General features: G+C 41.8%; 2 protein-coding genes across 8 annotated transcripts in view; one reads left to right on the top strand and one right to left on the bottom strand.

The window, feature by feature from the left end:
• Window positions 1–17,469, bottom strand: part of LOC115036939 (monocarboxylate transporter 2) — a 22,265-nt gene extending 4,796 nt beyond the window's left edge. The window contains exons 1-7 of one of the 7 annotated variants that reach the window (XM_029495361.1): window positions 17,344–17,469; window positions 16,245–16,524; window positions 14,886–14,996; window positions 7,592–7,837; window positions 2,970–3,113; window positions 1,749–2,552; window positions 558–823 (exon numbers count right to left, since the gene is read on the bottom strand). In XM_029495361.1, the coding sequence (XP_029351221.1) occupies window positions 558–823; window positions 1,749–2,552; window positions 2,970–3,113; window positions 7,592–7,808 (1,431 nt within the window). In that variant the 5' untranslated portion in view covers window positions 7,809–7,837; window positions 14,886–14,996; window positions 16,245–16,524; window positions 17,344–17,469. The other 6 variants (XM_029495360.1, XM_029495359.1, XM_029495362.1 and 3 more) reach the window with 6 other exon arrangements.
• Window positions 17,470–35,594: 18,125 nt separating this feature from the next.
• On the top strand, window positions 35,595–56,741 carry lrig3 (leucine-rich repeats and immunoglobulin-like domains 3). The gene is made up of 19 exons (XM_029495182.1): window positions 35,595–36,020; window positions 40,371–40,442; window positions 40,532–40,606; window positions 46,615–46,749; window positions 47,045–47,188; window positions 47,587–47,730; window positions 47,827–47,970; window positions 48,964–49,107; window positions 51,512–51,592; window positions 51,699–51,770; window positions 52,288–52,359; window positions 53,292–53,455; window positions 53,809–54,144; window positions 54,235–54,516; window positions 54,630–55,106; window positions 55,235–55,393; window positions 55,490–55,630; window positions 55,790–56,044; window positions 56,131–56,741. The coding sequence occupies exons 1-19, from the start codon at window positions 35,824–35,826 to the stop codon at window positions 56,376–56,378; spliced, it is 3,342 nt and encodes a 1,113-aa protein (XP_029351042.1). The 5' UTR covers window positions 35,595–35,823; the 3' UTR covers window positions 56,379–56,741.
• The last annotated feature ends 15,348 nt before the right edge of the window (window positions 56,742–72,089 follow it).

Here is a 72,089-nt window from a genome sequence, read left to right as displayed (position 1 = left end):
TCATTGAGCGTTTCTTCATTTACCAAGATAATGTGTTTTGAAGAGATCTGAGTTAGAAACATTGCACTCAGTTCGCTGGGGCTGCCGTGGCAACACAATGAAACTTCATTCACATCATATCGGAAAATACTTCAGTTTGGAATATTTTTCCACTTTGGGGCAGATAGACATTACTTTACATTGAGCTCTGATGAAGTGTAGCAGACAATACTTTTTTTAAACACACTGACTGATTGAGTGTGAATGATTTCCCAATTGTAGAAATTATGAAACTGCAACTATGCCACTGCCATGAAAGCAGTTGCAGTCTTACTTTTCATTAAACCCAATATGAGATGAATGCGGCAAAAAAAGAAAATCGAGTTGATAGGACGCCGTTTCCAGCAGTTGTTGTTTTGGCAGTTAGTATTAGGGAAGTGCAGAGGACACCGAGTTGAGCCTGGTTGAACACCCATAGGCACCTCTTGGCTTGGAACTCAGTTCGATTGTGGCCGTACGTGTTGCGAGGTTGCTATGCAAGTGATGGTGAGCTAGCTGGTGGCTAGAAAAAGAAAAATCTAGATGTTGGTTTCCCGCTGCATAGCTTCATTAGCCTTCTTACTGACCAGCTCCTCAGAGGCCTGGGCTTCCCCATCAGCCTCATTCTGATATAGAACTGAGTCTGGATCTTCCGCTTTGCACTTTTTAGCAAGTTTGCGCTCACGTGCCAAGAGTCTGTAGTTAATGAAGTTTCCAATGAAGAGCCAAATACTTGCAAGAATTACAATAGCTCCACAGCAAAAATACATGTACTTGTAGTTCTTTGTGACATCGACCAGTTTCCCTGTAAAACAGCACAAAGTTTCATGATGTTAGTATCTGCCATGTGGCACAGAAACATATTATACTGAAAACATTTCTGCAAGTCAACTATTGCCAACTAACAAGTGAGTAAAGGACAGGAGCAGTTAACTTCAGCTCAATCGCCATAAATACCTAACCAAACCAATTTATTTATTTATTTATTTTTTGGTTTGATTAACTATGTTAACAGCAGCAAGGCGGCTTAGTTATTAGGACTGTTGCCTCACAATAAGAAGGTTCGGTTCCCAGCCTGAGGCCTTTCTGTGTGGAGTTTGCATGTTCTCCCCATGCTTGCGTGAGTTTTTCCTGTTTTACCGTCCAAAGACATCATGTTTTGTTTAATTGGCGACTCTAAATTGTCTGTAGTGTGAGTGTGAGTGGTTGTTGGTCTCTGTCTGTCACAGTGTGTTGGCCCTGTGATGGACTGGTGACCTGTCCAGGGTGACCCCGCCCCTCGAGCAGAGTAAACTGGGATTGGATAAGTGGTAGAAAATGAATGAATGAATAAACTATCTTAGCAATGTCCACCTCTGAGGGAATGGACTACAGAGCCCTAAAAGGAAATTACATTACAACTTAAAAACAATGTTGAACGTCCTCTGTTTGGTTTGCAGACAGATGATAAGGATGAAATTCTTTAAAAAACAGCGTCCCATTAGAAAATAAACATTTGTGAAGTGCTAGAAGGTCTGCACCTTTCTGCTCTGACGAGGTTTTAGTACTGCTCACTTTAATTTTATTTTTGTTTCATATAACCTTTATTTAAAGGTTAAGGAAGAATTCTTATGATATATTATCAGTCCCACACCAAGACTTGGCACAGAAGATATATACCACACTTTAATAAGACCAAATATAATTAATGTCTGACAGGGCAAACAGTGCACAACATGACCTCAACGTACCTGCCAGTGGTGGGCCAATTAGGACTGGGCAGCACTCCACAATAGTGGTGAGTCCCACAGCACTGGAGAACTTCTCAGGCCCAACGAGGTCCATCAGTGTTTCAAAAAGCACTGAGCTGACCATGCCAAAGGCAAAGCCAAAGAATATTGCATACACCACCAGACCAGTGTAGCTTTCAACCAAGGGGCAGAGGATGTGGCACACGCCATTATACAGCACAGCGAAACTAAAGAAGTACTGGATGTTGGGCCGGATCCAGCGTGTGTTGGCCAGCAGTCCCATGGACGGCCTGGCAAACATATCGACAAAAGCTAGGATCGAGAGCAGGAAAGCAGCAGAGTACTCGTCTATATCCATGTCCTTGGCGTAGGCTGCAAGGAAGACGATGGGCGCAAAGAAGCCCAGGAACATGATGACATTGCCTGACAGGTAGATAAGGAAGCCACGATGTTTGAAGAGCGTCAGGTCTAGGTACTTGTTGACTATTTGCCAGGTAGTGGGTTTCTCTGTTGTTGTCGTGCTGATGGCAGGCAATTCCTCTTCCTTCTTGGCCAGACTGGGTGGAGGCAGCAGAGGCCTCATGAGGGAACCAGCCACACAGCAGTTCAGCAGCAGAGCCCCCAGGATGAGGAAGCTGCCTCTCCAACCAAACTGGTTGAAGAGGTACTGATTGAGAGGAGCCAGGGAACTGAGGAACACAGGGCTACCTGCCATTGCCAGCCCGTTAGCAATGGGACGCTTCTTATTGAAGTACCTGCCAATCATAGTCAGCGCTGGCTGCAGGTTGAAGGCTAGTCCAAGACCTTAAAGGACAGACAGCAAGGAAAATGATAACTTCTAGCAGTCTGTTCAAAACTAAACCTTTTGACTTGCCGAGATAAGACAACATATAATAACAACACCGCACCAGAAATGGATGAACACCTCAGCTGTTTTATGAGAGCCCCAGATGGCTTAAACCTTCAGAGTAATGTCTGGCTTTATGGCACACAGCAGCACTGAGTGCAGAACTTAGATTTTGATGAGGTAGTCTGATGTTTACCGAACCCTGACTGTGAGTAAGTTTTAAATTGTATACAACACAATAAAATTAAGGTAAGTAAACTAGATGGGATAAACAATGTCAACCTGCTTCCTGCTTTATTTATATCCTGCTATTTAGAAGCCGAGGCTAATCAAATTAACTGAAACTAGACTTAAGTGGATTTAGAAGGACTTACCACCGATAACTCCAATGCAGATATATAGCTGCACCACGCTGACGCAGAAGGAGGCTAAGATCATGCCGGTGGAACAGAGGCAGCCCCCCATCATAACGATGGGCCTGCAGCCGTACTTGTTAACGAGTATGCTGCTGATGGGACCTGGAACAAATGGAAAACAAAAATCAACCTACGCATGTTGTTTACAGTACAGGATCACTGAAAGTGAGCTCATAACAATTTAATCTGGTTAGTGCTGCACACCAGCGTGAGCCTCGCTTCTATTTTTAGCAGCAGTGCCATTCACATTTTTAGACACAGCACTGTGATCATCTCGTGTCAAGTTGGTTTAAGGGAATTAAGTGACAACATAATTGAATATAATACTGCATATCAAAATATAATTTCCAATTCTATATAATATGCTTTAAAATGTATTCATGCATATTTATTTCAGTGCACTAGTCCTTGTTTTAAATTCTCTCAAAATGCGGGCTGCATCACCCACAACCCCCGGAGAAATGATAGAGCGCTGTCTTCCTTCTGTAATTTACATCAGAACCACCTGGTGTGAACAAATGAGCTTCAAATTCAGACATTAGTGACCGGCAGTAGGAATCCTGTTATTAACATTGTAACCAAATCCCAGTTTAGCCATATTATCTAAATGCCTTTATTAGAAGTGAAAACAAGGGTCAGCGTTAATATTATTTTCCAGACCTTTCACGGTAAATGTCCATTAAGTTGGACAGAGCCAAACAAACTTTTACAGTGCCATAAAGAGCAATTAATTAAATGTAAGTGATGAACTGTAATGCACTTTAAATTGCATCATTATCAATAACTTGGAGTCTTTAGGGTTAGTCCAGAAGATGCTCTCTCTTCGGTCTTAGGAAAATATCTGGCTCTCCACTAGCTGCTCACTTTGTCTGCTCTTTGCTGCACACTCAAAATCTTTGTGCGTTTTTTTAATTAGCACAGACTATACCTTTTGTTACATTACATTGCTATGGTGATACTTTATATTATGTTGTTAACGTTTTTACACCCAAGGTGGGCAACTATGAGGATTGTGGCTACTTGAAACTTTTTAGGAATCCATGACAGTGTCTCCCATCTTTCAGCTGAATTTTAAGTACAGGAGGTGTAAATTAAATAGGGTGAGGGAAAAGTAATGAAAGATGTATTTTTTTAAATAATGCTCTCATTACCAGCCAGAAGATATATCATATTTCTGCCAGGCCCAGTGCATTTTAAAAAGCCACTACGGGCAAGAAGTCATCTGACTTAATTTGCTCTGCATGAATCTTTTTCGACCTTGAGGAAACTTCCTCTCATTTGCATCCACAGCAGTGATCAGTATTCTCAGGGGCTCTGTGGGACCCAAATCGGTCAAGATGAGGAAGCCCCAGAGCCTGCACATTACCTCCCCTGCAAAAAGGCTTATCATCTCCTGGCCAGACGCAGCGTGGACTTCATTACACAGTGGACAAAACCCCAAACTAAATATAACCACCTAGATCCCAAAAGGGAACGGTGCATATAGAAATGTGTCCAACAGTTTTTTTCCCCAACCCTTTAATGGGAGCTGCAGCAGAGAGGTTGTTACAGCTCATGATGTGAGGATGCCAAGCAGCCATCGCACTTCAAATAGGGAAGAGAAACTTTAAAAGCTGCATGAGGAGATCAGTAAAAACCATGCTAAACCAACTTCATTCATTTCAAATAAGTTTATGTGTATTTAGTGGGATTGAGGACACTTTGAGGTAGCGTTTGGAGCTGTGTAACAGTGGGCAGCAAACTGGATAGTGTTCATATGGTGACCTCAGGACGACAGAAGGCAGAAACACAAAGGTTGCCAGTTTGGCACGATAAATCCGGGTGTGGCCAGTCACAACAGACGCTGCACATGGTGAGACTGCTCAGACCCCGGCAGATAAGGCCGGGGTTGAGCATGTGAAACTGAGCAAGTTGTTCCTGAAAAACATGGAGAGCTGCTCAGTTCTGAAATATCCCTGAATGAATTGTTTTTTATGAAAGGGTTTAATTAAGGGTACATTGATTATTTGTAATTGATATTATTTATCGATTTTAGTTTGATTCAATGTAATGCCCAGAGTCTATCCCGATATGTGCATGTGCACATAAGGCTTTTTTAATTGTACATGTGTGTAAAGAGGTTCATAAAGCCATGCATGTACATATATGCATATATTTATGTATTTATGTCCATGCTGGTAAGTGTCAAGAATAGAAGGTCATTTTCTGTCATTGCTTATTTCGGGATCGAGCTGGTATAATATGTACGCATGACATTTGAAATATCATATGGTTTGTCCCCACCAGGGTTATAAGAGAAATGTGTGTAGTAAATTCCTTATTTACTACACACATTGAAAAAAAAAAAAAGACAAACAGACCAAACAGGAAAAACATAAATATTATGGCAATCTATCCTCAACTTTAGTTTCTTCTACAAATGTCAAGACTGTTTGCTAAATAGCAGAGGTTCTGATTTGAGAATATCTTCTCTGCTCATGCCTGAGATACTGGATAGCATGAGCTGATGTGATAACACAGCTGGTAGAAAGTCAGGTCAGATATATATATATATATATATATATATATACTCTTGTTTCCCTGCAGTAAAATTCGCTGCCTAATTTATTATCCCAAATCAACACCTATATTGTATGCTTGCCAGTGATAGCCAAATGAATGGCATGTGTTACTGTAGCTTGGCATGGCACAGGGGAACCTGTGACATGCATGCTGTCATCCTGTGATGCGGCGGTTTCGGATTCAGGTCATGGTCTGAGGACATGACCTACTTCTAGCCGTGTGCTGTTATTGACCTCTGTTTATCAGGAGCAAACTCTACACAGGAAATGGGACACCACCAACACCGACAACACCAATTTACAACAAATGTAATCCTGAGCTACCATGTTGTGTAACAAATGAAATGCTACATACAAACCGCCACATACAGCCCTCTCTGGCCAGATATTACATTTCATTCCAGTCTGGGTTGGTTCCACTCTAAAACATTGCTCTTTATATTCAGACAACATAACTGAGTCGCCGTGTCGGCTCAGAACGGAATTGTGGAGTTGAAACCAATGATGAAATTCATTATTATAACAGATTTATCTATCTATCCATCAGCAGATGATTTAGGATATATTATACATATTACCAAAGGAACTTGTCTGAATAAAAAAAGACAAATCCATGATATTTAATCTGGACGCATCAACACTTCCAATCTGTACAGTCATGCTATCACTATACTGATAATATTACACATTTATGAGGCTTCTACCTGTACAGGTCAGGCACCTTTTTACTTTTAGCTGAGACTACACAAATAATTATGGGTTGTTAAGTTTGCAGTCTGACTGACCAACTCTTTCCCAAAACATAAACAAAACATAAACCTTTTGAGGATTTTTTGTCTTTACCAAAGTGGAAGGATTTCAGGATTATTCCCCTGAGGCTTGTTTAACTCTTAACTTTTATTTATAGTTCGTGAAGTTGAGTTGAACAACTAAAATGTGATTTGTGTAATTTGGATGGAATGGGTTATTTTTCTGTGTGTCTGAAGCTGTTGCTCATTATCAGGCAATAATGCTGGAACTGTGTTAACACACACACACACACACCCACAGAGAGAAGCAGCAGTGGGGAATTACAAAGTGTTAAACATTCAGAGAGCGGTTTCTACATCAGCATAAGAAGAACAGAACAGGTGTTTAATGAATGGCTGATGATTGCAATCAATATGGATGAAAGAGGGCAGCGCGGCGGCGTAGTGGTTAGCGCTGTCGCCCCCACAATAAGAAGGGCATGGGTTCGTTGCCCGTGCCTGCGTGGGTTTCCTCCCACCGTCTAAAGTCATCATGTTTGAGAAATTGTTGACTCTAAAGTGTCAGTAGGTGTGAGTGGTTGTTTGTCTCTGTGTGTTTGTTAGCTGGCGCTAACAACAGCTCATGGCAACAGCTCTAGTCACCTTTCTTGGTTGTGTTCTTCTCATGATAGGACTGTGACACAGTGCCTTTTTTTATTAAAATTACACAAACATAAAATAACGGCCAGTGCTCGATCCATCCATTCATCTTCCACCACCTCTTCTGTTTCCAGGTCAAGGGGGGTGCTGGAGCCAATCCCAGCACACACTGGGTGAGGGGCGGGGTCACCCTGGACAGGTGACCAGTCCATCACAGGGCCAACACGCAGAGACAGACAGAGACCAACAACCACTCACACTCATACTCAGAGCTACAAACAATTTAGAGTCACCAGTTAACCAAAACATAATGTCTTTGGATGGAGGGAGGAAACCCACAAAGGCACAGGGAGAACATGCAAACTCCACACAGAAAGGCCTCAGGCCAGGGACAGAACACGCGATGCAGCTGTGCTGCCCCTATTGCTAGGCATCATTGGTTAATTTGGCCCTACTTTGTTCAAGAAGAACCAGTTCTCTTATTTCAGTCACCTGCTGCTAAAGTCCTGTGCGAGAAAAAAAACGCTTCCAAAAATTGTGCCATCCTTTATGAAATGGGAAAAATATTGAACAAATGTTTATCGACTATTAATATGGAAACATTTCAGCTGAAAATGAACCCGTAGCTCACCTGCAGCATACATGACTGCGAGCATTATGGAGGAGATCCATGCAATCTGACTGTAGGAGGTGTCAAAGATGGTCTGGATTTCTTTGAAGAAAACCGTGATGGCCTTTGGGAAGGCATATGAAAAGCCAATGGAGATGAAAGATCCAACCACCACTGCCCACCCCCAACCGCCATCCGGTGGGGGCGCAGCAGGGGCACCTGTGCTTGGGGGCGGCATCACTGGCCCAGCTCAGCACTGACTGTTCACTGCAATGACAAACAAGTAAAAGACAGAGAGAAGGTTAAGACTCATGACATTGAAAGCTGACTGTTTTCTTACTTTCATTTTATTTCTTACATTATTCATGACTTGAATTACTCCCTGTGATTCTTATCAATGATCGAGGCAGTTGCTTTCTCAATTCTTACAAGTCTTTCAGGGTTTAAGGGTTAAAAATGAACTAACCTAAACAATACCAGTTGCTTCCTGGAAGATGTTAGACTGTTACTTACAATATAGAGATAAATCCAACCGGCAGCTCATATTGACAGTGTACAGACAGCTGTGGGATTACAAAGGAGCTCAGAAGATTTATCCTTCATGTGCCATTCACATACACGTCTGCTGGTAATGTGACATGAGAGGGAGAAGGACATACCAGAGGCCTGTATCCTGGAGAGGGCGTGTGGTAGTAATCATACATTCAAAACTAGACCTGATACGCCCAGTATTCACCTTGAGCCTTCCCCTTCCTCTCAGCTACCACTCCCACCAACCAGCCAACCCCCAGAGCTCAGGAAGGAATGAAAACACGCCGCCAGCTAATAGAAACATAGAGGCTGTTTAGAATCGGGTGATGCTGTGTACAAAGCAAACATACCCTAATTATATGTGACAGCAGCAATTGTCTGCACCCGCACTTCCCCATAGATCTTTTACAAGCTACCTGACATGAAGAAACACACACACACACACACACACACACACACACACACATTTACAGCCATATTGTACTATGAAAAGGTCATCTGCTGTGTTTTAGCTCTGTCTAACCTCATTAGATTCACCTCTCTAAAATTGGCCAGGAACAATTTATAGCTATATAATTATCCCACGGTTCACACTGAGTTTATGGTTTCAGGTACATTAGCAGCCTGTGGAAGAGAAACACAAATTTTCCTTGTGTTTGTACCGCAGTCTCAGCAGATCCATTTTTTAAGATTAACAAAGACAAAAGCGGTTCCTTGAATGTGGCAGTGAAATAAGTGACAACGGTGATTTTGTGATTTAAAGGACCACTCCACTAATTATCACGCCAGAGTTGGTCCTCAATTCATTATTATATTCAGGCTGTAGAAAGTGTGGGAGCTTTCATTTCCTTATTGGTGCATATAAATTTCTGCTACTGGTAGGTGCCACTCCCGCTGATAACATCATCCCCATTGTGTTTGCGTGCTCACCGCCAATTTCTTGTCGGTATCATCTCCAGTCACCATTGTCTGCAAACAGTGTCCCACCAATAAAAACAAACAGTACCCACTCCCAAAGCTCTCCTTTCCAAACTGAAATCTCACAAAAACCAGGCAGATATTCCTATTCTAAGTTAAAAGGTCATTTCCAGTGGACAGAAAGTTGGTGCAAAAACAAGGTTTCAGCAAGAGCATTGGGGATTGCTGCAAGAATGAACACTGTTTTTAATCAGATTAATTCATTTGTGATGTTAGGAGGGTGAAGAAACATTGAAAATAAACAGTAGCTCCTGTGGGGAGGCCACTACGGGCCAAAAAAGTCCAATGTTGACTAAACTCCTGGAATAATATGTCCATTTGAGTAATCTTGAAACTTTTGAAGCCATCAATTCTAATGTCTTTACAGTACAGCATCTTACATTAATGTTAAATAAATTTAATGAAGTGGATATTTTACAGAGGATAGATTCCTGCTTAAATCCATTAAACTCTACAAACAGACCTTTTGAAAACTGCAATTTTTGACCATTTAAGGGCTGTAAACACAACACTGACTTTATAGCACGTCCTAAAGGAATTAGACTTTAAGCTGACACAGAGCAACATCGCATTCATTTATGTTTCAGTCTGCCCTGTAAAATATTTAGCTGGCAACGCTGTAATTGTAAGAGAAATGAATAATTCTGTATGATTTCAGTCTCTTGGTATTCTGCTGTGAGCTTGTTAGAGGGTGGCAGTGGCAGGTTGGGTTAATGGGTGAAGTCTAAATAGGCACAAGACTTTTACCATCAACACGCCGTTCGTGTTTTATGACTGAGAACATATATCATGTGTAGTAGATTGCCACGTGTCACCAAGTGAAAAGTAACAATCATTAACCTCACCCAGCAGTGATCGCTGCCTGCATATCATTCGCTCATTGAAGGACATCAAAAACCGGTCTTCTTGTGCGTAGAAGTAACAAATTAGAAAGTCACCTGCCAGAAGCTATGTGCTCAACTTTGCTCAGCAACTTTCTGTATGCCAGTTGTTGAGTGCTTGCCAGGTGGCATGAAGTGGTTTTGTCATCTGGCCAAAACAACCTGCCTGCTGCAGCGGTAATGCACGAACGTGAACATAAAGCAAAACAACACAAGCTGTGGGTTAAAGAAAGAGCTAATTACAGCTGACAGACACAAGTCACTCTACAGATAGCTGAGGGGAACAGCACAGATGAGTGATAATTGTCTGGGATGGCGACTGTAAATGGCCCGTTTCACACTAAGCAGTCCATTAATCCACTATAAAAATTGATTAGTGTAGCTTTAAACATGCTGATGATAAGCACGAATGGCCTTAAATGATCATGTTCAATATAGAGGAGAGAGGAAAAAAAGATCAGATACATAAAACAATGTATAATTATATTGGATAAAATGATTATTTTATTTTCTATAATAACTTACTTCCCATAGATGGGACATGTATAACTTTGGTCTTTTACTTTGTGATGGTGACTACATAACCATTTTTGGAGTGAAGCAATGGGACACTGGTATTAGTTATTAACTTGAAATGAATTGGATGAATGACTTAACACTAACAAAACATGCTGAAACCCCGCTGGTGGAATGGAAACATAATCCTGTGTATTCCCCTCGCGTCCCCCTCCCCTCCTTTAATTTAAATTGGAGATTATGCCTATTTTTCAGAGTTCCATACAGTGGGTGTAATCTATGCTAATCAGATTACAGGCTGTCCACAGCAGCACTCGTTTTAGATACTGCTTTTGATTGATTGAACGTGACGACAATACACGAAGGATCCTCAGAACTCATAAGCTGCTTAAATTGATGGGTTGGAATTGGAAGGTCTAAACAGACTGACATTAAAAGAGCAACTAAAGGGTGGAGGGAGATGCCCAGACAAGTTTGACAAATTTATGATCAGCCACATAAGTACATAATACGTCAAGTGAAGCAAAGTCACCACTCAGTCACTACAATGTCAACATTAAGATTCAAAGCTGGCATCCTCCTCGTTAGCCACCTCTGCTGCGTCCTTCACCTGACATGACGCTAAGAACAGCTAACGGGCTGCATTCACAGCGGGCAAGTTTATTAAAACCTTGTTGTCCACTGAATTTTTGAGACATCAAGGGGGCCTGGAAAAAATTTCTACAGTATTCATCATTCCTTAATAATGTGATGCTGAAAACTTTGCTAATCCTTTACACCCTTTTTCAATCTCATCTCAATACATATTTTTCATTCATATTTGAGTGCCAAAAACAAGAATTGGTTTCACAAGTAAGTGCAACACAAAGTCAAGTAAGCAAGAAATCACTTTTCAGAAGCTGAGAAGAATGTGCCAGTTAAAAATATATGAACTGTGGACACACACACACACACACACCCGCGTGCACACTGTTGCTGGACTGTGTCCACGCTTTGTTTTGGTCCAGCGTCCCCTGTGTGTACTTGGAGAGACCAGCTGGCTTCACCTTGGTAAGTCCATCCAAACAGAGTGGAGTTAGAGAACAGCAAGGATGGGGCAGAAGGACGGCAACCGTTTCTATAATCAAATCATCCAAATGGCAAGAAGCTCATCAGGCTGTGCCCTATTCAGCACTGGACTGCAAGACAATGTGTGTGTGTGTGTGTGTGTGTGTGTGTGTGTGTGTGTGCGCGCCCTCCAAGGACGACACTTTGGCAGGAAGCCTAAAAGACAGCATTGTTTGTAGACACTGGATATCAGGTTTAATTCACAACAGGGGCCAAACTGAGACCCCATCGTCGGGTTTCAGGCAAGTTTCAGTGCAGCAGCTATGGTGGGTTGTGCCTGTCAAGGTCGGGGGGGGCAAACATATTCCGGAGGCTTTGATTTGAGTTTGCTATTTGGCCAGTACTTGGGCCTGGAGGAAGGACAAGCGCACACCAAACACCCCGACACAGTTGACAGTGTCTGGTTTCACTGTCAGCCCACACATTGATGACATTCACTGGCAAAAGCACGCATCATCTCGCTAGCTCAAGCTCATGTGCTATTCCACAGCATCAAACCTTTCTACAAAGCAGAGGATTGGCAACAAGTTCTGTTTGAGTTCACACAAACTCCGCGCTTGATTACCTGTGTAGTACACGTCTTCAAAGCTTCATTTGTTGACTTTCTGTGGCCGACGTAGGTGGCGCAATGTGCTCTGAACATAAAACCAACATACCATCGTCTTGTATTATTGATTTAAGTGTTAGCAAATGCCTGTCTGTTGAGATGGATGGATGTGCATTGATTGAGAGCTGTGAGTCCTTTTAGCTCCATTTGTTCTCCACTTGCTGAGGGGATTATATGACTCTTTATCAGATGAATGCTTCTGCAGAATAACCAGCTCTGTCTTGTTTGGTGAGATTGCGTAGAGGGGGGGGGGGTTTAACAACAGCTGTCTACTCCGAAGGGGTAGGTGGAAAATCAAATCTATAGGGTGAAAAATTTGAAGACACACATGAGCTGAGGATAACAACATATTCTCTGCACTACACATAACCATCTCATCCACTTATATCATGAGGATTTTACCAGGTGCAGCTCTAAGCCTTAATATCTATCTAATTAAAGTGTTATTTTGAATTGATGGTTGATAGAACTTTTCTGTTACAGTGGTAATAACAACTTGCATTAAGGAGTCGGTCTTTGAAAGCAGGAAGAAGAAAATGTTAATGTTTAATAACATTCTTCAGGAGCCATAATTAATTATTGAACATGTTTCACTCGTGCCTCTCCATTAAGGTGGGCGGATCTGCTGCTCTTTTTCTGGAGGTTTGTATTAGCCAGTCAGACTCGTAGAGCTCGAGCAGAGAGCTTTTTTTTTTTTTTTTTTTTACAGTTCCTTTACAGCTCAGTGATTTTATAGTTTTCATAATTGCTTGGGCACACCAGCTGCTTCCACAATAAATGGCAAACCTGTTCAGTTCCTTGTGTTTATAATTTATTTCAATTATTTTTTTCTGAAAGGTCTTTGATTGTGTCCACCATGATGGCCAAATCACATCAGCAAAGGTTTGTAATCAATCCCTTTTGTGGCACATCTGCGGCCACTTATCTTGTCAATGTTTAAATGAGTTCACAGCCAAAACGACTTGTTCAAACAAAAACTCTCCCTCTGTAAAGCCATGGCCTCTAAAGACAGATACTCCTCATATCTAATTTGCCAGTGATCACACAACAAAATAACCAGTTGGCTTGTACTTATTGACATGGGTGCCCATTCATGCTGACTGACCGACACTAAAAAGGGATTACACAGAAGCACATGTTTCTCTACTATTTTATTACTTCTATTTTACTACATCACATGGAAAAAATATTATTATTGTCATGGGAGTTTTTTGTGCGTATTTGTGACTTTATTCGTGAGCCGGATCAGACAGAGGACAGATCTCCCTCATTCTTAAATTAAAGCCTTCTTTGACTTCTAAATGGGGCTACTCTTTTCAGCTTTCACTGGTAATGAGAGGTTGGACAGCACTAACCTTCATTATGTGTTTTTAAAGTGGACCGAAACCAGCAGGGATTCTCCTGCAGTGAAAAATAAAAGGTTGGCTAGTTAAAAGCTAGGGGATAGTCTGGTTTTTGTGCATAACTGGTAGAAAATACAATCTGTGCCTTTAGAAAATATGAGCTCAACTTTATATAGTGAATTTAGACAGCTGAGATAGTCAACAGTTCTGATCAGATGCCATGCATATAGACTGGTGCTGCTACAGCCCTGTCAGACGGTACAAAAGGAAACCTGGCCTCTCCAGTCAACGGCTGCCAGCAAAACCCCTCCACCCCCCTTCCCCACCCCCACTCTGGCCTCACAGGACTTCAGGTTATGGAAACGCAAGATTAGCTCTAGGCAAACTGCAAATAGCAGCACTCGCTTCACTTTTTGAAATAGTTCATCATTAACTCAATCAGCTACTCTTTAAATGATAAATAAACCACACATTTCACTCCTCTTATCAACCAGACGTATAATCTCACTGAGGTGAACACGCTTGCCCTTGGATTTGAGAGAAGACAGAAAAGGCCAGCAGCCATAAACTGTAGCTGGACTTTAATACCCTTTCTACTCAACTGTCAGCCAGTGTACTTAGAAACCTTAGAGCTTAGAATGAGAAAAAGAGCTTAGAATGAGAAAAAGACTCTATAAACTGTCCCATAAATTGCCTAACCTGCACAATAATTCCACCCAACATGCAACAATGCTGTCAACAATGCAAATGAAAGGATCGATCAGCCTGTCACTTACATGCAGCTACACCTGTGTGGCCACAACAGCGTGCAGGGAAGTTCATCAACTTCACTTTTCCACGTGTTTCCACAAACTACCCACTTTCATCACCCAACCCAAAGCTCTAGCTCTGCTACACATCTCAAAGGTCAAAGACAAGGATTCTTGCTGTGTTGGAACTTGTAGCTTTCACAACACAGCTTCAGCCAAAATCCAAGGCATGTGCTTATATATTATTGCACATCTGGCACTTTAGAGAGGATCTTCAGATTTGGCCAAAATATTTGCACAAATTCCCCTGCAGGTTATAAAACCAGTTTGTGCGATGCAACATGAGATATATTTGACTCCCAGATTTCAGAGAGGTCAAATTTGGTGGGAAATCAACTACATGACCCCGCAACCCGCGATAATCGGTTGAAGATGAATGACTGAATATTCAACTACACGCATTTTTAGACAAGAGGAAGAGGGCACTGTTCTTCCAGAGCAAAGAAATCCAACATTCTTTATGGAAACTCAGCCAAGAAATACAAATCTTTCATAAAAGATTTAAATGTTTAGTTTCACAGTGACTTCTTCACGGTGACTTACTCTCTGTTTGGAGCCTTGTGCTGAATCAGGCGGTGTTGTTTGCACACAGCAGACTTGTGTCCACAACAAACTTCCCTGATGGAACATGGAAAAAGGTCCTGATCCTGAAATCTGATCCAAATGTAAAAAAAAAAAAAAAAAACTCCCCTTAAGATGTATTCATGTCCACAAGGTAAAATGGAGCACATGCTCGTACGTCATTTATGTGATAGCTGATGTTGGTAAGTCATGAAAAGTCTGAAGGACAAGTGCTGAGGTGACCCGCAGAGGCATGGACCTCGGGTCATCACAAGCAGTGTTAGCCGAGTTTGAGGGGAAGCCAGCACAGTTAAGCATTTAAACAGCCTCAGGAAACTGAATTCTCCAAGTTGTCCTCAACAAATTCTCTTGGTCATGTTGTAGCAGGTCTTCTTCCCACATTATGTCACAGAAGGTAGATAATACTGGAGAAGCTCAACTTGCTTTTTAGCACGTTTACCCGCCAAAACGCTAACTTCTCCCTGTTTCTTTTGGTTTCAGTCGTAAGTTTGTTCATGCACATTAAAGGAAGGCAATATAACATGCTGTCAAGATGCTGGTTGGTCAGAGTGTTGCCATGGGACTGATTGCTTCCTATTTCAAGTCTCCTTCTAGGCTAAATCAAGCCAAGCGGCTGCCAAAGTTATTAACCACAAAGTCTTAAGACAAAACCACATCCTGACCGCACCTGACAGGCAGAGTGAGAAGAAAATAAGGGCAAATATTAATCATAATGTCAGTGAAAATTATTGGCACGTGCTCTCAGTGACTCAAACCAGCCCAGGCAGGCAACTACAGAGAAATAGCTCATTTCTGTGGGACACTGCAGTGTTACAATATGCTATGCAAATCTATTTATACACCTCTGAGGCTGACTAGGAGACAGAAATCTCCATGGTCGTGCCAGGTCGGCTTAGAAAAAGATAAATAACACAACTCCTCACCGCGTTTCTGGGTGATTACAGACTCTTTCTGAGAAAACCTTTCAAACCTGAGCCTCCATCCGGAGAAGGGGAGGTGAGCAGAGCTGCTCCTCAGCACTGCAGCCTAATCATATGATGCTGCTGATGTAAGGACGGGGACCAGATCAAGCCGGTCCTTAATACCCGGGGCCTGCATGAGCTCAGCCCGGCCGCTCATCCGCACATTTCACTCACTTATATAAAGATTTTTTTTTTTCTCTCCCGTATCAGACGGACTTGCCTCACCGGAGCGGACCGCTTGGCTGCGAAGGCAGAATTTCCAGCTCTGTCGACGGGCTCCTGAACGCGTCAGAACATCCTTCCTCATTCATCCGCTCATTCAGCCCGCAAACAGCCAGTAAACGGTACTTTACCTTACCGGGTCGGGGATGGGGTGGGGGTGGGGGTGGAGGGGGTCCGGACGGTAGCTGCGTGTGCGTCCCGTGCAGGCTGCCCGGGCTCGGTGACCTTGGAGCGGGGAGATGCCGGTGAACGTGTGAGTGTGTGTGTGTGCGTGTGTGTGTGTGTGTGTGTGTGTGAAGTTTCCTGACGTGGAGCTGCAGCGGCTGCAGAGGGCGGCGCTGCCTCAAGCCCCGGCCCCGTTACTCGTTACTCGTTACAGTGCCGTCCGATCACCCTGCACCACCACACAGACATATCTGACAAAAAAAGATAAACAAACAAACAAAAAAACATGTGATTGTTATTTTAGCAAAAGATTACATCCACAACATGAAATGGCTTTAAACGTGACCCTCCATATATGGACACTACTGGAGGGTAGCTGGAATTATTTCTGATCACTGGAAAATGGAAAAAAGTGCCACAATGTCACAACTGTATAAAACTGAAAAACACTGAAGCAGGAAACGTTTTCAGATGAGCCACTACTGAACAGACTGTGGTGAGGATCAGCAAAACACTGAAAGGATTTGAAATGTTATTTATGAAGAAAAGAGAAATTAAATTAATCAGGTTGTTGATGTTACGCTAGTATCAGCACAACTAAAGTGATTAAAATTCAGATTTGCATGTTGGCAGTTATAATTACTGAAGAGAAATCACCTGTCTACCAACAATAATACTTTAACCTAACCCAACTTGAGATTCAACTCTGAGAAGTAAAAAAAATAACCAAAGTTATTAAATTAATTTTTGTATGTTAAAATGACAGCGCTGAAAGAAGCTGTTTCCATGTTAGGTGCACCACTGAAAGTGGTGCCTAAAATTGGTGTCGATAGAAATCTCTGTTGACTGAATGAATTTCAACTCTAATAGACATCATTGGTATTTTGTATCGTTGTATCATCAACTGACAATAGCAACAAACCATAGCGTTAACAAAAAGTGGTCACACTGAGTGAAGTGGAAGTGTTATGTGTGAGCATGCAGGAAGCTGAGGGGCCAGCTGAAGTGAATGTGAAATGCCCATTGCTGTTTAAACCCGAATTTGTAACATCGGGCCTTAGAGGACTCACATGCAGAACGCCATGCACAGACACAAATGGGCAGTTTGGGGAGTTTATTGTGGGCAAAGGGGGAGGGAGGGGTCGCTGGATCCGCTGAGGTTACAGGGCAGCAGGCAATTAACAGGTAGCATGAGTCTGGTCAGTGACCTGCAGCAGAAGGAAACAACTTGTTACAAAAGCAAAAAATGCAGGTCAGATGTAAACAGGGTGAGAATGCCTAACCAAAGCTGACAGTGAGAGCTGAGCCCGCAATCTGGCGTCAGAGTTGGGTGTAAGTCGAAGGCTGGTCGTTCGTGACAGCTGAGGGAACCGGCATCTAGCTCCTGCACACGTGGCCTCATTCCTGCAATCACGCACACTCACAAGCTAGGAGGCAGAGGACACGACAAATTAGTGATACAAATGCTGAAAAATGTGCGCTTTGTGATTCGTGACTGACCTGATTACAATTTGAGAGCAGTCGAAGATGCAGCTGAACTGAGTGGCGTGTCACTGACAGGAGGTGAGGATTGACTTTCTGCATCAGAGAGAATCCTACTCCTAAATGTTTGCCTGCTCAGAGCTGTTGGCATCACGCCCACTTAAACTGGGTCATTGGAACTCAATCCATGGGATTAATTTAAAAGGGTCACATATGGCCTGTACATATGGCCACAGTGACTGAGCAAACCGAAAGAGGAAATTTCAGAACAAATGACTACAACTGTTGGACTTATATGATGTGGCAATGTAAGAAATAATTATTTGACTCTAATGAACTAAGGAAGCCAAACAGAATGAATATTACTGATGAATATTTTGAGGATCACAGATACACAGTTGCCATACAGCCTTATACTGAAGCCCAATTAAACCTTAATCTGTCATTAATCCTGCTGTCAAAATAAAATATCACCTGTCACTTTTCAACATGGAGATACGGACATAGTTTCTGTTGTTGGCCCCACCTAATATTAGAGTGACTTTAATAGAGTGAATTTAAAGAAAATAACAATTCAGTGGGCTAATTAAACGCACAAACTATAACCACAACACAGATTTATTTCCTCGGTCCCAAACAAGGGCTTTATACTTTGAAGGCCGCATTTGAACATCTGTTCTGTCGCAGTTGAAGCAACTAAGCTGTCCAGTTTCAAGGCTCCTTCAAATGCTGCCAAAGGGAAACTTGGCCTTCTGCTGCTGAGGGCCATTTTAGAAGGATGCAGCACTTGAGTTTGGACACCGCCATATCCTCTGATGAACTGTCTGAGCTGACAGTTGTTTTTTGTTTTTTTTTTTTTGTAGAAAACCGATGCAGCTCAAAATAAATGACAATGAATCAAAATCGTCATCCAGTGTATGCCGAAGTATTTAAACTCTAAAAGAGAGATTTAGGAAGATGCTGCTAGACCTGTTTTTGTTTGTAATATGAGTTTTGTTTTTGGGTAGATGGGCACCTTTTGAAGTAATGGTGGAAAAAAATACTAGCAGTGAAGGCAATACATCTTTGTTCTGTTGTGTCATTAATTTAACTTTTGAACACTCAAACTGTGTTTCCTGTACCTTCTTATATTTCCTGCGTTTAACCAGCGACAGAGTAGACAACCTGCGTCCTGTTTACACCAATGCACACTGACTGTGACTAGTCATGTGATGTGTTATTTCAAGTTGGAAATTTTGGAGATTGGTTTTCTTACAAAGTAGAAAGCTCCTCTGAAACAAGTGTCAGGCTGTGAAATTAAAACAACAAGCTCGAAAGATAGTAGCATGGAGGAAGTACGGCAGAATCGGATGATGTCATCTACCAGTGAACCAGTCATATGACCTGCAGAAATCTGATCCATTGCTACAGCTGAAGCTGCAAAAAATAAATAAATAAATAAAAAAAATAGAGAGATTGGTGCAGAAATATATTGATTAAGTTAAGATTCGCCTGACGTATTGTTTCCATGTAACCAAGATGATTCAAGCCATTCGACGTCTGTGAGCGGGAGGTTTGGAAAGCATCATCAGTCAGTCTTTGGTGCAAAATAATTCATTCAATCAATAAAAAATAATAATAATAAAAACTTTCAAAATGATCAAGCAAAGTTGCTGAGCGTTGGGGTTATCATATTGTGCTTTAGCTGACTGTGAGTGCCAAAAACAAAAACTGGACCTTTTTTTTTTTTTTTTTTTTTTTTTTCGGGTTAGTTTGTTTTGGTTCTCTAACTTCATGTCAGAATTAATCTTATTCCACTTTCTGCATCTTGAGCTGGGAAGTGTCGGCAAAAATAAAGAACTGCTGAGTTCAAGCTGTTTTGGCCTGTTTGGTGTCTTCCCACCTCTCTCTCAGTCTCTCTCTCACCAATAATGCTTTGTGCTTTGAGTCTTTTGGGAGCTTCTGTGCCGTTACTTAGTGAATTGCATCATTTTCAGACAGACCGAGCAGTTGTCTGAGCTGAGACGCTGGCTGTTAGCTTCCCCAAGAGGTTGATCATTAAAGTTTTATTCTTAAATGGCATCCACAGTGAAGCTGCTGAATATGCTGAATATAACTCATGGTTGATCCTTCCTGTTCTTATTGTCAGGCATGCCACTTACATTTTGATGTGGTGCACCTGAAATGCGGATTTGCATCAAATAAATCTGGAGCAGGTACACACAAAAGAAAGATTTACCTGCTTCAGGACATTTATTCTTACTATTCATTTTTGAATAATCGTCTTATCTGTGGGTAACATGACAACTGCCCCATTTTTCAACGTCACAGTCAAGACACATCAGCAAAGACTGAACTAAAATCCAGACAAACCGTCACCATATCAGTAATAATATGTTCATATTTCCAAACACGCTCAGGATTTCTTCTGTTGCTAAAATGAAAATGGATTGATACATTAACTAGAGTTAATTCATTTAGTTAATGGAGTTTCTAAATAGGTTAGAAATCCTGCAGAGACAAATTATTTCAGTCCGGACTCGGGAGTGAGATGCTTAGATCCATTTATTGCTTTGAGGTTTTTCCACACCTGGACAAATTAAACATATTTGAGAAACACTTTTAATCTTGACATAAATAATTGAATATTTTTTAATTTTTTTAATTTTTTTTTTTTTGCCCCCTTGGCCTTTTGAGAGTGTTGAAAACACTCCGCCGCTCATTACCTTTAATCCAATTTAAGATACACTTTCGTCACAACATTTAGTCCGAATTTAAATTAAAATCTTCTGATTTTACTCATGCTCAGGTTTCAAAGGGACATGCCATCCAGCTACTCAGTTACTTGACTAGTTAGCATCTAGCATTGATGGCAATAGCTTGCGGGCTGCTGTTAACAGGTTATTATAGTGATGGGACAGCAGTGATTTGGTAACAGCCAGCTGGAAAAGTTAATGGTGCATGTACTTTTAATTTTACTAATAAATTGAGTTCTTCATTTTCACTGTTAGTTCCTGGGTGCACATATGAATTATTAAGATAATATATATATATATTATCTTAATAGGATATTTCTTTTTTAATTATGTGAGTTTACAGAGAGGATATGATTGTAAATATCTGTTCCGTATGTTATATTTAAGATTAAACTTAAATCTCTAAGAAGTGCCTTTACTGAACAAAACTGAATAATCTTGGTTTTGCTTAGCTCTTCAGTACCTAATACAACCATTATGGGACTACACAGCACTCCAATCCAGTTGATACTTATATTTCATCAACATCATGTGCTGCAGTCTGTGAGAATTCACACGATCCTCACTATCTGACACTGTAAACAATAGGCTTTTAGGCTGGAGATAAAAAACACAAACACGGGAGCTCAGATTATGGAGTATGGCGCTCCCAAAATCCAAACAGAAACCTCAGAGCTCACACTGTGGAGGTGGAGGTGAGGCCCACAGGGAAAGCCAAAGCAAAGATGTTTTTTGTATAACCTAGAGCAAAGACAGAAAGAGCAAAGCTGGGAACCTTTAGGGCGAACATGATCCTTGGATAAACTATCACAGTTTATAATCTAAATATTGTGACCTGTTTCGTCTTACTTGGGTCTTTTTTGCTTTGTCTCTGAGGGGATATTATTAAATATGCTAAATGAAGATGAGTTGTAACTGAATAGTTTGGTTTGACCCGGTCAAATTTGATGTAGCATTTTTACAGAATAATTATACTTCTAATTAAAATATGTATCTCTTTCGTTTCATTAAATAACTAAATGCTGGGAGCTGCGTGGTTGGTGATGGTTCACTGTGGTAGTGAAGAAGAACAAAAGCAGCTTTGTGAGTGAGGCGTTCCAGTGCTTTGCATAGAGAAAGCCATTACAAAGTCAGTCGGTTCAGGAGGAAAGTACAAATGAAAGAAGCCCATGGGGCTGTGTATTTACACCTACAGACAAAAGACACAGCTAGTTACCAGATTTACCAGAAATAAAAATTAATAAGGAGTAACTAAATATGGGTAAGTGCATCTTGTGAAATTGTTGCATAAGTAAAACCAAAACATGACAAAAGTCAAGGGTGGCATGGTGACCCACAATAAGAAGGTCACAGGTTTGGTTCCCAGCCGGTGCGGAGTTTGCACCGTAAACATCCCAGCCTACACAGTCAGGATGATGACATTAAATTAGTGCCCTTGTTAGCGGAATCTACCTGAAATTCCCGAGGCCATTCACTCACATACTCTTTTTCATGCAGTTTATGTATCAGTCATCAGTCAGTCGTAAATCTGCCCCTACCTGTTCACAGGTGACGCTTACATTTCTTTTTTTGGAAAAAGGTGATGGCACCACACCTCCATCCTGTGGTCATATGACACTTAAAGACAATGAATCTGAAATCAGTCATTTACGTTAATGCCATCAAAGGACCTGGCAGAAAATACTTCAGAAGAAACATCAAAAATACCAAAAAGGAAAAATTAAAACTCGGAATGATGCACTGTGTTAAAAAAAGGAAACCAACAGATCAAATCACACAAGCTAAATTAAAGATCAATTATAAAATATCAATGCAGGAAAATGATTAACTAAAATAAATATTTCAATGTTTTACAGCCTGATAAAAAATCTTGGTAAGAGAATCTGATATCACTGAAACATGATATAAACGTGGGTTACACTGCGAGAGCTCACTCAGTACAAGAAGCTGTAGCGATGGATGGACAGTCTCACCAATATGTGTTGTCGAAGGCTGGTACAAACAGGTGATATGTTTAGGTCTTAGTGCCAGATGTGTACAGTAGCTGTCCAGGGGACATACAGGAGACAGATTCATACAGTAGCCTGTGGTTGATAGCACAAACACAACAAAAAGCAGCTTCCTTCAGACTTCCTATGTGTCAGCGAAGGTGAGGATGTCGCGCTCCGCCAACACCTCCTGGATTTGTGTCACTGCGGTCAAGCTCTGCTGCTTCATCAGTTTCGTGACACTTGTCCGATCAGCCTCTGTGAGGCGGCCGAGGGTCACGGTCCTGCATCAAACACTGGAAGCATCAGCATCTTCTCTGGCTGAATGTCAGCCCCCAAGCCCCCCCAAAAGACAGCGCGATGTCACAAATGAATAAACAACAAAGTGAAGAAAGTCCACTGAGTCAACTCTGGGAACTAGCTTCAGTCATAATAAATGCACAACTTTTTAAGTCAATAAAAATAAATCAGCAAACACGTGTGGTTAAACGATTGCAATAAATTAAAGGAAATTATCACTATTAATCAATTTATGTCTTGTAAAGATACCAGAACATTGACCTTGAACATGACCTTGGCCATCTTTAGCAGGCCCATGTCTGTTTGGAACTAACTGCTCTAACTGCTTTAACTGACCCCTTCATATCAGTGTTTTGTTTTTTAATCACCAACGACAAAGACCGTTACATGCTCACCTTTTTTCTCTCTGTCAGGTGATTCAATCAGGCCTGGTGATCACATGCACTGATGAATTCAATTTAGTCGGTGGACAAACACAGAAAGAACTGCACCGGTTACGTTTTTGCATGGACTCACTTCTCTTTGATTGGTTGATGAAACCAACAACAATTCTATTGGGCCTCTTTATTTTCATTGGGATGTTTATGTAGGGCATTTATGACAATATAACGCTCCATGTGAATGTATTAGTAATATTTTAAAAAGCTGGCTTCGTTGCTTTTTTTGCTGAGCTTTTAACAGAATGTTGATACAGATGAAGTGACATGGCAACGCAAACAACGTTAACAAGCGTGCTGCACCGAAATCATGAATATTAACACTGAGTTTATTAAGTAGTCATCTGTGCTGACAGGATATAATTATCACAAATGGAACATACATTTAATTATTCAGAATAATATGTGATAGTCGCCTTGAGGACTCTGTCTACAGTGAAGTCTGGACAGTATGAAACTATTTTGCGATAAACTTGACTGCGTGGCTTCCCTTTGAGGTAATTTGCTTGTGATGTGAATCTAAAAAAGCATCTCATCGCATTTTAAGTGGAATCACTGAGTGAAACAGATGTACCGATGCAGACATTCAATGATTAAAAACCACCGCTCACGGTCTCTGGCACGTTAAATTACTTTTTAAAAACATCAATCCAATTGAAATGATATTGGACACAGTAAAGGGACAAATGTGCCAATTAAATATGAAAAGAAACTCCTCAGATGTCATAACAAAGGCATGTGGAGGGAAGGCAGAGACAAAGCTTCTTGCTGTTTAACTGACACTGGTTAGGTGACTGTTGAAACATCTGTGCTGCTCGTGTTCTGCTTTGAGTGTTGCATGTGAAAAGGTGAGAGTGAGCAAAGTTTCAGAGTGCTTTTTAGATGCTGGGGAGCAACAAGTGGACTTAATGTATCCCACCAGCAGAGGGCGGTGTGGTCAATTACTCCACAGGGTCTCACACAAACTGTTGGTGGATTTACTCAGGTCCATCCTCTTCTCTGAGTCTCATCAACTTTCATCTTGGCCATCTACTCAGCCTGAGGATGTATCATTAAATATTAGAAATAAAAGCATATCTATTAATTCCTCACTGTGTGTCTTTAGGTTTATGCAGTAGGTTTTGGGGAGGGATGAATTCATCCGAGCAGTATGGTGTCCTCCCTGGTGATGAAACTTGGCCATCAGAGGAGGGAGGGTTCAGTTATATTTCAGTTGTATGTCAAAAAGAGGCTGAGGAGAATTGATGTGCCATATGGAAGGTCAAGTCAAATCAGATCAACGGAATTTAGAAAATATTGCAACCCCTAATGAGCACTGATGAGGTAAAAATCGGCCGAAAATCTATATGGCAACATATATTTCGCTTGTACGACTTTATAGTGCAGTTGAGATTCGTCGCACTGGGACAGCAAACGTCACATCGAATGATGGGGCAGGATTGGAGGAGCTGCTTTGAAAGTATAGCTTTTCAAACCGCCAGTTATTTTACAGTGGGAGAAGTTAATAAACAGGGAAGCTGCCTCGGGGAGAAAACCAGTTAGATTTACCAAAGCTACTAAGAAAAAGTGGTTCAAAGCACTCTGTAAAAAAGTTCTAATTCACATGTCAGTGGCTCCCAAGCTATTATAAAACGCATGGCCCAGTTGCATGGATCTCCTCTTTTCTGCCGCTTCTGGCAGCTGCTGACCAATCAGTCGTGCTTGGAGAGCTTCATCTTGAAGGCATCTCTCAAACGAACTGGAACTTCCCAAGGAACTGTTAGTTCCAACAGAACTACTTACTTGGTGGTCACGGACAGGAGAACCATATCTGGTCGCCGTGTGGCTAAGGGGTTTCAGTTGTTCTCCAGGTCCACCACCAGCTGCCAGTGCCTTGCTGTGGCCAGATGAGGAGAGGAGCTGTATGTAAGGTGGAGATAGTCAGGGGCCGACAATTGATTTCTCTAATTATCTCGACCTCTAGAGGTCACTATATACCAGAAAGCTCCTTCACACGCGAGGAGCAGCACGAAGCTCTCACATCATCACATCATCTCCCACACCGCGTTTCTGCAGGCTGGTGTTTACAACCCATGCTCCTGATTTGAGGCGGTGTGACTGATGAGACCACCTCAGGAAGACGCTCTGTCCACACCTTGATGTTTACCTTTCCTGTCAGCTTGTTTCCACAAAGGCAGTGAGGACCCCAACTGTTTGGGTCACAGAGGGCCTGCAGCTGCAGGGAGGGCTGCATTCTCACCTCCGCACCTCCCTCTGTGGAGGGGTGGAGGGGTGGGGGGCATCCAACAGCTGTATCTGAGGACACCTTCCACCTGCTGCTCCATTTCATACGAATTCAACGAGTCGCTCAGTCTGGTCTCAAAATCACAGTCCTCGTGCAAGAAAAACATCCTGCAGCTGTTTTTCATGTATTTGGTATAAAACAGTAAAAGAAAAAGCAAAGCAAAACGAAACAAAACAAAAAATTAAACTTCAAAACAGAACCGAATAAAGTTTTCGTGTATATTCTGAAGCCTCTTTATATTCAATGAGCTGGTATTTTTACATCAACAGTGATATAATGTTGTGGTATTGCCTTAACCAGAGAATCATTTCGTGTCTGTGCTTTATGGAGCTTTTTAGCATCTATCATTTTATTGTTTTGACAACCAGCAACTTCCATGTTTGTCTCAACGGGCTTGTTAGCATTGTTTCCAGACATGTCAGCCAGCTGTTTTTTTAAGGGAAAATGTTAAAACACCAACAATATGCTCCCTCCCTTACACCAAATAATGGTGCTAACTGTGTTAGCAGCTACTCTGTGAAGAAAAAACATCTAGCTTTTCGAGCCCAGATAATTCTTAAGGGGAACTGGTGAGGACCAAAGCCAGAGCTATAAGCAGATTAGAAGGAATATGGCCTTGAATGAAAGATAACATTTGCTGAAACGTTCAACCATTTTAGATTACAGAGAAGTATCAACGTTATGCCACTGACATGTCATCCAACCCTCAGGTCTGTTTAGCAGCTGTTCTACAGCTTTCAAATGTATTATTGCAGAGATGATAGAAACAAATTGCTAAGCAGGGTTTTCATTCTCTCTCTACGCAAGAACTCACATTATGGGAAATATTCACACATGAAGTTTAATCCCTCTCTCATTTGTCTATGATAAATATGGTGTTACTACAAGAAACTGGCTAGCGTAGTTTAGCGCAGATTATACCCAGCTAGCCAGGGTCAATCCAAAGGAAAGTAAAAATGTCTGCCAACACCTCTGCTGCTCATTTAATTTTTACATTGAATGTGTTTTGCACAAAAACCAACGGGTTGAAATGACATGTGGTTTTATGGAGTTATTATGTGCACGTCTAGTTCCTGGCCGCGTGCAAGTTGCTCCGGATGCAGTCTGTCAACCTCATGGTGACTCCGGAGGGTCACTGTGAAATAGGATGTGCGAAAACTTCATCACGCTCAACATATTCGTTTTTGCAGATGTTTTCAGTTCGAAGCCAGAGCCATCACTTCGCCCTGGATTTAAACACGCATGATGTGTCTGATTTTGTTTGGTGCATTCTGCCAAAATTAGAGTGCTCGTATTGTTGGCAGCACACATGGACAACGTAAAGTGCCGGTGCATGGTTTTAATTCAGCAGTGCACACTGTATGAGAGTCAGCAATCAGTCTAAAATGACAAGGAGAGGAAAGTACCGTTTCTAAAATCCAACTCGCGTTTCAATTGCCATTTGCACCATTTAACATCAAAGACAAATAGACACCACAAAAGTTTTCTTCTTGTTTTTTCAGGTGGTCGATCAGGTAGCTCCTCCCTTCTCCGGAGACAAAAAGTTTGAGCCTGGATGCCATGCATTTTCAGGCACCAAACAATAGGTCAGGATGGGGTAACAGAGAAGGTGAGAGAAGGTGGAGGGTATCCACTCAGGAGAAGAGCAGCAGGAGGTCTGTGGAGGATAAGGCTTAGGTAGGGGGTTGGGTGGTGTCCCCCAGGGGGTTGAAAGGAGCTCTGTCCCCCTTTTGCTCTCCACAATACTGAGCACACACAACAAATAATCAGGCTGACCTGATAACTGTGTGGGCGATAGCCAATCACGACTGATTATCTCAACCAATTGTTTGTAGCTTTTAAAGTTTCAGCCTTCACACAAAGCTTGATGTTGCTGCGGCAGATACAAAATTAAAGCCTTTAAAAGTGAAGACATATATATCTAAGAGGTGTTCACTTCCTCTGCTGGTAACAGCGGACCGTTTTCAGCAATGACCCTTTAACCCGTTACTGAGCTGACTGACATCTTTGAATTGCTAATCTGACGACCCACACGCAAAGCTTTCTATTACTGTTCCATCAACACTGATGAGGATTGAGCATTTTTGATTGATTGATCTTTTTTTCTTATTATCAGGAGTGAATTGTGTATTTCGCCCAGAGGCTAATGATGAGCAAATGATGAATATCAGTTAATTTAAACTCACTTTACTCGTTTTTTTTTTTTTTTTTTTTTTACCCTTTGCCTCCTACTTTTTTTGGGCAGTTACTCTCTTGCAAAAGGTCTGATTTGCCTCTTGCAATGTGTGTGCATCTTTTAGTTTTCCAAAGTTTTGAATGAATTTAGCTTTCAGAACTGATGACACAAGCCCATAGAGGATTCTGAGGCTGACTAGCAGTGAAGTTATGGAGACAACCTTTACTAAGGTTAAGGCGATCAATCGCCTTAAATGCCAATATATCTGAACACAACAGAGCTGCCATCGTTAAACTGGATTTATATTCATTGAATTTCTTCTTCACTGCAGTTATGCTCCAGTTAACTTCATGTATATGAAGATCACATCCATATTTATATGCGCTTTTAAAAATGTTTTAATTATCTTTCTATTATTGTCTTTCAACCACCGGGGTGAATTTGGCTCCTGTTGACCATGGAGCTTGATATGAGCTAAATATGCTGTTATACCCCCCCTTTCCAACCCCCCCACTGTGTAACTCCCAACTGTTTGAACAGCTGGGCTTTCTTTATCACTGCTGTGGACCCACCGCTGCTTCTTCCTGATGGGAGGGGTAAGTGAGGTGAGTGTGTGAAGGTGGGGGGTCCTGGGGTTGGAGGCTCCCAGCAGGAAGGAGGTCTGGTGTGGTGAGTGTAGTGCCTTGTTTGGCAGAATTATGACACACATGCCAGCACCACCAGATTTCTAGCATAATTACAACACAGCTGTGTCCCTATCTCATGAGATCTTGTCAGATCGTGACGCTAACAGAGGCAGCGAATTCGATTTTGAAAAAGTAACTTCACGGAAACTGATGGCAAAAAAAAAAACCTGCTGTAATTTCACTAGGTGACATATAAAATCTTCATATTTCTGCAGATGTCTGTTCTGTCTCTAATTCATTTTCATTCCACTTTCTGCAATCCCCGTCAAGTCAGGATGAGAGTGTTGTCAAATTATATTTTAATTGCACTACCAGACTGACAAAGAAAAGTAGGACTCAGCTCTTCATAACTCTATTAATGTATTAATTCACTCATTCTACTGCTTCTCTGTTTCCAGGGGTTGCTGGAGCCAAGCCCAGCTCAAACTGGGTAAGGGAAAGGTCACCCTGGACAGGTCACCAGTCCATCCCAGAGCCAACACAGACAAACAACCATTCACACCTATGGACAATTTAGCGACCAAGCAGCCTAAACATGATTTCTTTGGACACCTACACAAGTAGAGGGAGAACATGCAAACTCCACACTGCAAGGCCCAGGCCCGGGAACCGAACCTGCAATCTTCTTAGTTTGGGGTGATAGCACTAAGCACTATGCTGCCGCGCTGCCTCGAGCTATTGATTTTTCTGCCTGTTATTTTCTTGATTGATTACGTGGTATTATTTGTAAAGACGTTGTCCCTGCCTCTGCGTATCTACATGTGAAACACGCAAGCGCACTAATTAAGTTGAAAACTAGAGTGTGTGGTGAAGTAAAGGTCAGTAAGGGTGTTACCAAGGGTTGATTGGGATGGTAAATTGGGTATTGAACCGGTTTGTGTGCATGTCGTTCTGTGTGTCTGCTTGCAGCAGAGTTATTATTGGAGAAAAAAAGCACACTGGTCAAATAAGAGCTAACATATACAGGATGAATGAGTTGCAAATGAGAAGCAATTCCACTTCAGGGTGAAAGATAATTACAATCAATACTCAAACCTCAGGCTAAAGTCCTACATACCGTGACCTTGAACCCAAGTTGATCGCATCTATGCTGTGCTTGCTGGTGCTTTTTTATATTCAGATAACTGATATTGATATCAGTAATGATTTCTATATTAGGAGTGAAATTTTCCTTCACACTGGTGTCAAGAGCAGAATGGTCCTGGATTAGGGAGCTGTTCAAAGGCAAAAGTAAGGCAAAGAGAAGTAGGCCATATGGCCATCAGCCTGGGCCACCGCACTCCATGCCTAAGTCACTCGTCCCATTAATTATAAGAGGCAGGCCTCCTCACCGAGGTCCACACACTGCCCCATTTATCCCCACTGACCAGTTCACACAGCATGCATTTTGTTTCGGGCTCTGAGACTTGTAATATGCAACAGCCACACAACGCAGACTCTAACACTGGCCACTTTGGAGCCTCTCAGCCACCCGTCAACATCAACCTCACACAGGCACAGCCCTGACAACACGCACACTGTTCTGATGTCTAAATGCTCCTGTGTTGGCCTGTGAGAATCTGAATGTTGCTCGATACCTGCACTCTCCTGCTCAGACATGATGTATGAGGAACTTGAGGTAAAAATCTGAGATGTTTTCAGGCAAATAAACGGCTGACCGCTGTAATATCAGACTGATATCAGGTCATGAAAGCAGCACGGTGTCCAGCAGCTCTGCTCTGTTTCTCGTTTGTTTGGATAGATGGTCAAATCTTCTTTTCATCAAGGCTGCAGCTGCACAAAACAATGGCTCATTTAAACATTTAATCAACACAAAGCAAAATTAACATTGATCTGCAGTCATGGTTCCAACGGGTCATACACGTTTTCGCTCACCTTTTATCTCTGTTTTGGTCTCATTGACTTCTGTGGAAAATAATCAGCCTTTTTTTTTTTTTTTGCTTTGAGACCTCCATTATTTTCTCCATCTAGTTTCTAACATTGGCTGTCAGCAGTGGCGTAAAGTGAGTTAATCAGAGCTTTATCACCAAAAACAGCTGCTTGCTATGCCTGTAAAATGAGGTTGAGAGCAGTGAGTCTGACCCTGACCTGTAAGGTCGTGGGTCATAAAACCAAAAGAATGAACTAAAACGTTGCAGACAGCAAAGAACCATTTAGTTTTGCCAACGTAACAACTTTTTCACTGGATTTGCTACGTTTTAAGACCCCCCTTTCACATTTTTTTCCAAAGAGCCTCGCAGCAAATCTCATAACTTGAAGAGTCAGACCTTAAGGACAACCAACAATATTTCTCTGGGAATGTGCTTGCAGGATGGGGGAAGGGCAACATTCATGTTACATTTATGTTACGCTGTTTTCATCTTTCATATTTGATATTCCCTATATTGTCTCCTATGCAGTTAATTTCAGCATAAGGCACTACAAAGCAGAAAGCAAACGCAGATTTGTGTCCATGTCATCGTTTCCAAAGGTCTTTGTTTTTGTCCATGCAGACTGGAACAAAACCCCAGAGCTCACAAACTGAAATGTCTGCAACAGAATTTCCAAAAGTCTTTATTTTGGGTGCCCAAGAACTCCAGATCATTGTGGACACCAGGGGTAAACGTGCCAAAGAGATGAGTTTTTAAATTAAATGTAGCAGTGCGGATTTGGTCTTAGTCATCCAATCCTAAACAGACAGAAACTTGAATGAACAGTAAATGATCTCTAGTTTTCATGTGGTGAACATCTCTTTGAATTGCTGTGTATAGCTCAGTTTTACTATTTAAGTTTTATAGTTTTCCCAAAATCTGCTTAAAAACGGATTATTCTTTTTGGGTTTGTTGTGGCCAAGCAGAAACCCTCACCATGATTTATTTATTTTTTTATGCCAGAGTAACCATATCTGGAGGAGAAAGAGGAGCTGAGGAGGAATGAGGGCAGATCTGACCAGCTCTGTGTTCTACCCTGTGTAGTACAGTCTGTCAATCAAACTGCAGCCATGTCCCAAATGCATCCCCTGCTTTATGGTCTATTGTCCTCTGAATTGGTTTAAATGGTAAACCAATTCAGAGGAATAATAATAAAGAGAAGGCTAGAAACTGAGACCGTAAACTCATTATGAAAGCATTTACTGAACTAATAAATCAAATGAGACTAAGGCCATTTTCCCGTAGACTTGAATGCAACCTGACTGCTTTTTACTACCAGTGGAGTCAGAGAGTAGGTTTAAAACTCCTCAGCAGTGAGTTCACTCCATGTCATGCTAGACATAAGTTTTTCGTAAAACAACGTAACTCTTTTGCTGCTTTAGCACTCACAGCGGTGGCTCCGTTGAACATAGAGAAACAAATATGTTTTTTTACTCCTGCCAACATTAATTTACTGGCAGCAGAGGTCATAGAGAGCACATCTATACTGAGAAATAAATCTTATGGTGCTCCTTAAAAATACACATCCATGTACCTTCCTCACCACTTCGCCTATCCACTGTATGTTGATACTGGCAGAGAGGTGTACCTGGAGCTAAGCATGCTGGGTAGACATTTTTCAGCAGTGTTACTACTCTAAGTATAATCTTTGGCAGCAGGCCACGCACAGAATTAGCAGCTCAGTGAGCTGCCAACGTCTGTACATACTTCATGGAGACTGCAGAGGCTCTGGCACTGTTAGTCGACTCACGGACTGCTACCCATACCTCCACATCGTCCTCCTCTGAGCGAGGGTGGGAGGCAGTGCGTCGAGGGGTACTCAAGATGTTTGACAGCCAGAAAAGCAACTATCACGCAGGCGCTGTGACCAAACAAATCTGCAGTGGTCAGAAAAAGTGAAGGAGGAGAGTCAAGGAGAGGAACGTGAGTGCTGAGGCACGCTGCAAGGCAGGTGTGCTGTGCAACATGGACGGGATGGGACAGTGGCATCAGCAGTGGGGATGATTCTGTGGGCCTTCACCTTTTAGGTGCTAGATGTGGGGTTACTGAAATTCCCTACTAAGTCTTTTCCAGCACGAAACTAAAAGTAAATAATCAAGTTATCAAGATTTAGCGTCAGCTTTTTTTTTTTTTTCTTCAAAAAGTCGAATTCTTTTTCCCATGCTCTTCTTGGAGGGAGGTGTTGTTGCTGTCTGGTGTTGGTTTTCAGAGGGAGGCCTCAACAGAGGAGGCCATGAGGAAGCAATCAGTCCATCAATGAGTGGCCCTGTTGGGACAGTGCAATTCCCCCCTCTGCGCTGCTAAAATCCTGCAGGGGCTGAGGGGATCTAATCAATCACTACAAGCAGCCAAACTACCCAGGCACGCCATTTCTGCCCCAGAGTGTGTGTTATCGTTTGTTTTTTCCCCACTGAGAAGTCAGCAAAGCAAGACACTGAAAAAACAGCAGCGTCCTTAAAGAAAAGTAAGTTATTATCTGCAGTGTTAAACAGCTGGGTCCAGCGGGACGTGTTCCTCCGTGGTGAGTTATTGAGCCCCAGAGATCGTATGTAAAGGCTCTTATGTCAGATGGAAGCTTTTCTTCGAATAAAGTTAAACTGCCCGAACGCAAATTCATTTATAGTGATGATGAAAAAACCGGAACAGCAAGAAATGGAAGTTTGCTTTAATATCCAGGAAAACAGCATTAAATTGTCTTCCTTTTCATCAGCACAGAACCAATATCCTGCTCAGAGGCCTAATTTATTTCTGGTACAATCCAATATATTGACATCTGTTAAGTACAAATGAGTGAAGCTGACAGCATTTTCTTATTTTCTGTTGGAACAAGTAATATTGGTGTTAAATAAAAATAATGAGAAACCATTTGCTTACATATTAAAATGTGTGACCATTTAGCACTAAGTAGGAATCTGCATGTGGGGGGTTTTCCCTTCATGCAGCTGCCCCATTTGCCCCCATTTAAATATAAATGGGTCACTACCTGACAAGAGGAGGAGTCTCACACCTGCGAGCAGCTGTTACAGACGTAATAAGCCTTTCACAAGACACTTTTAGGGAGACAATAGCGTTGCTTTATCACCAATCATTGGCATTGCCAGATGAAAAAACTACACATCACAGAGGCAATTCAGTTTACTGATGCGTATTTGCCTCAATATGATGTCTGGCAGGAAAGGATGGGGGCTTTTCAATCCATATATGTGGATTGTGGGTACAGAAACATCCAAGTGCAGTAAATATGATGGAGCCAAAACCGTGATAACATTGAGACTGTTAAACCACTTAATTGTTAACTTATCAACCAGCTAAATACATGAAAATAAAATGGTTAATGATGAGTCAATTGAGGAATTCAAATTCTAAATGGGCATTTCAACACATTAACCCAAATGAGCAATAAACATCAGTTCTACTAGCAAAGGGAGATATTTCCAGCTAACTCTGAACTGCATGAACACTCCTCGAGTCTCTTCTTATTTCTCCGAAACTCTAACACACATTTGTACATGTGAGAGAACGGGAGGGTGCAGGTATGTTGGTACAGTGTTTTTGATGGTTTTTCTTTAGGAATGATGTTAAATTGAGCTTTTATTGATTTGAATGTTCATTCAGAGATTCCTGAGCCAGATTTAGGCCACATCCACACAAGGCCAGCATCTAAAACCAGGACTTTTGGAAATGCTGGATTAGTTTGAAAATGTCGGGGTCAATCAAAAACAGAAAATTTTGGAAGCTTCCAGTTTGGGTCTTGTCAGCCTTAACTGTGAGTGGTGAATAGAACATTTTGTGTTGCTGACCTTTGTGCTATTTTATATTTTCTTCTGCATTTTAATGCTCTGTCTTTACTGTTGCTCTTTCCTAAAATCTTATGTACCAAATAAACTATAGAAAGGAGAATCTTCTTGCTGTATACACCACCTTGCACATGCCCAGAGAACAGTCATATTTGTTTGTAGGTGTTTAGTAGGCTCACAGATTGTTCTTGAAACAGAGCTAAAATGCTTCTCTTTCACTAAAATAGGAAGCAGATTTAAGAACTGGAAATTGTTATACAATAGGTTTAACTTTATTTGAATTTATAAATGAGGGAATATCAATAAGTTGATCATTATTTGTTTTTGACATTGAGTACACATTATCAAAGAACTTTTTACAGTAACCTGGCATTGCATACAAATTGAGTCATTTACATCCATTTTAATTCACTTACCACCACAATCAGTTTGACTTTCATCTGCACGTCAACATGTTAATGAGCTTATGTCCTAACTGAGTGGAGGAAGTGTCGGCGGACAGTGAAAGTATGACCTTGGTCAACAGGAAACTGTTCAACACTTTGCCTGAGGGGAACCTGACACATCTGTTAGGACATGAATATCCCATGAAGGGGCCCTTTAATGTGGAAATGAAAAAAAGAAAAAGAAAACAAATGTTGTAGATTGCAAATGAGAAAAAATCTTTTGGCTTTCAAGTGCAGGAAATCAGTTAAAGCCTCTGTTAGTGATGTTACATTTATGGTGAATGATTTTTGGCCTACAACATCTTAGTTGCACTATATTTGCTAATTATTTTGCAACTGATTGCTATTTTTATATATAAAAAAACAACAACAAAAACAACAACTATTTAACTACTTTAATTTCAACAAGATTGCTGGATTATTAATTCAATTACCTGAATCAGTGGATCCCTTGGTGTATAACAACAACCTAAAATGGAGGAAGACCACTCACTTTGAAAGTACTTGACTATGATAGAAAGTTAGCAACACACTGAAAGTCCTTGTTAGTGGGACACTTACAGTATTCTGACAATTTTCCAGAATTGTCAGACACGTGACCAATAATTAATGAAATGCAAATAATAGAAATGATTGCAACATTATTTTATAGCAAATTTTTAGCTCAGCTCTGATTACAAGTAAATGCCATACAGTCCAAATTGTACTTAAGGTTTTAACCTTTAAAGTTGGAATCCCGGTTGATTCAACTTTAGATAGCTTTAGCACTTTAGATAGATGGATGCTTTATTAATCCTGATTAACATTAACTAAATTAACGTTTAGTAGGATACAGCAATGTCTCGTATTAAGTATAATATAATATAATATAATATAATATAATATAATATAATATAATATAATATAATATAATATAATATAATATAATATAATATAATATAATATAATATAATATATGCAGTTGCTGGCTGGAGCAACAAGGCAGCCACGCGGACTACATTTCCCAGCAGCCCCGTGGCCCTGCCCTCCACATACCTCTGGTGTGCGTTCACGCTGCACGGTGGGGATCCTGCACGGCACCAGTTGCCCCAAACAGCAGAGGCACCGCGGCAGAAAAAGTTTCTCCACAGGAATGGACAAGTCCGAGAAGGAGCTCTTTCTTTCCTGTCTCACACCGACCCGGGACTGGATTTAAGGACCGGCTGCGGTGACCCAGCTCGTCACGTTTCGGGATACTTTGCGTGCGAATTTCTCACTTTGGATAGATAGAAGCGATCGGGGGTTTTTCTCATCGTGGTGGCCAGAAAAAATGTGCTCCTCCGCGCAGCCTCGCAGCTTTGCAGGGTTTGTCGTGGTTTTTGTGCTGGTCTTGACTCTGCAACCCGGATCTGGTGCCAACACGGAGCCGTGCCCCCCTCCCTGTGCTTGTTTTGGGGAGCTGGTGGACTGCAGTCGGCTGAAAAGGGGCCAAATTCCAGACACGATCCCGGAATGGACAGTTCAACTGTGAGTCCAGTTTAAAGAGCCTTACTGACACTGCTCCTCTTCATTTTCTCATCACTCTAACATCCCTTCACACCTCTGCACTCTGACTGATAACCAGGTTTAGTCCAGTGTTTTCCTGCAGAGGGGATGATCCACATTCCTGTCGTAGTGAAAACGGGACTGGCTGTAAACCACATGAGGAACATGGTGTTGGAGGAGGAAAACACTTCAGAAAATATGCTTTGATTTGGTCAAGTCAGTTCAGCTTCATCTTAATTTACAGGGATACATGTATATATGTATATATTAAAAAAAAAAAAAACAAAACTCCAGCTCAAGAGTATCAGAAAATGACTGGAGGTCTTATCTTATCCAAGTTAACACAAGTCATTACTCTAGTTGTGTGTCTGCAGTGTGTTGCTCCTGAACACACACACATCAATGTGCCTTTATCGGCTCTTTGTTGAAGTCTGGACCCTCTGCAGGTAATCCACTGGAATGAGCGTTTCATGTGTATCCTTCTGGGATGCAGGAAGTTGTAACAGACACACACATACAGCAGCAGGACTAATAGCGACATTATTAGTGGTTGTTAGTGGTTTGTAAACTCGGTGTCCTATCAGGTTTCTGATGGTACGCACTGTAGCTAGAAGTGGCCCATAATGTTTCAATCCATTTGACAGTGTGGTTACAGCCCGCAAGTTGCAGCGATTCAACTCGGTGTGTTTTTAGTCTTCAGATTTCAGCTTCACGGACCTGGAGGCCTTCAAAGCCATAAAAATAAATCAGCATAAATCAGCTGCACCCTGTGTGTGTGTGTGTTTGCAGCTCTGGACACTTTCCTGGAGTAATATCTCAGAAGCTGAACTGAGGCAGAGCTCGGCCTGAAGCCTACTGAAGCTGAAATACCAAACACAATTTTAATGACATGTTCCACTTTACAGATAATTATTCCTACTAGATGTTTTTAACCCACTCAGCATCAAGATGGAAGTAGCAGACTTTATTTATTTACTTATTTATTTATCTTTTTTATTTAAAACCGTCCTGTGTTAGGTGATAGAGGTTGATTCCATGCCTGCTCCAAAGCTGCTGGCTTTAGTTTTCTCTTTCTAAAATGTGCTGCTCTGGAAACTTGAAGTTGCCAGAGAAAACAGACCCAGCCTGAGCCTCATAACCGAGGCTGGGCCTTCCAAAGAAAATGGGGGAAAAAAAAAAAAAAGTTCCACATGGGGGGAAAAAATTCTTTTCACTCTGGCATGCTAATTTACGAGTGGCTCTCCAGCACATCTTAAACCCCTTAAACCACCCGAGCCTTTGTTTTCCAGCACCCCATTATTTCTGCTGAATTAGCAACTCCGGAGCCAGCCATGGTAGTGATTAAGGAGGAGCGTGTAGGATTAGTTTGAGACAAACTCACAGCAAGAAGAAGGGTGAAGGAGAAAGTAGGAGGGAGGAAGAGAGAGGAGCACGAAGGAGAAGGATTAAGCGTCAAATATCAGGGAGGAGGGGGGCAAGATGAAGATCTAATGCTTCCAACTTTTTTAGGGTTTAAGAACAAGCCATGGAAGTTGTTTCATCTTTAAATAATATGTTCAACAAGAACGAAACACTGCACCACTTAGTTTTCAAAGAAGAGGAAAGTTTTAGTTGGAGAAATCAAGAAAGGAGACAGATGTCTCCTTTTATTGAAGAATGACGAGGGTTTTTGTAATTCACTAGAATTCGTTTTATCAGGTAACATTAATGCTGAGTGAAAAAGATGGCCAGCCTTTTCAGCCAACTTTAGCTTTTTCTATCATAGCCAGTGTTTGCTGCTAACTTGATATTATGGGTTGACTGAAATGTTTTTTATTTTAAAATCGGAGCATATTCCATCGCTTGAAAAATTAAGTTAAAAAAAAAAAAAGCAAAGGCATTTTCTTTTTTTTTTTGTGTGTGTGCTGTTTGTTTTGTTTTGGTTTTTTTTCCCCCTGGAATAAAGAACTAGGTGACATTTTACCTTTTTACCTGGAAACAGCAGTCCTAAATGAAGACAAGAAGAGGTAGCTAATGCTAAGTGTATGCTTAGGTTAGCTGCTTTTTGGAGAGTGTGACTAGCTGCTGTAGCCAGTAGCCTTGGGCCAGTGTGATTCAGTAAATCATTCCTCTATCTAACTAAGCACAAACACCACAAATTGAAAATCACCACTTTTACTTGTCTCTCTACCAAAGTTTGCTCTTTGGCTAATTTGCAGTGTCTAAAAAGTCTTGGATTTCATCCACAGAGGTGCAACTTAACCAACGGGCCTCTCTTGTTGCCTCTGCAAAACGTTTGTGGGCTCTAATTCGAAATCTGCAGCTCTGTGCCATTGTTATCGGAATCTACAGCATTAATGAAAGCTCTCAGCCTCAAGAGCGGCCTCTGATAAGAAAGTGAACAGGGCCGCGGATGCGGGCTGGAGCCTGTACGCAGCCCCTGTGCCTTATCTGGCCCTGTTCAGAGCCTGCTTTGTGAGGGAAGTGGAAGTGTCAGGGCTACTCAGGGTTTATCTAGAGAGTTTGATTGGACACCTTTCCCATACGGCTCTAAGCGCTGGAACCACAACAACAACATACTTCTGTTTGTTAGGAAAGAAAAGGAGTAGGAAGGTGGTGGGATTCGCTTTAGTGATGCAAGTAAAACTCTAGTTGAGTGGTTCATGAAAGTTTCCACCAAAGAACAAAAACAGGCCCCAGAAAATCCAACAGGGGTGTTTCTGATGTATGAAAGGCGTCCCTCTCGCTTTTCCCGGTATTGTGAGTGCATTACCAGTTGTTAGGTTTCTTCCCCTCCTCCCAGAGCTCCTTGATGGATTCCAGATGAGGGAGGTAAGGAGGGGGGAGGGGCGAGGGGGTGAGAGTGAGTGGGGTATTAAAAAAAAAAAAAAAAAAAAAAGAGTGTCTGGCACGACGATGTTGATCGTGCGCAGCAGCGTCAATAACTCCAGCACTTTCTGGTGCACGGGTGCGGCACTCGCCAGACACCCCGAGTTTGGTTTTCAGCCTGCTTTTCCAAACAGGCATCAAAAACAAGAGTGTCACCCCCAGTGAGCAGCAGCCAAGACTACTTCGGCCCAAAACCAGACGCAGTCCGATTTGAGTCAGGCATCGATTCAAAGAGGGATTAGACAAAATCAAGACACAAACCAGAACTAATCAAGTACCCTGAGGGACTGAAAAAAGACCACAAACAACCCCTGTACACATCCCTTTAAATGTACAAATGATGACTTCTAAAATCTTGCAAATTCTTTTCGAAGGACTAATATATATATATATATATATATATATATATAAAGAGAGAGAGAGGTCAATGGGTCTGTATTAGTGACATACTACAAAATAGTTGAAGTGCGAAGTAGAAAGTAACTGGACAACCCCCCCCCACTCCAAAAGGGGGAAAACATTTTTTATATATATATATATATATATATATATATATATATATATAAATCTGTTAGATTCGGATGGATGATTTATATTAAAGTTCAAGAAGGTAGTGCAGACGCCAGAAAGGGCGTTTGGACCGAGCCATGGCTGACACTGAAACCTGAACTCCACCACTTTTATTGGCATCCCCCTTTTCAGCACAAAAGAATCCCAATAACTTATCAGCTCGTCTGTTTTGGCTTTCCTTCTCAGCAGTGGCCTTCAGATGAAGTGAGCTTTTCTGGCATGGTCTTTCTCCTCTGTGTTATAAAGAAGGGATGTAAAAGCCAACACCAGATCTTTAACTTAAAACCCCAAAATAACCTTTCTTTGGGGCTTGAATGTGAGAGCAGTTTGTTTTGGAACATCTTCTGTTGCGTTCAGATGTTACTCAGTTCGGGCTGAGATGGGCCCTGATGTCTCTCATCAAGACTTTAAAGAAGAGTACATTCACAAGGTTCAGGGTTGACAAGTTAAACCGAGTCTGAAATGAAAGTCAGACCCGGCCTTTGAAGCTGTGAAAGAAAATTATACCCAGTTCCTTTTTAAACTTAGCTTAAAACTTAACTTTTTAAAATGTGTTGTCAAAAAAAAAAAAGACTATGACATTAGGCTTCAATGTGGCTTAAAGTGAGGGACTTCTTTGAATTTGCGGCTTCGTATCAGTAAAAAATCTTAGCTCATTTTCACCGTTTCATTTCATCAACGTCGATCTTGCAACATGTCTCTAAACCCTGGAGTTTAATTACAGTGACTTTTCTTTGATCCACTTCCTCTGTTCACAGTGTTGCGGCACCATAACACAGAGAATTTGTGTGTAATTATGTTTGCTGTGCAGATGCAGATGGAAGACTGCAGTTGTTGGAAAAATCAGGTTGACGGTGTGTACTTTCCCCTTACTTGTTGTATTTTATTTTACAGGGACTTGAGCCACAACAAATTGCAGGTGCTTGACAGCGCTTTGTTTTCCAACCTTAAACATCTAAGTGAAATGTAAGTATGTCCTGTGTTCCTCATATGGGAAATCAGAGAACAGCTTCCATCCCTGCCCCTTAATCTTACAACCCTTTCTTTGCATACAGAAAACTGAACCACAATGAACTGGAAGCAGTACCTGATTTGGGCCCTTATGCTTCGAACATCACAACACTAATTCTGTAAGTAAATCTGTTTTAATTCTGGGTAACACCTCTCTGGACTCTGCAGAGTGTCTCTGGCAGTGTGGATGGTAATCCTCTGCCAGGCTTGTCATTGTTGGTTAAAGTAGTGAGCTGGGAAGCGGTTCCCCCTCCCTTCATTCCCTCTAGAGAGCAACACTCTTGGCCAAGCCGGTTCCCAGACAGGGCAGTCAGAGAAATGGCAGCCAGCCCCAGACGGGTCACATGTTTGAAGACAAATGCCATCAACAGAAATGGAAACTTTTTTTTTTTCCTCCTTTTTTTGGGGTGGCTTTTACTTCTCTTGGTGTATTTTTAACCTGGAGGCAGTGACGTGACACTGGAAAGAAAGGCAATCTGTTGTGTAAAATGACAAAAATCCCAAATTAGCGATTTGTATGTTTGAGATGGGGTTGGAGGATTACACGGCTCTGTTCTGGGAATGGAAGTGGACTGAAAATTCATTTTCCTTTCTATCAACACCTTAAAGACATTGTGCAATTGTACTTAACATGCCAAGTTCTTCTAATGCTGCGAGGTTGAGTTCATTCCTGCTGACAAATTCAACAAAAGCCATTTTACTTATCATGTTTCATTCCAATCAGCCTTTGACCAAGAGATCCTGCTCTTAGAACAGCACCAGATATTAGTGTGCGAAACCTCAACAATTTTATTTGTTTTTTGTGGCGTGCCTCTTCAAAACCGGGTAACATGAAGTTACTGTGGAAGAATGTATCCGTCTCCTGGCTGGATGTGGCGTATTCTTCATCAAGCCCTGACACGACGCTGTGCGCGAGCCGCAGGGCTCGCAGCCATTGACCATTTGTTTGCACTTTTAGTGCAGGCGTGTCACCTCCAGCTATAAGTTTCAGCAGAGGAAAATTGGCAGGAAGGTATTTTTCATGTGAGGCAAGCAGCCTTCACCATAGCTGTCGTGTTTGACTGTGACTATTTGAAGTGGATCTTTGCAAGTCTTCCCACCGCACACGCTATCTCGGATTTAACCGCACAGAAAAATTTGGGCTTTTTATTACTCATTCCACATGCAAATTAAAAACACCTGGTGTTTTATAAAAGGGTTAGAAAGCGAGCAGTCACTCATCTTTTACTGCTGTCTGCTATCCAAGAGCCCCCCCCCCCCAGCAACTCTGGAACAATGTGCACAGTTCCTGCACAAATTTCAATTTCAAATTCCAGACTTAAGCCAAGCCATCAATTTTTGATTTGATTTCAGGATGTTGTTCAGTTCGGTTTACCAAAAGTTGTGTCATACATTCGAACTCTGCCTCAACAGACTCTAGACTGAAATTTTAGTATGAAGAAATTATGTTGTCAAAGAAGGAGCCACAGGTATGACGTGACAGTTAATTGGAATGGAAGCATGCTGGTACTGATTTACATTAGCAACGAGTGCAAAACAGAAAGAACTATAGCTGATAACTACACACTGATAGTTGTAGGACAATGCTTAAATATAGTATAGCAAAATAAGTAAAAGCAATTATTAATTGAACCGAATACATCTTTGATACTCTCGACATAAAAAGAAATAACTAAATCTGGCATCATCAAAACGTTAGCCACAGCTAGCTCTCCAAGGGCAAACTAGAACACCTCAAGAAGGTTGACTTGTTGTTTTTAAACTGTTGGATATTTTGGTTAATCGTAACTAGAAATTGTTTTACAAACATTGTTAGCTTGCTATCATCGCTTATAGCTACAAGCTACCAAGCAGCATGCCATGCTAATGGTGCAAAATTGCTGATATTGTCCTTTACGGAAAAATCATTTGGAATGCTTTTTTTGGGCTCCAGGTTGTGTACAAATGTCACAAAGTTGTGTTTGTTTAGAATCTTAGAATCTTAGGGCTCTTGGAAACATTAAGTACCATCGGTTTTAGCTTTAGCTTGAGCCTATTCTTTTTATAAAGCAGAAGAAGAAGAGGCTGACTTTCACAAACAATGTCGCTCACTCGGTGCCGGTGTCGGCCGCTGATTTCCTCCTTCAGCTTAACCGGCGAAGTGTGATTTTCTTTTTTTTTTTTTTTTTCTCTCCCCTCCACTGGAACATTTTTGCAGAATTTCTCTCCCTCCTCCAGTTTCTCCACGATGGGAGGGTAGTAAAGAAAAAAAAAAAAAAAGACCTCAGGGTATCGAATACCACTTATTCAAACAGCCAGTCAGACATAGCGGCAGCTCTTGCCGACTCCTTTGACCTCGCAGCTCAGAGTAAAAACAAACGGTAATAACCCTGCAGCTGGTAGTAATTGAGTCGTGATCATCTTAATTAATTGAACAATTTCCTAGGAATTTATGGAGGGGGTAAATCCCACCGCTGCTAAATCCCTCTGCCTATGCTCAGGGGGTTCAACAAATGACCTGGAGATTCCAGGTCTGATTAGGAATATTAGGAGGTGAACCTCTTGGTATGTCTGAGGAAAATGGGAAACCTTGTCAAAGATGAGAATTACAAACCAAAACAGTAGCGATTATAGTTATGATCCATGACATTTTTCAAAGTGGAAAGAAAATCCAGGAGGGATTTAATGCTAATGAGTAATTTTCTTATCGTCTGCTTATTTTAAATTCATCCACTTATTTTTCAGTCTGGAAAAAAAAATTTAATTCGAAAATACAACTTGATTTCTTTTTATATTTTGTCCAACCAACAGTGTAAAACTTAAAAGTATTCAGTTTGAAGGGGAAACCTACATTCGGTCACATTCAAGAACCTTGAACCAGCAAATGTTGATTGAAGATTGAAATTTGAAGTTCAGCTCTTTCAGCACTAGATTCAAGCTCATAACAGGTTTCAATTTTTGTTCAGCTAAGAATAGGAACTAGGTAGCTAGCATGGATTTAATGACATAAAAACACAAAAAGGGATGGGAAAGTGTCTTAAACAGAAAAAGACAAGTCCCTCCTAAGTGATTTTGATGGACGGATGACTTGCAGTGCAGAAAATCACTGTAATGGAGGCTCAAATGTTCAACGCAGATGACTTATTGAACTTAATAAGAACCACATTCTGTTTTTTTTTTTTTTTTTTTTTTTTTTGCGTTTTAGGCCAATGGAACAACAGCTTTTCTGTCATTGTTCATAAAAGCCCTTGAATTAACGTGATCCATGCTCATCTCTGCTCTGACAGAAAACCAACGCGTTGTTGTGATCAATCATTTGAGTGAGATATGGTTTAATATGGCGTCTGAACAGCGAACGCTGCCCTGGTTTTCATTACAGGCGCCACTGCAGAAAGGGGGAGTCATCAGATGGCTTCTCAAAACTCTGTTCTCTTTCCAGTAGGAAATACCACACAGACACACAGGAACAGACATAGACACATAAAGAGACACACACACAAATTTATAAAAAGCTACTCTCCATTTAAAGAACTTGCCCTATTAAAAAAAAATTGTTGCTGCTCCATGGATAACGACAACAACACAAATCTCAGGATTTTACATCACAACAGAACTGTTCAGTGTGTAAATGTGGTCAGCTTCGCAGTGGTTAAGTGCTGGCAAGTATGTGCTTGTGTGAAACCCTCATGGTGCTTCACCCACTCTTATTTCACAGGCAGAATTTTTCGGTAACACGCTCTCTGTGATTGGACTCAGCAGCATTTGTTCTGTGTCTGTTGGCTGCTTATCTCAGTTAAAGAAAGTGTGTATATACTTTATCAGTGCCTCTGGCTGTTATTGACACATGCATGGCCTTCTATTGACTTCCACTAACAGCCACAAAGTCCCGCAACCACAGCCATAATGACTCCATAATCACGTTTTCTGGTAGGAAACTGAATGGACAAATTTGAAGGTGTGTGGAATTAAAGTGCACAATGCTGGATTTGTTTGTGTTTGGACAAGACACAGGAGTACGCACTGAATCCAGAAGCAGTGCAGATGAGAAAGAATTACTTTCATATAGTTTATTATAACAAAATTACTATAACTGATCTGAACATAGAGAAGAACCAAACTGGCCAGATTTCTGATATCCCCCCTCCGAAGACAGGGTGCATCTTCACGCTCCTAGGCAGGAAGTGTGCACCAGCCCCTCTCCATGCCTTCAGTTTTCCCCCTGAGAGAAACTGGAAAGACTGGTTCTTTCTCACCGGGCGGCCCTCCTTCTCTCAGCGACCAGTCAGTGGAACATGAAAACTGAGATACAGGTGGTGTGCAGTGCTTTTGTTTGGGACCTGGGGGCTGTGGAGCATGGAGAGACCTCTGCAAATCTCCAAACAAAAGAGCTGCCTGTGCAGTTTTTATTGCAGACAATGAGCCAATGTATGCTTTCTCAACAATCACTGAGTATTAATGGTGTTTTTGTGGGGCTTCACTTTAGCTGATGCGAGGCAGCGTGTAATAATAATTCAAGAATTAAATCCAGCATTAAATTCAAATTCATTCAGCTGTTTTAACGCATCATAAAATCTGTTTCAAGTAAATTGTTGAAATGTAACACTTTTTAAAGCTGCCCCTCCACTCTATCAGCCCCCAAAACCTAATGGATGTCCCTGGCACGGCACCAAGTTTAACTCAAGCTGGAAGCACAAAAACACATTCTGGCCAGTTTTATTCCATACCAGTCTGCGTGCTGCCGTCTATTTTGGATCAGCGTTGATATGTGAATTTCGTCTTCCGTATGTTTGAATCAGATGATTTCACCCAAAGTTGCAACACTTGGAGGAACCCCCAGCCAACACATGGAAAATGGGTCAGAGTTGTTTCAGTTTTTTGTCACTCAGTCTTTTGAATAGGTGAGACATCTCGATTTCACGGCGGTGTGGTGCCACGCTGTCTGTCAGCTTCAGGTGGACGGAGGGAAAATAACATCTGAGATTGAGATCAGACTAAACAGCAGAGTCGGGGAGAGCTGAGGCCTCGCTGGCTGTGAACAGACAATTCTGCATATCTGATAGGCAAACTGTCAGGCAGCTTTTTCCAGTATGATTTGCATAATAAAAAAACCTACCTAATGTACCTATACTTTTCTTTTTGATAATAATAATTAAAAAAATTATGAACACTGCTAGAAATATTGGCTGTTTCAGTCCAGTCAAATCTAGATATGCTTGGTTTGTTACATAAGACTAAAGAAAACAACAGGTTAAAATCTGAAGTGGAAATGTGGGAGCGTTTGGTTCAGGCAGTCATAAAAACAGCTGATGATGAATTTGTGTTGATTGACTAATGGCCTCCTGAATACCTCTCCCTGAGACAGCTGCCACTCTCATAAAACCATCTGCACTGACCGACAGATTCCAAAAATCAAACATTAACGACACCACAGCTCAAATGAAACCCACATTATAAAACCTTCCGCAGTGTTTTCTCCAAGCTCTTTTGGAAAAAACCAACATCTCTTTGGTCAGTAAGGTGTAGCTGGAGAGGGACTGTAAGCATCGACATGAATGCTGAAAACGAGCTCTGTAGTCTGGTGCATTGGAGGGAATTCCTGCCGCCCCCCCCATCCCAACACTCTCTCCACTGCCGAGTCTCATACACAAAGAGGGCACTGTACAGGCTCTGTTTATAACTAAGCAGTCCCTGCACTGCAATTTAGGAGGCGTGCAGCTCAGGAAATTGCTGGCCTCTGCCAAGGCATGCTTTCACTGAGGGAATGGTATTCATCAGCCAAGTAATTGGCAGGTTACTTTTTTTTTAAATACCTTGTTAGTAATTACCTTATAAACAAAATAACACATCGCTAAACCGAAAGGTTGTTTGGACTCAGTGTGACGAGCAGCCGCATTGATCCAACTAAATGAATTGTGAAATGTGCATGCAGCATCAGCCACAAAAAAACAAAACAAAACTATGCCATGGTTTCACATTGGGTGGTAAGTTATAGCTTCACAAGCTAGTGAGAGCTTGTCATTTTCCAATACCTGGGCTTAATTGAAGGACTTAGCTGTTTGTATATCTGGGAACGTGAAACTGGACCGCACCGCTAGTCAAACACATTTATTTTTGCCATTTATTGGAATGATGCTGTTTGTATTTTCAGAGCAAACAACAGGATCACCAGGATTTCTGTGGAGCAGCTCAAGCCCTTCCTCGCCCTGGAAATGCTCGACCTCAGCAACAACAACATTGTGGATATAAAGGCCAGCTCCTTCCCCACTCTGCCCCTCAAGAACCTGTGAGTGTCTACATTTCCGTTTGTGTTCTCTCATTGGTTCATTCTGCATCTGCTGGAGAATATTTCTTCTAAAGCTGAATGTTGGTGAAATCTTATGAAGGACCCCAAAACAAACTAGTGCATTTATCACAACAGGAATAAAGCCCTTCCTTTTGTTGCCGATAGACATTGCAGCATTTTTGCAGCATCAGCAAAAATATTTGTGCGACTTTCTTCCTCTGTCTCTAATGAAGCTGCAATGACAATACCCCTCCATCCTCACTTTTTGATATTGTTGTACATCTTCTTGTCTCAGGTTCCTCAACAACAACAGGATCTCCTCTCTGGAGACGGGCTGTTTCACCAACCTGTCCAGCAGTCTGCAGGTTCTCCGGCTCAACCGCAACCGCCTGTCCACCATCCCCGCCAAGATCTTCCAGCTGCCAAACCTCCAGCATCTGTAAGCTTGATGCCTTCACTTATTTGCATTTCAAATGATGTCCTTGCAATTATCCTCATTCATCCGTTAATATACTCGAAGAATAATCCACTCAAATTGAAGATGATGACAAGACAGGTTCTGATATATTTTTATTATGTGCTAATAGATTTCTTTCAAATTTTTGGTTTTACCAGCATTTTAGGAAAGGATTGACTGTCTGAGTTCATCTACACAAAAAACCAATAGTTTACTTCTATATTTTAAGTAGAAAAGTAGCACAAAAAAACCCCAAAGCAATACATTTGTGTGAAATACCAGGTGTTTTTTAGCAGCAATTTAAAATCCATCAGTATCATGTTTCCATTTGATATTTCCTTGTTAATGCGCTGACGCTGTGTGTGCTGTGTGTTCTTTAGAGAACTGAGCAGGAACCGGGTTCGCAGGGTGGAGGGCCTAACATTCCACGGCCTACATGCCCTTCGCTCACTCAAGATGCAGAGAAACGGTCTCAGTCGCCTGATGGATGGAGCTTTCTGGGGCCTCAGCAACATGGAAGTGCTGTAAGGGGGTTTTCCAGTGATGCGCAACAAGTTTACTTGTTATATACGCAATGTTATGTTTCAATGTGTGTCTTTGTGTACACCTGCGTCTTGTAGGCAGCTGGACTACAACAACCTGACAGAGGTGAGTAAGGGCTGGCTGTACGGCCTTCTGACCCTGCAGCAGCTCCACCTCGGACACAACGCCATCAGCAGGATCCGACTTGATGCCTGGGAGTTCTGCCAGAAACTCAGCGAGCTGTGAGTCCGCTTTCCCCCCCACCTCCCCCCCTGCTTATTGTTTTGACCTCACTTTCCATACACACTGAACTCCCAGCACTTCCCTGCGTCGCCCTCTCCTCCTCTCTGGCTCTATCGCCTGCCCTTCCTCACACTCCAGTTCTTCCTATTGCCAATCTCTGCACACACATAGACAAAGCAGTGTCTCTTATGCTGTTAGTCACTGCCAACTGGCACGCATTGCCAAAATATTGCACATCCTCTTGCCTCCTTCCCGCTCCATCGTCACCCAAGACAAAACGTTGGCCCCTCGGAAGTCCCATTTATTTTTCCTGTTGGAAATCCCATCATTATGTGAAGCTTCTCTTCTTGTGAAATACGACATCACCCTCAGACTTCAGGCATGATTTCCCGCCCGCCAACACACATTCCTGGAAGCAGATTGCATTTCCTTTGTTGTGGCTGTTGTTTACAGCAGCGGTCAGCACAGTGTTTGCAGTGTCTGGAGCGTTTCTTCACAGATAGGCTGTTGTGATTTTTTTTTTTTTTTTTTCCTCCCCCCATGTTTCTCTCGCTCTTATCACATGAACCTGAGAGTAAACAAGCCGCCCGTTGGCTGGGAGCGTGCCCAGCTATCTGATGTCCTCTCATCTGAGTTTACTTAAAAAGCTGCTCACAACAGTTTGCTTCAAGATTTTTGTTTTGTTGCAAAGTGTTCTGCAACGCACTTAAAATAAATGTTATCGCAAAATGAAATCACAGTCACAGATTATCGAGCCGTGAAATATGAGAATTTCCTTCCTGTTTCCAGACATTGAAGTTTGGTTATTTCGTAGATGTGTAAACTAACTAACTAAAGAAAAATCTAAAATTTTCAGAACAAGTTTTGTTTTGGAATCAAATAGGTGTGGAGGATAATGCTGGAGGATGTTTGATATGTTAAGCAAAAGTGATTCTTGTGTGATTTCCAGGCTGCTTTTTTCATGCTTTTTTTTTTTTTTCTTTGTCCTTCAGTAACCTTTCCTCCAACCACCTGTCCAGACTGGAGGAATCCAGCTTTGTAGGCCTCAGCCTGCTGGACGAGCTCCATATCGGCAACAACCGCGTGAGCTTCATTGCAGATGGAGCTTTCCGTGGCCTCTCCAACCTGCAGATGCTGTAAGTCACAATCAGCCTTTTAACACAAAAGGGCATTCATTTTATTAGAGCATTTCCCCTATTCATATGTGATCCAGAGCTGATTTTGTCTAATCTGTTTCTACAATGTCCAAGCAGCATAAACAAGTTCCAAAGAGGTTAAAGTCCATAAAAAATTGCGTAAAACTTTATTTGTGGAGTAGATTTTGAACTAGAAACTCAAAGCGCTTTCCAAATGACACAGAGGAAATGTAAACAGTAAAGTGAACAATTGATTTTAGAGGTTGCACATTTCACACTTTTCTAGTGTTGTATCTAAAAGTGTTGATGTCTATAAGAAGTAGTATTTATGGTTTTAGTGATCAAAATCATTATTAAATATTTTTCCCTCACCTCTCTCAGGCGTGTCTAGGCTGGTGACTGTTTCGCTGTGACATCACAAAGTCCCAGAAGTCCTGACAGCTGGTTTTAAGCCTCAATTAATGAATCCAGACTGTGAGCATTTCTCTGTGGATTGAGAACTTTATAAATCAGGTCTAGGTTCTGTAATAAAACAATAACAGTATTGAAGAAGCTTAGATGCTTCCCTTTTAACATTATAGGACCTATAATGTAAACTACATCGCCAATGAAATAACAATAACAATAACAATAACAAAGAGCACTAGAATTAAGTGCATACTTAATTTTGTAAGATAGATCAGCTCATTTGAAGCTTCAGGAAATACTTCTTGTTAAAACATCCGTCCAAAATTCCATTGGTTCCCCAGTTCCCTGTCAGCTGTTGTGTTCTCTCTAGTAGCCTCTTCAAATCCTGCTTCATATCAGGCCAGAGTGGAAATATCCTGTCTGGTTTGTTTTGGGGACTTTTGATTGATTAAATGTGTTGAGGTCTGTCCACATACATATTAAAAAAAAACCCTCTGCAAAGCACAACCCCCAACTACCTCTTCTCCATACACCCCCATCACCACCACCACCACCACCCCACTTCCCTCCCACACCAACACACCCCCCACCTTTCCCACAAAGGTTCTTAACATTTCCCCTGGTTGTTTTAACTGGAACCAAATGTGACATGGGCTGCTGAGGTCACCGTAGGGCAGGTGTGCAACTTGGTGGACGTGATTTGCCTCAGGGCTTCAGAGCCGCGCCCCCCAGCCCCTCCTATGCACACACACACATACACATACACACACCCTTCCTCAATCTCAATCAGCCATAACCAGGCATGCCAAGGAGCATTAGACCAGCTGAAGGATCAAAGGAGGCAGCTTCTCTGGGAAATCTTGGCTCTTTTTTATTCTATAATTGTATATTTACATGTTTGGTGTATTTTCCTTCATTTGGATTGCAGTAAAAACGTCTCCATATTTTTTCTAGCAACCACATTTTGAGTTTAATAGCAAAAAATGTTCAGCGAACACGAACAACGATAATCAGGGTTTGGTGTCATTCCCTCAAAATCAAAGAGCAAGGACTTTGTTTGTATTGTTACTAGTTAGCGTGGTGCAACCAGTTTTATTTTAATGGTGTGCAAATCCCTGTTGAGCAAACACATTATAACTAGACTGAGATCTACAGACTTTTGTATCAGAAAAACATCTGTGAGCTTAAAGCCTTCTTGGAGCAACAGCTAAACAGGAAGCAAGTGAACGAGTTGGTTTGATTGGAGGGCAGAGGTTTACCAAAATGTCTTCACACATTCAGGGAGTGTGCTAAAGGGCCCATATTTTATTCTTTACTCGTCTTATACTAGGGTTCGTATCCATAAGAAGATGCATTTGTGGTTTAAAGAGCCTAAAACCATATCAGTATAGTTTCCTCTCTCAGGCTTCTCTCTGGAGCTCTGGCAACAACAAGCTTGCCAGCCGATCAGAACAATGTACCCGAGTCTCTCTTTTGGCTGGCTTACTGTTTTCTGAATGAGCCAATAAATCTAAAATAAATTTCAGGTAAACTTCATCTGAACATCAACATCTCCCTTTAGACTATATGGGACCTTTAAATATCTCAGATTCATCATTTATTTATGGCGGATTTGCTGAAATATTTCTTTTTCCCTTGAGGTTAACACACAGAGGCAACATGTTTGAATAGCATGCAGAGTATATTTATCCCCACAAATGAAGCTTCAAATGCAGTGCACATGTTACATCGCAGAGCGTCCTTGTAAAATGTTTTTTTCCCTATGCAACACAGAAAAGCCATTGCAGACTTTTTAAAGCGCCACAAAAGCTAGGAAGGAACTTCCTGTGAGGTGTGGAGCTGCTTTGAATATAATTTTAAAGTCTCCAAACAGCCCCCATCCCCAAACAAAACAAGAAAGGAAAAGCTGGACTAAGTTTTATTAACATCGCAAGTGCAGTTGTTTTCTGGGTGTGGATGATTTAACAGTGTGGTGCGTCTTTGTTTCCTCTGAAAGGGACCTCCAAAATAATGAAATATCCTGGACCATCGAGGACATGAATGGACCTTTTTCTGCTTTGGACAAGCTGAAAAAGCTGTGAGTTAACATCCACTATGGATTTCGACTTAATGGAAAGCAGTGAAGTAAAGTTGGTGCGGAAATGGTGTGTTTGAAATTGATCAGATCTTTTTCTTTGTTCCAGATTTCTGCAGGGGAACCAAATCCGCTCTGTGACGAAGAAGTCTTTCTCTGGCCTGGACGCACTGCAGCACCTGTGAGTTGGCCTCATGTTTCACTGATTGTTTCCAAAAGTGCGAGTTGTAAACTAAACAGGGTGAATCACACTGAGACACGGAGGCTGTTTGTTAGAGCCATGCTCCCAAACTGTCTTCTCCCATTCCACCACTTTGATGTGGAATCGAGGAAAAAAAACTCCAACATTAGCATCTTTACATGTGTGCCAGACTATATCGATCACCAGAGCAAATCCAGAGCATTGTGTGTGTCTGTGTGTGCGCGAGTGCACAACAGCTGCATTTGATTCTAATTAGAGTTTTTTTTTTTTCCCAGCCGCTGCCAGAGCTCAAAGCAGCCCAGACTTGGGCCTCTCTTGATTAACACAGAAAACTGCTGCCCAGAGTTTTATTGTTCTGGAGCCCAGACCTTCTTTTTCTTCTTTCTATTGAAGTTTTTCATAGCCTTCGCTCCACACGGCTGATGTTGGCAGAAAAATCTGCAAACTTTCTCAGAAGATCTTAGCCGTCCTAATTTCTTTTCTCGTCCCTCCGCAGAGATTTGAGTAACAACGCCATCATGTCCGTTCAAGCGAACGCCTTCTCGCAGATGAGGAACCTGCAGGAGCTGTAAGTGCGCTCACGCTCAAGGACGCTTGAAGTCAGTGTGTTAGCGTTGATGTGAGACAGAGCACCAGGTGAAACTCATTACAGTTTGCTGGGAAAGTCCGATTCAAACGGGACTTGCGTCAATGTTTATATCAGGTTCACAGTTTTTCCTTGTCTCCTTCCACTTTAGGGTAGTCTGTAGTTACAAGAAAGGGAATATTTACAAACTTCACAGACTTGTTTGACATCATGCATTGTGTGTATGAGGAATTATCGACACATTAATGATGTATGCCTTTAACCACCACATAGGTGGGTAAATGTTGGCAGAGGTTCCATTTAGTCTAAAAAGTAGATTTCAGTGTCTGCTTTTGTTCTGAATCAGTTCTGTGGTAGTGCTGTATACTTCAGAAACTGAGCCTTAAAACCAAGACTTTGTGATGTCACAATGAGGCAGTTGTCATGCCCCCACATCCAGCCCAGCTTAACCCAAACAATATATTTTACCTGAATTCTGCTAAACCTTTTATTTGATCACTCAAATATAGGTTATAACGGATTTCAACGCTTAAGGTAAAATACTGGACCTTTTAAAAGAATAGTTTGGGGTTTCAGTGAGAGTAGAATCGAGAACTAGGGCTCCCTGAATTGTTTTACATGCCAACTTAGTATTTACTATATGCCAATGATTCTCAGACTAACAGCAACTAAAGCAAGTAGTGTGTCCATCACTTTATCCTTTTATCTGTCTTGCTTGCATGGAATAAATCATATTAATTTTAAAAATAGAGATTTTAGACTCTATATTTTGGGTTGATGAAGTCAGTCCCACCGTAGTCCACATTAGAGTCACATTTCACCTTCACGGGTCAGAAAGGATTCAGACAACCGGACCATTTGAAGCGATATTACTGCAGAGTGGACTCAATGTCTGGTATCTTGTACCCTGGCAGGCATCTGAACACCTCCAGCCTGCTGTGTGACTGCCAGCTCAAGTGGCTTCCCATCTGGGTGGCAGAACAAACCTTCCTGCCCTGCGTCAATGCCAGTTGCGCCCACCCACAGATGCTGAAGGGCAGGAGCGTGTTTGCCGTCAGCCAGGATGAGTTTGTGTGTGGTGAGTGATGCGTTTACTTGGTGTAACACCTTTACACACACACTCGTATAACGTTATGCCTGCAGAATTTATCCTAGGCAGGTTTTCCATTTACAAAGTGACCCAGATTGTCCAGTATTTTCCTCCCCGACTCCTGGATGAACTAAAGAGTCTTAGAAAGGGAAAGTTACGGAAATTTACCGAGAAGTTTTCGTCTTTCCTGGTGAGGGTGAGAGAATTAAGTAGGAAATAATTCAGTTCAGTTTTTCCCCTCTCAGTGTGTCAGCTGGAGAGCAAAATGGACACATTTGGTGACACTGAAAAATACAGACTTTAAGAGCTAATTTAAAATGTTTGTTCTTGTTTTTGCTCAGATGATTTCCCAAAGCCCCAGATCACCGTTCAGCCGGAGACTCAGTCAGCCCTAAAAGGCGCCAATGTGACGTTCGTCTGCTCGGCGGCCAGCTCCAGTGACTCACCCATGACGTTTGCCTGGAAGAAAGACAACGAAGTGCTGAACGACGCAGAGATCCACAACCAGGCCCACCTGCGAGTGCAAGGAGGTGCAGGGGTCGAAACGGAAGTGACCGAGTATACGACCACCCTCCAGCTACGCAACGTGGAGTTCTCCAGTGAGGGGAAATACCAGTGTGTCATATCCAACCACTTTGGGTCTTCGTATTCCACCAAGGCCAGACTCACTGTCAACAGTAAGTATGGGATGGGGAAAATCAGCAGTTTGGCATGTGTCCATCTATCTGTCCAAAGTGGTAATGATTCATTAACGCTCCCATTTCCAGTGCTCCCTTCGTTCACAAAGATGCCCATGGACCTGAGTATCCGTGCTGGAGCAACAGCCAGGCTGGAGTGTGCTGCTCTGGGTCATCCTTCCCCTCAGATTGCCTGGCAGAAAGACGGAGGTACTGATTTCCCTGCTGCACGCGAGCGCCGCATGCATGTCATGCCGGAAGATGATGTCTTTTTCATAGTGGATGTCAAGACAGAGGACATCGGTGTTTACAGCTGCACAGCTCAAAACACAGCTGGATCCATCTCTGCAAATGCTACGCTTACTGTTCTAGGTAAGAAATTCCACTGTCAAAGCAGAAAGTGAGAAGGAACTCTAAGGAGAGTAAATAACTCTGCACTTGTATTTCATTTAATTAAATTTTTATGGCGTCCTTCCCTCTGAAAGAAACACCCTCCTTCTTGCGGCCACTCATGGATCGGACTGTGGCCAAGGGTGAAACCGCTGTCCTCCAGTGTATTGCCGGTGGCAGCCCTCCCCCAAGGCTGAACTGGACCAAAGACGACAGTCCCCTGGTCGTGACCGAGCGCCACTTTTTCGCAGCTGCCAACCAGCTCCTTATCATCGTCGACGCTGCCGAGGCCGATGCTGGGAAGTACACATGCGAGATGTCCAATGCACTGGGAACAGAAAGGGGCAACGTTAGACTTGCAGTCATATCGAACCCCAACTGCGACCCCGGCGTGCAGGGAGGCATTGGGGTCGGCATGGTGAGTGGGGCAGGATCGGATGATGATGGGTGGACCACTGTGGGGATCGTCATCATCGCAGTGGTGTGCTGTGTGGTGGGCACTTCACTGGTTTGGGTGGTCATTATCTACCACACCCGACGACGGAACGAAGACTGCAGCGTCACCAACACAGGTGAGGACAGGATATCCTTTCTTTCTTTTCATTGGAATTTACCTTTTTTCCTTATCTAGTTCATTTCGGGTATCTATTTACTATAAAAATGAAAATGCATGATCTAACTTGATGTAACTGTGCTGCAGATGAGACCAACCTGCCTGCCGACATTCCCAGCTATCTGTCCTCTCAGGGAACCCTCGCTGACCGTCAGGATGGGTACATCCCATCAGAGAGCGGCAGCAGCCATCAGTACATGCCGTCATCGATCAGTGGCTTCTACCTGCAGCCCAAAGACATGAACGGTAAAACGCTCGCTCTTTTTTTTTTATGGTCCTAAGATTGAATCCAACTCCAGCAACAAGTTTGTAATCCATGATGCTGTTCATTCAACCACACAGGTCTTTGTCACCTGGATAGTGGAAGCGAAACAGACATGGAGGCATCCATCGATCCTCTGCTCTGCCACTATCAGGGCCCAATAGGCTCACTGCTCCGCCGAGACAACATGTACTCCACTGACCCATCCGAGGTCTTCACAGGTCTGTAGCTGCTTCATTCAAATGGAAAATGCACATTCATCGTTATTTTGTCCTTAAAGAAGAATCTTATGGCCACCATACGCAACGTACAAGTACGCTGATGTCTGGAGTTTGTTTTAAGCACTAAATGACTAACAGTTTTCATTTTTTTACATTCAGGCTGTTCTGTGGACCACAAGCCCGTCTGCATTGACTCCTACAGCGGCAGCCTGACCAGCCCCAAAAGAAGGGACTACTTCCTGTCGGAGCATTTTGACCTCTGCTCCTCCACAGTCCTGATGCAGCTCCCCAATGCGAACCTCCATCACGGCCCCTCCCACCAGCAGAGCGACCGCCGACCTTCAGTGGAGGAGGTGGATTTGAACAACTACGGGCAACCGCATGAGTGCATTTCTCCCTGCAACACCTTTATGGGTAGGTGTTAAAGTCGACTGGTTTGTTGTTGACTATCTGGATTTTACCCATGATTTGGTCTGACCTCTTCTATTTTTCTTGCTTAGGAACATTTGGGAAAGCCCCTTGGAGGCCTCAGCAGGACCTGTACATGGGCTTTGGTCCGCCATCAGTAACACAAAATGGAATAACTCCACCTGAGAACCCTTACATCACCACGGATGTGGATTCGGACCAGGAAGACAATAGCGTTGTGAAGGAGTCAGGATTGGAGCAGAGCCAGAGCGGCATTTACGAACAGCCGTTTGACAGCAGCAGGACTGACCGTCTGCCACAGTGCAGAACGAGCACTTAGTTTGCTCTCAGAGAACCAAAAATGAAAACTTCTACCTCATTGAATGGACACTTTTGCAATAAAGGACTCCTCAAATGTGCAACGAGTGAATGTAATGGAGAATTTGATGTTCCCGTAGAAACAATAAGGAGCAAAGTAGCTGTTCTTTACGGACACGGCTTCAGTTTAATAACAGATGAATATTTACATTTTTATATAAAGTTTATTATATTTTGTAAATTGTATATAAACAGATTCCAATATTTTTGCTGACCTTATGTGTACGAATATTTTGCATCCTGCCTATTCAGTTATTCCAGCTTTGAATGAAGCAATTTTTTGCACATACATAAACAATAAAAAACACCTTAATGTGTGCTGCTACATTCACTTGACCGCGCCCAATCTTCAGTGATACTGTTTTTGTTATGCAGGAGTTGCATTAGAGATTTTGAGCCCATGGAGCTGGTGGCGGAGGATAAACATTGGCCTGTGGATATCAAGGATAGCTGAGGTCTGTCATTAGTCAGCTCAATTCAATGTTATCATTTACTGACTGAGGATAGTATGAAATTGTAATGCATCTTTATAATTGAACCAACAAGCTTAAGACTTATTTAAGGTTATTTGGTATATCAGTATCCTTATCATGGTTTGCAGCCCCAGGCTGGGTTTAATGTCTTGCGTTGTAATAGGCAGCTAAACGATACTGCTGTTATTAATAGTGGTGCAGTTATTACCTCTGCTGCTATTACATGTTGAGTTCCTTCTGTTAAGGTCTGAAAGACATTTTGCAGGACAAACAATGCGCAAGATTGCTGCTCGCTACAAATAAAGGTCACTAATGTTTGTCTGCAATGGCTGCTGGCAGCACCCATTCTGCAGGAGTGCATTTTCGAGCATCTGGAAAAGAACGACGAGTGGTCCTGCAGCTGCTCCCGGATGGAAAGCTCTTCCCTGTGTGGTCCCTCAGTGCAGGAGGGAGGCTGGCTTCAAAAATCACCTGGAAGACCTTCCACTTCTGAAAGAACATGTCAGTTGCTAGGTGGTAATGTAAAAAATAATATACAACATGAACAAAGTTCTTCCGTTGTTAGGGTGAATACTCCTAATACAACTATAACTGGTTACTGTTGGTCAGTTGCCTCCGTCTAATAGTAACTCATTGCAGTAGCAGTGAATGCAACATTAGCAATGCTGGCAGCAGTAGCAGTGAAAATGGGCATCATGACAGAAGTTGAAGTTAGTATTGTTTAGATCTGTCTCATTACATGTATGTCAAAAGACTTCTTGGGTCTGTTTATTCAGGTGGTGAAGTAGCCAACCCTAACTGCAGTGCAGAGGATGGACAGGATATTCATTTTAAAGCTAACTAAGGCTGGCAGGAGGGGTTTTTTTTTCACAGCTAGATTCCATCTTTGTACGAACTGATGGATAAAGCCTCAAAGAACCTCAACTCAGTTTTATACTGTAGTTTAGTTGAGCAGGAGAAGGTTTTGGCCCCTTTGTGTTTCCTTGGAGCCTGATAAATGGGCCAGTACTGACACAAGGATTAATTACAGAACTCAGTAAAACTGACACATGAGTATTGCATTAAGACATTCAAGTCATCCAAACTTCCTTTAATTATTGGTACTACACTTACTTTTATTTTCAGTGATGCAATTAAAGGTGTCATCGCTAGTCTTCAACTAGTATTCCTGTTTCCTGTTACTGTGTCAGTAACAACGGCAAATGTGATGATTACAATTTAATCATCAATAATGACTGCATCGATAAAATCATAATTATGAAATGATGCTGGTATATATATTAAATATAAATCATTTACCATGGAAACACACTTAACTGTTGGAATGTTAGGGTACAATATACCTGAGCCCAAACTAAACTCTGTCTGTTTGCTGGATGACTCACCTCCCCCTCCCTGATCCCCCCCATCCCTTCTCGCCCGGCGGTTTGTTGTTTCAGGCCTCTCCTCTTCAACATGAGGGAAAAAGGTGTGCTTGTGCACTGGGCTAGCTGTTGAAACTTGCACTTGGAAAGCGCCTTGCGGCTTGCTGTCTGCCACAGTGGAGCTGTGTTTATGAAATGGCAGATCCGCAATGGTGGTGCCAGCAGTGTCGAGATGATGTAGTCAGAGCCCCTATCGAAAGCCATTTGTTTCTGGTTTGCGTTAACTTGGCGATGTGAATTGAACTGGAGTGGTAAAATGTATTTTGTTTTGTTATAAGCCCGTAAGCGCCTAAAGGTCTGTATTTGGATGTGACTCTTCTTAACGTTGTGTATGGAAATGCTGCTGATGAGATCTGTTTTCCTAGCATGTGTTATTTCTCTCCCATCCTTCTGGCTGACTAATGTTTTAGTACACCTGGCTATTGGCTATGCCGTGCTGGCTTGTGTGTCTTTACCCCACTGTAAAGGAATGAGGGCTTTGTTGGAAGTCTTGCCAGTTCTTTGAGGAGGCTGCGATTAAGACAAGATGGTGGAGCCACACACATCCAGACACCTGGGAAACAGCTGCTGCCGCTGCTGAGGCAACATTCAAGGACCAGTCCACTTCTGCTGGTGACCTTATCTCAGTGCAGCGTAGAGTCAAGTTTGAGCAGGAGCTGTGTCTAACAAACCTGACCCTGCGGGATGTATACGTGGGTCCTGGGAGTGATGAATGATAAACTGTGTGAATTTTGATTGCTCTCTTCGCCGAACACAATGCGCCGATATTTATAGGGCTGACACTTTGTATTGGTTAAACATAAATTTTCAAACGTTTGTGTGCGCAAAGTGATATATGATGAGCTGGTGATCCAAGTGAGATGTACATAAACAGATGTCAGACCAGAGTAGAAAAGTCTTACCTCCAGGGGTTGCAACAGTCCAGGCTCCACTGGAGCTGTCGGAGGTTGGAAGAAAACCACTTGAAGGTCCCAGATTGTATATTCCTTCATCTTATGTGATGAGAAAAGAGTATCACGGACACAGCCCATACTCTGAAAGCACAAAGACTTCTGTAACTTTGTGATGTCACAACAAATCAAGCACCGCTCTCACACAAATAAAACACAAGAGCACTCTAAAATATGGGCCCTTTAAAATGCTTTGGCCACACAATGAAACACCTTACATAACCTAAACTGCTAAACATGAAGGTCACAACATTAAATTCAAATAACACTGAAGGCTAGACAGGTTTGAGTAACAGGTCCATGAGTTTGAATGTACATTTGTATTCTCAGATGTGAGCTCACAACTGCAGGCAGTTATTTTATCATCCATTTCAGTGTCGGTGAAACGGTAACAATAATGTGAGAGTTGCGTCACTACCTGCTGCTTGCTTCAGGTGCAGGTGTGTTGGTCAGCAGAGCTGCCCAGTGGAATTAGAAATGTGGGGGGGATTATTATTACAGGGTACAGTGAAGTGGAAGGCACTAAAATGCTCCATAAAGCTGAGAGGAAATGCAGGGGCAGAGGAAAATGACCTTTGTTTCATCGTGAGCAGAGGCTCACCTGCGCCCCCCATGCCAGATGCTGCACTGCTCCAAAGAGTGAGTGCTTAAAACTAAAACCATTGGAAATGTTACTGTGGTTTTGTTCGCTTGATAGTTTCAGAGTTGGTGTTTTAGTCTGAGGCCTCTGGAAACACGATGTAAATACCCAGACGCCCCTGGTTGGGTCTTGTCAACCTTTGTAAAGTAGCATTTTGTGCAAGGAATCAACTGCAGGGCAGGTGATCTGTTTCCCGTTAGCGCTGGCCCACAGATGTCCAGGTTTCATTAATGATCATGCTGGTGTGTGTTGTCAGGTGTGACAGATCTGAGATCCTTTGATACAAGAACTAAAACAGTAGTTTTAAAATGAAAACGCTCAAATGTGGATGTCGCCACATGGCTTGAATGAAGTCGCAAATGTGAGCGGTAACTCTAGACGGTCTTAACAAGAAACTCAGTATTATTTACCATTACTCTGAATCTACAGGCATGTACATGCAGTATACAGTAAGAGAAGGCATCATGGAGGATGTCTCTAGCTGAAGAACAATTAAATCAGACAGGTTGAAGAAAAACAGATAAATTGCGACCAAATGATTGTGTTGAAAAACACAAAATTGAAGATTTAAAGCAGATCTGGGATTTTTTTTTTTTTTTTTCTTGAACTGCTTGGCTCAAGGTCACTTCATGGCCACTGTGAGAAAATGTTTCTTTTCGTTTCAAAGTTTAGCAGCTGCTCTGGTGGATTCTAACCTTCTTGATTCCTTCTTGTAGGTTTCACACTTCACTAAACTATACATGTTACAATTAAGCGGGTGCATGTAATGCCTTTCCGACTGCTTTATTTGCTCCTTTAGGAAAGTCACTGAAATTGCTGCGACCAAAAAACAATTTGTGGCCAAACAAGAAACTGAGGCAGACAAGGTTTCCACTTTTAAAAGATGCTGTGGATCCAGAAGTCTGCTGCCCAGGCTGCAACAAGCGACAACCTTCACATTTCCAGCCGCGGGGAAAAAGAAAACACCAGCCAGATTGCAGAATAATTTCCCATCTTTGATTCTGCGTCCAGTGAAATGAGACAGGAAGTTGACTATTCGTCCAGACCACCAATGACTGGCAGATGAATGATGGAGTCGGCTATCCCCTGCTCTCAGATCAGTGTCTGATCTCCATTTTCAGATTCTACTTTGCTCACAGTAAAAGCCAGAAACGGATCTGGGATCAGCTCCTCAGGCTACCTCTGCCGCCCCCCCAAGAGACTGACCCAAGAAAATGAATTTAGCATGCCACAGCCTTATCTCAATGCCAGAAACTCTGAATTTTGTAGCTAATTTGCCGTCATTATTACCAGATGTACTGACATGCAGACAGATGTTTATTATATTGAATAGCTACAGGCAGCTTGCAGAAATTATTATTACTCTGTTATGTACCTCAGGAAATCTGTTGGAGGATTGCTGTCTGACTTTTACAATCATGGAGCTTGTTTCAACATTAGATACGCTTTGTCAGTGGTAAAATGCACTTTAAATAAATGAACTGACCCCTTTTGGTATGTGAGGTCACACTCCCTCCAACTTCCCAACAGTTGACAGAGAGGTCCTGCAAGATTTGTGTTGTGTTGCATTCACGCATGTCCCTTTTTACACTTCCGCCGAATGCGGCGAAACATCTCAGCCTTTGAGAGATCACTATGAAGCTCTGTGAGAGTCACCAGCTGAGGCCAAACTCAACTGGGAAACACTGAGTTGTATAAAATCCCACGGTCATATTTGTTCACAGAAGTTGCCATCAGTGAGAATCCTACTTGATAAAAACCCCATCAGACCATCTCTTTTCAATCTCCAATGCAGCCATGGCTCTTTCTATGATTAAAAGCATACACAAGGACTTTGCATCTTGCAGATGTTGCCATAAATCACCGGTTGGCCTTGCCTCTGCAACTGGCGGCCTGACAAATGTTCCACAATAACTGCAGCCCCCACCCCACCCTTCCAGTAAAAAGAAAGAAAAAAAAAAAAGCCCTGGAATTTCTACCCGGCTGCTTGTAACTCTTTCAGGACTATTGTAAACTCTCAGCCATGTCAGCACAGGTGGAAACCTGAGGGGTCGTAAAAGCAGAGGGAAAAAAGGCCGCCTACTTCAGGCTTTCTCTTTTCCAACAAAGTCTTAAACTCCCTGCTGTCCCAGCCAGCCTGCCACTGTGACTAATTCCACACAAATCTAAAGAGCTAAATCAGTCAGGCTGCCCGGGTGTCTGTGAACGGTAGTAACCAACACCCCCATGCCTGTAAAAGACACAACCATAATGGCCGAGATGGAGAGCAGGCCGTGAATCACGGCCTCTGTGGGGCTGGAGAGAGATGCTGTCTGTGAGCAAAGCACAAAAACTTTATCCACATCCTGCCAGTTTGACGTTGCAAAATCCACTCATTTTCATTTGTGCCCGCTGCTTTCAGAGATGCATGATAAAATTGCTGTAGCAGAAGAAATGATAAAAATCCTGAGTCACAGTAGCCAAAAAAAAAAAAGGAAGCTAAATGTTGATTAAGAGAAATCAAAAGGTCGAAAACTTGATCTGAAATTTGTTTGTTTGATGGATTGCGGATTTGAGGAAAAGAAAAGATCCATGAGGTCTGTCAATGGAACTGGTTTTGAACTGGCCGCTTTTTTTTTTTTTTTTTTTTGGAAAATCAATGGGCCATCAATCAATTTTAAATTTCATAGCTTCAAATAAAACCCAATTTTTTGGTTTCCAGGTTATGTACAGTCATGGGTCCATAAACAAACATTTGTGAACTCACATGTTCTTTCAACATTATCGGCTAAAAATAACCATTTTCTTCATGTAAACATTACCAGGAAGGAAAACACAATAAAAAATACAAGAGGAAGTAATGTAACAATTAGCTCTGGGCCAACTGCTGGTCAAGACTAACTTGTTGTCCGGCAGAATATACTTGTAAGATTTGTTTACTACGAGTTTAAGAACAAGGAATTCATTTCAATGAATACAGCGATTTTAAGAAATTTATCACGCCACATATGTTAGCTTCTGGCTCACATGTAAGTTGTTTGGCCTCATTTTGTAGCTTTGCTAAAAGCGCAGCCATGTTTTCAGATTTGGGATATGTCATAGGGCTTTGAAAGGTAAAGCTAAAATGCGAGGGGCTTAGTGATGAGTGGAGATTTTTATGAGCAAGATGCTAACAGCACACTGCCGGAGGCTGAACTGCTTTCCTGTGTCTGGGACACCTAACCACTCTTTGTTTCAATTTTACAAGTTCACATACTTTCTCTTTTTTTTTTCAGGAAGACATAAATGCAAAATTCTAGGCGATCCAGAATGATGACCCATTTAATAATAAATATTTGTCTTTCACAGTAAAACTGGACAAACAAAACAACATTCAGACATTTAAGTATTTTATCATATTGTCTTATGGGTCTAACGGCAAACACCTCAAGAAATAATCGCAAACAAATTGCCAATAATCAGGTGACTGTCTTCTGTGTCAGCATAAGTCAAGCACTCAGCTTGGATGAGTCCAGGCAAGCGAGCTGTTGACCTCAGAGTTTTTTTGTTTTTTTTTTTCCACAAGCCACATTGGAAGAAAAATGAGGAAAGGTGAACTTCTGAGTTTGGTTGAAGCTCCAGGTGGTTTCTGTTTCTCCTGTCAACACTATCAGACGCTCCAGCCTTGTTGCATTCCTTCACCGTGTGCAGAAAGTGCTGCGACATGGCGGCTGGTGGCTGTTGTTGCTGGGAGCCTGCAATTATCTTTTCAATTCGTTTGAGCCCGTTTGATCCCTGTGACAGAGTGTCTGGAAAGCCCTGTCGAAGTAAAAAAAAAAAAAAAAAAAAAAAAGCTGTGCAGAGGTGGGTGAAGTGTGAATAGACTGATGAAAACGGACAGAGCTAGATCACAGTAACATCCTGAATACGTGTGAACAAGAAACTCATCTCACATGCATTCATTCATTCTCACAAGTGCACGGTGTTGTGTCCCAACATGTTCATGGTCTATACTCTGACTCAAATCGACATCTTGCAATTTTCATGTGGGCTCCTGCTTTAACTGCACTTCCATCCATCTGTGTGTCCATTTTCTATTGTTCACTGATCGGTCACCATGTTCACTCTCTGAACAGCAGGGTGAGGGCTGATAATTTACTCAACTGAAAGACAGACCGTTTTTTTTTTCCTTCCCTTTTCTAAACTGTTTTTCGTATTATCTCAACGTCAACGGCTAAAATACCGTGGCAGTGTTCAAGAACAGTTACTGGCGTGGCCCATTAGTTACAACCCATTTTATTTTATGTTATCATTTTCATTTTAGCTACAAAGACTCAGGGTAAATCACTGGTTGGATTTGCAGAATTGTTGAAAGCATTTTCCAGTTAGTAGCAGACTAACAGAGGCTTACTATGATGAAAGTGAGCTGTCAGTGAATGCTGGATGATCTTGGCTGTCTACTTATACAGTCAATTGGCACCTTTTTAAGCTAAGACTCTTTACACATACTTTATCTCGGACACAGATAATGAATATATACAATAGAGTGTTTGGACAACCACTGAAGCGAAGGGCAGTTTGGTAGGTTGAGTCTTTTCTTATGACACTTATGTTGACTGATGTCTTGGATGTCTTTAACAATGTGAGAATGACAGTTTTATTTTTATTTAGCAGAGGTTTATATGTATATATGATGTTAACAATGTGAACATTGTGTTGAATGTTGAATGAGTGCTGTGTTCAGGTGCGACTGTCCCATTAGCCGCGAGTCACACTTTCTGTGTTTCTCATTGTGTTTATTCAAACATTTTCCTTTCTTTTTTTTTTTTTTTTGATAGCAATTTCAAATTTACATTTAGATTACATTACAAACATTATAATAATACCAAAGAGGTAAGAGGAAGACAAGCGCACATCTATTCATCAATTTTCCAACACTGGAAAATATCAAGTAGATATGAATCACATCAAATCAAATTTATTCATGTAGTGCCAAATCATAAGAAATTTGCTTCAAGGCACAGGTCTAGACTGAACTCTTTATGGAGCTATTAAAGAGAACCAGCAAATCCCTCCAAGAGCGAGCTCTTGGTGACAGAGGCAAGAAAAACTTCCTTCAAGAGTCAGAAACCTCGGGCTCATCTGCCTCGACCGTGAGAGAGAAAGTGGGAGAAAAGGGAATACAAAACAATAAACAAAACATACAAATGAAAAGAGTATAAATGTACTCTCAAAGCTTCCATCCTTTAAAATCTGCCTCAATAAAGCTGCCCCCCCCAGCTGACCTTTCATTGCTGACACTCCTGGGTCAAACACACTGGCACTGAGTGTGTACTTGACCTTGCACTCTGAAAAAAGTTTGTCTTTTTAAACCTTGAATGAATATTTTGTCATATCAATTACTAAAATGTTTAAAATAAATACAATGTACCAATGCTGTTGCCCTTCTTCTTCTTCGTCCCAAAATAGGTTGAAATGGTGTTTAAAGGTGCCATCATGGGCCACAGAAAGTGCATTCATTAGATTTTTTCTGTCAAACCTTTAGGGTCCTGTCAAAGATTACAAAAAGAGTCGGATATGTCGTTAGTTAGTTTTTTTTGTGTATATTTTTTGCTATTTTATGGGGCTGCCCCTGCCCAACGATTCCCCCACCAAACACAGTTTTCAGTGGGCGTGGCAGACGCTGTCCCTGGGAATAATGGGAAAAGCCTTGCACTGACAACGAGCAAACAAACACTAAGGGTTTTTAATTTCAGGGCAAGGCCGCTGTCGACAGCTTGAACAAATGAAAGCAAAGGAAGGAATGAGGACGGGAGGGAAACGGAGAAGAGAAAGACCAACATGACACAGAGCTTTCTTTAAGAAGAAGAAATATCTCTTCCCCTTTGTTGGAGCTGAGAGCTCTTTGTAGAGAACTAATCTGATAACAGGGTGTGAGTGTTTTCATAAGTTAACCTCTCCACTATTTGCTGAGACCTAGAGCCGCCAAACAGTGTTTGTGAAACCTGCTGTGCTGCATTGAAACTCGCTAAGGGGAGCAACACTTCCAAACAAAAGTGTCTACTTGTGCTGATTACTGGCCGACATCTCAATTGGATTTTCAATAGCCTCTCTGGAAAGGAACGTTTGGACTGCCACAGTTTACATGTTGGCTGGAATGTCAAAGCAATTAACTCATGCTTTCTTCTTGTGTGCCAGTCATTAATGAGTGCAATATGGCTGATCCACCCACATGCAATGAATTCTGTCTCAGTTTGATGTTTCTGCTTTTTCCTCCAGGATTTTGTGGATTTCACTCAAACAGAGTGAAGAGAAAAAAATGGTCATGAACAAAAACAAAAGGGTGCATGTGTCTTTTTTATTTACCAGAAAAACAAATTTTTCCGGCTGATAGGTAAAAAAATAAAGACAAAAAAATGGGGCCGCATTTGCAACTGAGTGTCTGACAATTGAAAAAGTCCAATAACAATGTCACACACTGCACTCCGCAAGCGTGCCCTGGCAGGCAGTGCTGAGCAAACACCACTGCTTTTTAGAGCAACTGAGCTGTCGAATATTTATTGTTTGGTTAAGGTTTCAGCGAGAAATTAAGACATCAGTCGACGGCATAGGAGCCACTCAATGAGGAGGAGGTGAGGGGGATTTCCCACTTTCCTCTCAGATCAGCTCTGTCTGAACCTGATCACTCGCAGACACTGTGTTGATGGAGAACTTGTGTTTGGCTGATTCTCTTTGAATCTCAGCAGTGATGGAAAGTTGATTAAACTCTGATTAACATAGGCTTTTGAAAGCCACACTGATGTTTTTGATTTAGAGCAGCTCATTGCTGCTATTTCATGCACTGCAGGTTCCCTTCCTATTCTTGTCGGAGTGGTAAAGCCTCTGAAACAGCTCTTAGGCCACCAGTGCACAGTAAATCTCTTGACTCGGCCCAACTGGTATGAGGTCACCTTGTCTCTCTCTCTCTGTTGTTGTTGGCAGACTATGAGAAGATGGTAAATACTATATCTGATCAGAACCAGTTGTCAGTTTCATTTTTCATAGTTTGCTTCAAAGCATTTCAGATGATAACATTTTCTGGTGAGGGAGCACAGAGCTGCACAGATAGCTAGCTAGTTGCTAGTAGGGTTGCCAACTTCCTGAAGTTGAAATAAGGGACAAGAATTTTATTTATTATAAAAAATTGTTTTTAAAAAAAATTGTTTGGGGGTGGGGGTGGTTATAGTTGATGTGTATGCACACTTTGGGCAGCTCATTGCAGACAGGCAGAGCATTAGTTGGACGGTTGGCAACCCTAGTTGCTAGCCGCAGTAGAAACTAGATAAGATAATAAATCTTTATTAGTCCCTCAGTGAGGAACACATTTGCACATTACAGCAGCATCAGACAAATGAGAGAAGAGAAGCACACAGGAATAATTAGATAAGGTCAAAAAACAGAAGCTGGCAGAACATAAATAAATAAATGAAGCAGTTTCCTCCCACCGTCCAAAGACTTCATGTTTGGGTTAACTGGTGACTCTAAACTGTCCGTAGGTCTGAGTGTGAGTGGTTGTTGGTCTCTGTCTGTCTCTGTGTGTTGGCCCTGTGATGGACTGGTGACCTGTCCCGGGTGACCCCGCCCCTCACCCAGTCTGAACTGGGATTGGCTCCAGCACCCCCCGTAACCTGGAAATTGATAAGAGTAGATGAATGAATGAACTGTCATGACACATCTTTATTATGAATTTATTATTATGTGTGTGCTAGCAGCTAGATCGGAGATTCCTGACTGACAAGAACAAGCACGTTGCTATCTGGTTAGCAGTTAGTTTGTAAGCTACAGTACTTCACTTGCCCCGTTAAACGCATCACCATTTATTTGCACCCTTTCATTTGCAACTTCCTGGTTTGACCGGCAAGTCAGGGTAACTGAGGACTTAGCCTTTACTTGAATTTAGTCTGTTATTTTGTTGCATGTATCTGCAGAACATCCTGTAGAAAATTCTGCTGCATCTGAAATGAAATGTTCAACACACGCACACACACACACACACACACACAAACATACATTTTCAGTCCCCGATTTCTGGGATTTATTACATTTTTGAAGTTCACTTAACTGAAAACAGTTTAAATAATTGCACAAAATAATAAAATGTTCAGATGGAGCAGAAGACCATGGCTGATATTTAATGGCCTCATATTTCAGTCTAACTCTGCTAAATAACTGCTGAGAAATACAAAAATAATCCCTCACAGGCCTAATATGTCATATGCTCGCAGGCCCACCCAGAAGAGTGGCTGGAGCCATTTTTCTTTTTTTTATAAGCTATTTTATCATCTGCTGTGTTGTGCTGAAAACGTACACACGTCCTCCCACACTGACTCAGTGGGCTCCAGATGGAAAACGGAGCCATCTTTCCCCAGAGTGACGGGCATTTTTGCGCTCTTTTCATAACAAAGATTTTCAAATGTTTTCCAGACTGGATGGCAGCAGCCGCTGTGTGGCGACTCCATCAGCGTCTTGGATAATGTCTTGGCACTGTCAGTTGAGTTTCTGAAACATAAATAAGGCTGTTGGCAGGCAGGGGCTTGTCTATACCCCTCCCAAATGGGGAAGACGGGGGACATTCACATGCTTTTGTTAACTACAAAAAGGTGGCTGCTATGATGGTATTGTGCTTTTTTAGAACTTCCAACTTTCCAAGCCTTGTATCATCATAATATTCCAATGATATTCCTGCCCTAGTCTCTCCAGGGTCATAGATATGATATAAGGAGCTTTAAACAAACAGGAAAAGGGTGATAGGAAAAGTGTGTATGGTTACAGTGTATAAGAGACACTGTGAAAGTGAAATGAATAATGATTTTAGAGGAGCTGAGGGAGTGATGAAAATTGTGTAAAAAGAGCAACTGAAAGTCAAAGTATCGACATGGAAAGGAAAGAGTGGCAGAGGGCGAAGAAGGCGAGGGTGGAGAGAAAGCCTGGAGAGGCTACATCTCTCCTGGCCTGAATTACTATCATTATTGTAATGACTTAGTAATGTTTTCTTTCCTGGACCAGTAATTGTTACCAAGCCCGCTGTTCAGAGGTGCAGGTGGACAAATTGCTGCTGAGCATTACTTTCCACGATAGCGAGGGAAACATAATCATTCCCACCATCCAGGCCTCAACAAGGACATAACTCTTCCTTAATCTAACCTGTGGCAACAAACTAGGATCAAAAGGTTTCATTTTCAAACAAAGATATATTTTGAACAGTCTCAAAATAGTTAGAGAATAACAATAATCTCATAACAGAAAGGGTTTGAAATCTATCACAGGATGACTAAAGATCTTTTATATAAGAGAGGTTGGAAGGAATGCCGGGCTTTTCTCCAGTGCGCCACATGTAGTCAGAGTTGTGTTGTATCTGCATGTATTGACCCTTTTAAACTTCCACGGTCCATATAACCCATATGAACCCCACCCACCACCACCACCTGCGGCAAACTGTCCATGACGCTTAAAACCAGCCAGATGTTGCTGTAAGTGTGGGATTCCTGTGTGGTTTCATGACAAGGACGGGTAAGACTGAATCAAATTAATTTGCTAATGTACAAATATTCTACTCAATGGAAGATATGAGATTGCATTTCTTAATTAAACCTTTGTGTAAATGATAGCTCATTAAATTCCAATAGTCAGAGAATGAAGTTAATTGATTTTCTGGGAAAAGTTAAGGATCCCTCTTGTTTTAAATGAAGTGTTATAATGTTTTTTTTTCTTCAACATACCTTCCAAACCTTCCACTTTGCTTAACATCTTCCTACATTTCCCAGAGTGCATTTCTAAGACTTCCCCAGAGAACATGTCTTGACTAGTTGCTCTCAGCAGTTTTTGAAGTAGGAGGAGAAAATGATTACAGCTTCACTTGACAGAGGATGAGTAAGAGTTGTGAGTCAAACAGCCTATAACTGCACGTCCTGACTCAGGACTCTGTCTGCTTTGTGATTGTTTAACATTTTGGGGTTTTTTTGTTGTTGTTTTTTTTTAACCACATCAGGTACATATCGAAAGGTCTCAGGTTTGGAGAATGGACCTGTCACTATGTGACTGCCGAACATCAGAGCAAATTGGTGGATTGAAAATCACGTCCTGGGAATTCTATTGTAAATTGCTGACAGCAAAACCCAACATCAACTCTTTTTGTGTTTGATTGTTGGAAATTTCAGGATGCAACTTTGCTCCAAGAAGAAGAGGGAAAGTGCCTCAAAGAGCATTGATATGCTGTTTTACTCATATATTCCACTCATGATCTCTTTATAAAGTGCTCTACGACTAAAAAAGGAGGGGTAGTTTTGTTTTGTTTTTTTTAGAAAGAACTGAAATTGTTGTTAAAATTTTGATTAATTGCTTGGCTATGCAAGCGCCCTAGAGGTGAATATAAAAAAATAAAATGTAAAGATTTGGACCACAGGATTAATTACTTCTTCTTCTGGGGAATTTTGGAGAAGCATAGCACACCGAAAACATAAAATATACTAACTTAAAAAGTTACAATTGAAGGAAGAGAGAATATGTAAGCACACATAACCAGCAGATAAAGATGTGGAAGGACATTTGTTTCTCTGCACCAGCTCCTGAGGGAAATATCTTTGTCTGTAGCTGATAAATACTGCACCGTCTCACCAGCTAGTCAACATCTTTGTCTGTCTGCTGTTTGCTGCTGGGAAGGTAATACACACTTCAATGTTTTGCAAACGAGCAAACGCACAATACTCATCTGCTGAGGAAAATGTGCTGATGAGCAGTAAGAGTGGGATCATTAAAGACGTAGGTCTTAACCCCAGAGCAACAATCTTAAGTTGAAGGAAACTGCAGAGACAGTGCCACGTTTCACACGATAAAAAGTTACTTCAGCCATTAGTAATAAAATAGATATTTTTAAAAACAGTGCAGTCTTTTTTCCTTTTTTTTTTTTTTTCTTTACATCTGACCGAAGTTGTAGCAACCAAAAATGAAGAATAATCAGATGGCCACTCTTTACAGGATATGATGTGATTATGTCTGCTGAGGTCATCATAAATGCCGCTGGGAGAATCCATTGATGAGATGCTTTTCGACACGTCAAAGGTGTTCACACTGAAGTACAGAGGACACATGGCGCAGCCTCATCTAACGTCTGGCCTCTGAAACTCTCCAAAGCTATCAGATATGAGTGTGACGAATGTTTTTCTCCTCTTTCTTTTTTTTTTCCCCACCGGCAACTTTCTTTTCAGTCCCACATGGCTTTTTGCTGAGTTCTTTAAAGTCCTCGCAGGCGATCATACATCAAAAGGCAAATTCCATATCTTTTGAGAGTGTTGTAATTACCAGCGTGAACACAGCACATATGTGCAGCACACTGCATCAATCACACAGTAACACCTGATTTTAATCAGTTCACCGCGCCTGCGGTGATTGTTTTGACACCCGCAAAATAACTGAAGGCAAAACTCCTGAAAAATGGAAAAGTGGGGCATTAAAAAATAATTTTCAAAGAAACGCCGCAGTGTCAGCCGCCATTGTTTTTATAAAACGACAAAACACACTCACATGGATATTGTTTTTAGTTCTCTTCCCCACACTGCATTTGAGAAATGGGCCCTGAAATGATAGAAAGCGTGTCACCACAGTCCACAAGTAGAAACACCAAAATATAATTTTCACAATTGTGATGACGAATGGTTAGAGTTAGAGAAGCTAGGGGGAAACAGTTCTGTAGCTGTAATGAGTACTGAACTGTTTTTAAGCTAAATGCCATCTGTAAATTGTGTTGTTTTTGTGTAACACATATGAATCTGATATGTCTCACGTGTTGGACAAACTACAGCAGGTGATATTGTGATATATTTCTTGGAGCTTTTGTTGATGATGCTATTTTCTGCTCTGGCTATTTATTGCAATTGGCGCAATCGGCAATAAGCGTGTCATCACTTCATATGACACGATGAATGTGTCGGAAAAAGTGCAAATGATCAGCAGACAGAGCAATTCTAATAGAAACGCTTAGCTCAAATCACACAATCTGATTGGTTCACAGCCATAGTCCAGGAAGGAAAAATGCCTCTTGATGAACTAAAAAATACTTCATAACCATTTTATATCAGCAATAGCATGTTTCCATTCATGATATACACTTAATATCTCACATTAGGGCATCGGTAGCAACGCCATGTTAAACGTATACCACAGCCTGTTGTGAGCTGTGGCTTGATTATTTGA

This window comes from Echeneis naucrates, chromosome 23, assembly GCF_900963305.1.
Source record: "Echeneis naucrates chromosome 23, fEcheNa1.1, whole genome shotgun sequence".
In the NCBI taxonomy this organism is placed as follows: Eukaryota; Metazoa; Chordata; class Actinopteri; order Carangiformes; family Echeneidae; genus Echeneis; species Echeneis naucrates.
This window is presented reverse-complemented; position numbering and strand designations above follow the sequence as displayed.

Bases quoted from the DNA above. Each gene is read 5' to 3' on its own strand.
- lrig3 (XM_029495182.1), top strand. From the start codon at position 35,824: ATGTGCTCCTCCGCGCAGCCTCGCAGCTTTGCAGGGTTTGTCGTGGTT. The intron at 53,456-53,808 runs GTGAGTGATGCG...GTTTTTGCTCAG, and splicing joins CCAGGATGAGTTTGTGTGTG to ATGATTTCCCAAAGCCCCAG. The intron at 56,045-56,130 runs GTAGGTGTTAAA...TTTCTTGCTTAG, and splicing joins TCCCTGCAACACCTTTATGG to GAACATTTGGGAAAGCCCCT.